Source organism: Crotalus tigris, unplaced genomic scaffold (genome assembly GCF_016545835.1).
Source record: "Crotalus tigris isolate CLP2741 ecotype Arizona unplaced genomic scaffold, ASM1654583v1 scf7180000017667.1391209, whole genome shotgun sequence".
Taxonomy (NCBI): domain Eukaryota; kingdom Metazoa; phylum Chordata; class Lepidosauria; order Squamata; family Viperidae; genus Crotalus; species Crotalus tigris.
In genome coordinates this window covers 1,056,273-1,128,361 of record NW_024096553.1, presented here as the reverse complement: position 1 = coordinate 1,128,361, position 72,089 = coordinate 1,056,273, and the positions used below count along the sequence as shown (strand labels likewise).

Sequence of the window (72,089 nt, the reverse complement as noted above, 5' to 3'; positions counted from 1 at the left end):
CCCAGATCTGCTTGCCACTCTATATCTTTTATCCTTTGCTTCAGGGTTTGTTTCAGCTGATTGTATTTCATCTTAAAAACAGAGGAGGGAGAAGAGCCTAGATTTAAAAGATTAGATTCCACAGCCCTGATCTGCTCAGACTCAAAACCGTCCTGAAGAATTAATGGTACTAGGCCTTGGGGATAAAAGGTAAGCTTTAACCAAAGGTTTATAGAAGCTAGACACACTTTTGATTCAATTTTTATCATACCTATCTCCAGTTGTAGTTGCATGTTTGAGACACAGCAAGATATCTGGAGAGCTGCTCTGGTTAATTTAAATCATATCCTCTCCAAGGGAGTAAAACAAGAAGCAAGTGGGGCCAACCAGAATCCCATAAAGGAGCTGAGCTAGCAGCTTAAATAAAATTAAGTACAGGTGGAACCAGGGCTTTTTTTTGTCATAGAACACCCAGAATGGAGCTCTGGCACTTTTTTGGGGATGGAACCTTGTAGGGTAGGCAAGGTGGGTTGTATGACATGTGTGAGTTCCAGCACTTTTTTTTTTTTTTTTTTTTTAAAAAGCACTGAGTGGAACATAACATCCTCCCTTGGAGAGAAAATTGTTTAGGATGGCATTGGCAGCATATTCACAGTGAGCTTTCCTGAAGCCAGTGGTATGCATGACTACTTCTAAATACTTAAAGCAAATCACTACTTCTATTTTATGGCAATTAAGGCTCCATGAATACAGCTTTGGCTCATTGACCAAAGCCATTATCTTAGTAATTATCTGCTAATTTATTTCCAGATGATCATTGTTGAAGTATTGGGCCAAAGTTCTCAAAGATCTTTTAAGGCCTATTTGCGTTCTAAAATCTACAGCATTGTCTGTGTTGTGTCCTGAGCCTGCAAAAGCAGGCTCAGGACGTTGCATTGGTCCTGGGCATTCCAAAATCCGCCCGGGACCAGACAGAGCGGCACCGGCCTTGTGCGCATTCGCAAGGCACAGAAACACTCTGTTCCTATTGGTTGTCACTGTCCAGGCTTCTGGCCATATAAAAAGGCCTGCAAGCCTTTTGCTTTCACTTGGTTGTTGTAGAAGGAGAATAAAGTGTTTGTTCGGTATCGCCATGTGTCTTCATCATTCGCACGTGAACGAAGTATACAACACTGGCAATGAAGGTGGGATCCTTTGCAAGCTGAAACAAAAGATTTAAGGACTTACCCAGGAAGTCCTGAAGAGGGGAAGACAGCATCTGAATCAGCGTCCCAGCCTGCCAGTATAGCATTGCTGGAGGGTGAGCTCTGCTAAAGGACCCTTTCCCCAAACAGCAGTTTGCAGAGGAAGCGAGTGGTGAAGGTCATAAACTGTATGATGTCGAAGATTAGCCGCTTGTCTGATTTCGATGTCTCACACCCAGAGAGATGGAATTCCTACATAGCACGGGTGGAGAACTACTTCAATCAGATTAGAGAAGACGGCCTGAAGGCTGCAACTCTTTTGTGTGTCTGTGGACAGGAAGTTTTTGACATCGCAGAGAATCTGGTGGCCCCTGCAGCTCTGGAGTCAGTAACATATGCTGACTTGAAGAAAATGTTGAAGGAACACTTCCAGCCAAAGTTATCTGTCATTGCTTGGAGGCACGCATTCGAGCAGAGAGACCAGAGGCCGGGTGAATCTGCTGCGGACTTTATTGCAGCCTTAAGGCAAGCAGGCAGACCTTATGAGTTCAAGGATCTGGAAGAGAGGCTGCGAGATTGCTTCATATGTGGTTTGAGGAGCAGAGATTTACAACAGAAGATTTTTGCAAAAGAAGTCTCTTTTCAAGACATGCTATGAGAGGTGGCAGCTGAGGAAGCAGCAGGCGGGGCTGTGAAAGCCTTATGGCTCACCAGGAACCCTCCCGACACAGCTACCATCCATCAAGAGGACGCTCGAGAAGAATCGGAAGTGGATCCTGAAGAGGAGGTGGACAGACTTCACCAGCCAGCTGAAAGGAGGCAGAAGGAATGTCCAGACAAGGCCCCAGCATCTCTTCAATGCTTCAGGTGCGGAGGACACCACAAGCGGGCTGACTTCAGGTTCTGCTCCGCCAATTGCAGAGTGTGTGGCAGGCAAGGCCACATCACATCTGTCTGTTTGGGTCACCAGAAGGTCCAACCTCATGAAGAATTGCGTCTGAAAGGTACCAGGGTCCCCAGCCAACATAGGGTGGGTTTCTGCGCATCGCGCAGGAGTATTTTGAGGACAGGGACACAGAAAGAAGAAGAAACTTTCCATTAACATAAAGTTGCAAGGGGTTCCCCTATCAATAGAGTTGGACACTAGGTCTGCTCTCTCAATTATTTCAATTAACACATTCAAAAGGATATGCAGCAGCAGTGGCCTTCGAGTTAAACTCAGGCCATCAAATCTAATACTTACTGATTTTTAGAATTCTATGGTGTGTGTTAAGGGGGAGGCCACCCTTAGAGTACAGCATAAGGATTTTGAAGGTCCCCTAGATGTGGTGGTTGTTGGGGGTGAACGTATGAGTCTTATTGGACTCAATTGGTTTGAGGGTCTGGGAATCCAAGTAAATGGGCTGCACCATTTGCAAATGTTGAGCCTTGCAGAAGTCTGCAAGGAGTTTGCAGATGTGTTTAGTTCAGAGCTAGGATCCTACAAGGGGCCTCCAATTTCGCTACGGTTAGACCCAACCATCATGCCCATCAGGGTTAAGCCTAGGAGGGTACCTTTTGCCCTCAAAGGCAAGAATGATTCTGAGCTGGACAAATTGCTCCAGCAGGGCATTCTAGAACCTGTGGATTCTAGTCCATGGGAAACCCCCATAGTAATGCCTCTAAAGGCTAATGGGGACATACGTATATGTGCAGACTATAAGTGCACACTGAATAAGGCGCTGCAACAGCATGCTTATCCAGTGCCTGTGGTAAGTCACATTCTGGCCTCCCTCAAGGGGGGCCGCATTTTTGCAAAGCTTGACCTAGCACAGGCCTAACAACAGCTACCTGTTGATGAGGCAGCTGCAGAGGCCCAGACTATTGTAACTCACAGGGGGGGCCTTCAAGGTCAAGAGACTGCAATTTGGGGTAAATGTAGCCCCGGGCATATTCCAAAGTGTCATGGAGAGCACACTTCGAGGTATTCCTGGGATCTGTCCCTACTTCGATGACGTCCTCATTGCTGGGGAGTCATCTCAAAATTTAGCAGAAAGATTAAGGGCTGTCTTGCTTTGTTTTCGAAAAGCAGGCCTTAAACTAAAGAAGGATAAATGTAAGATAGGAGTCACTTCTACTGACTTCTTAGGATTCAGGATAGATGCTCAAGGCATTCACCCCGCTAAACTAAATTGCAAGCTATCCAGCAGGCCCCAAGCCCTAAGTCTAAGAATGAGCTGCAACCTTCTTGGGGCTATTAAATTTTTACCATGCATTTCTCCCACATAAAACTGCAGTGGCAGAGCCATTACACAGGCTCTTAGACAAGCAGGCTCCTTGACAGTGGACTAAAGTCCATGACAAGAGCTTCAATGAGGTTAAGGCCTTGCTCACTTCTAATACGGTTTTAGCGCATTTCAATGAGCAATTGCCTGTTTGCATCGCATGCAATGCATCTCCTTATGGGGTGGGAACTGTACTTAGCCATCTGAAGGCTGATGGGACACAGGTCCCTGTGGCTTATTTCTCAAGAACTCTATCTTCTGCAGAGCGAAATTACACCCAAATTGACAGAGAAGCCTTGGCCATAGTGGCTGGCATTAAGAAATTTCATGATTTCTTATATGGCCGCCATTTCATGATCTATACTGACCATAAGCCTCTGCTGGGTCTGTTTACCACTAACAAACAGACCCCACATATCATTTTTCCTCGTATGCTGAGATGGTCCATTTTCCTGTCAGCATATGACTATACATTAGTTCACAAACCAGGAAAAGAAATGGGTCATGCAGATGGCCTGAGCAGATTACCCCTGAACCAATTAGAGCCAGGTCCTGCTCCAGCCATTAATATTCTTTCCATTCAGGAGGTGCCTGAGTCTCCCCTCAATGCTAGGGACGTGGCTGCAGAAACTTCCACTGATCACACGCTTACACGCATGCTGACGTGGGTGTTGTCAGGATGGCCTGACAAGTGCCCAGATACTGAGTTCCAAAGCTTCTGGAACAAGAAGCATGAGTTTTCCACTTTCAAGGGTTCCCTGTTATGGGGTAGCAGGGTAGTGATCCCAGCCTCATCGAGGTCTAGAATTTTTATCTCTCTGCATGAGGGACATCCTGGTATAGTCAGGATGAAAGCGCTTTCGCGCAGCCATCTTTGGTGCCCTGGGCTCGATAAAGCCATCAAGGCCCAGGTGCACGGGTACCAAGTGTGCCAACAGTCTCGGCCTGAAATGCCTCAGGCCCCAGTACATAGGTGGGAGGAAACTCAAACCCCATGGTCTAGGGTGTATAAAGAGCCGAGGTGGTGCAGCAGTTAGAGTGCAGTACTGCAGGCCACTTTAGCTGACTGTGTTCAGCAGGTCAGTGGTTCAAATCTCACCGGCTCAAGGTTGACTCAGCCTTCCATCCTTCCGAGGTAGGTAAAATGAGGACCCAGATTGTTGGGGGCAATGTAAATATATATATACATTGCTTACTGGTGTACACCGCTTAGAGAGTGCTTGCACTTAAAGCGGTATATAAGCCTCATAAATAAATAAATAAATAAATAAATAAATAAATAAATAAATAAATAAAAGATTATGCTGGGCCCTGCTCCCAAAAGGAAGTCACCAGCAAGGGGGCTTGCCATGGTGGTAACTCCTGACTCTGGCACCTCTGGCATGTGCTTGGGGGCCACAAAGTACTGGGGTACTTTCACTACCCAGCCCTCTCCATCTGCTGGCCTTGGGCTCGAGGGACAGCATTCCAAGAGGGGTCCTTTGTGGACTCGGGGACTTCCACCCCTCCAAGGTATGCTGGCTTGGACTTAGAGGGTCCAGCCAGCCGGCAATGGGGCAGGTCAACTGGGTATTCGGGGCAGCAAAATTCTGGCCTGCCTAGCCTGGTAGGCAAGCAGGTAGGCCAGGCACCCTCACCAGGGTCACCTGGTGATTTAGGGCAGCAATGCCCTGGCCTGCCTAGCCTGGTAGGCAAGCAGGTGGGCCAGGCAATCTCTCCGGGCCTTATAAGGTTGCAACGGGCCAAGTGCCCACCCAAACATCTGAGAGACTTTGTGAGGTTGCTGTCAAATCATGAGGGACCTGTTCACGAGGCCCCTGAATAAAGGGAGTAACTCGTGGGTAGATTATTTTGTATTATTTTTTATTTCAGATACATTTATTTGTATTAATAAATATTGAAGGGGATTTGCCTGAGGGCAGACTCAAGTATTCCACACTCTTTGCATTTGAATAATTCAACTGTATGCTACTCTTCCTAATGCATGATGTACATGTGTGTACGCGAAGTATGCTCCATCTAGGGGGGAGGGGTGTTGTGTCCTAAGCCTGCAAAAGCAGGCGCAAGATGCGAAAACGCTCTGTTCCTATTGGTTGTCATAGTGCGGGCTTCTGGACATATAAAAAGGCCTGTGAGCCTTTTGCTTTCGCTTGGTTGTTGTAGAAGGAGAATAAAGTGTTTGTTCAGCATCGCCATGTGTCTTCATCATTCGCACGCGAACGAAGTATACAACAGTCTACATGCAGCAGAAGGGCAATCCTGCAATCCCCTGGTTTAGGGGAATCTCAACATACCATTGATATTCAGCCAGTTTGCACCAGTTCAATAGAATTTTTTGTTGACTTCAGTGAACCGGTTGAAGCCCTAGCCCTTTTTCACAAGGCCCAGAATGGACCACCTGAAGTACATTTACACACTTCTGGAAGTCCATTCTGAGCCTTAGAGGCCTGGGGGAGGCCTCCCAGACCCAGAACAACCTACTGGAAATGCATGAATGCCATTCTGAAAGTTCGTTCTGAGCTGGGGAGGCCTCCCAGGCCAGAAGTGCATGGACGCCACTTCCAGAAGTTCGTTCTGAGCCTTGGAGGCCAAGGGGAGGCTTCCCAGGCCCAGAACAGCCCCCCGGAAGTGCATGGATACCACTTCTAAAAGTCTGTTCTGAGCCGGGGAGGCCTCCCAGGCCCAGAATGGCCCACTGGAAGTACATGGATGCCATTTCTGTAAGTCCGTTCTGGGCCTTGGAGGCCCAGGCCCAGAATGGATTTACAGAAGCGACATCCACACAGAGAACCAGTTGTCCAGGTATTTTAATCCTACCACTGTTTGAAGATGACCTTCACATTATCTCATCCCTGCAGTTCTAGTGGTCTTGTTTCTAGAGCTTCTGCTATGTAACATATTTTATTGAATGCATCCCAGAACAGTTCAGTTTTTGCTACCTTGAACTTAAGACTACTAGGACTTTCGCACTGGTTAAAAGCTTGCGTGGGGGGGGGGGAAGGCTTCACTAAACTATGTTGCCATCTACAGTATTTTTTATCTCTCATGGTTCAGTCCTATGCTTTTGTTCAGCAGTAAGCACAACTATGACATACAGTATTGGTCTGATCTCCTATTAAATTGGTATAATTTCTGGGACCAATGCAACCATCACTCTTTTTAACCAGTAATTGATACCAATAATCCATTGAGATAAAGCAACTGACTTAAAATCCATAGCTATTTATCTTTCTTTCTAAACTGAGGAAATGAACTCAGATGTGATCTATAATAGTTTGCAATACTTGAGCAGACAACATGAATTTATTACATTCCATATTAAAGTCCACAAAACAACTTTAAATAACTTAAGGCCATATTCATTCCCTCCCTCCTTCTCCCAAAAGTCATAATGAAATCTAAACATACTTAATCATAATATTTTATGTGTCAGGAAGTAAAGTAGATGTAGAAATAGATGTAAAAATGTAGCAGAGATGGCCCGAGTTGCCTGACTAGAACTTCAAAAAAAAATGTTTTTACTCATAAATTTAAAAAGGAGAAAAAATGCACATTTTTGTGCCTAGTAAAAAGAGAAAAAAAGGAAGGAAAGACCACAACTGAAAATCATTTAAATAAAAGCTTTTAATAACTCGCCTTGTTTTATTCTACATACTGTTTATGTATACAAATAGATAAATTAACTCACAGATTAAAATTTAGATCAAACAGTGTTTAAGACTTTTTGTCCTCTTAGTATTGACAAATGACATTGTTATTATAATAATAGGTGCAGCCACAGTAGTTAGATTTCCAGTAGATAGACCTTCTAGCTACCAGTAATACAGGAGTTTAATATCTATTATGTTCTATCCACTAGCACTATGGGAACTGTAGTCAAAATGAACTGGAGGTTGCTTACCCTCAGTGGTAAAGAATCTTTTGTCCATAAGCAATCCCAGATTCCTTCAGGAAGAGAAAATCAATGCTTGTGTGATTTTTTTTTTATTTTGAAAAATAAAATGGAAAAGGGGTACTGAAGTTTAAAAACCTTAACATACTTTCCCAATAGCTACCAAAACTTATCAAAAGAAAGGACAAAATTTCAATCATGAATCCTTATCACCATTTCCTTGGCAGTCCTTAACAGCCAAACAGACTTTAAAAAAAAAAAAAAAACCCAACCTTGCCCTAAATCTAATTGTGAGATCTTAGCTCCTCCAAACCCCTTCTGAATGTTCTCTGCTTTTGTATATAATAATTTCCTGTATCTAATTTTGCTTCATGACAATTTTCTCTTATGTGTAATAGTTCCACTGTGCTTCTTATTTGTTCTCCAGGTTGAAGGAGTCATTTATCCTCATCTGAGCAATGACTGATTGGAAGGAGCAGCGGATGTAGTAAGCCCTTAAACATTCATTAAGATTTTTTTCTAAACAATCTGGCTTCACAGATCATGCCAGACCATAACAGGCTTTACTTGGTTTTGATTTAATATGGTCCGATACATGAATCCAGCCTGTTTTTTGTAAACAAAGGCTTAGCATTAGGTATGAGCCAGATACTGTGACTGATTTATTAAATCATGCTTAAAACAAACTTGTATGAGTCATTCTATCAGGCTTGCAAAAGCTGCTGAAAAATAAACATCTTAGGAGCTGAAAGAAGTCAAAGGCCCAATCTCAGCTTTGCACTTTGTTCTATTTCATTCTGAAATCCTTTTCCATATTACTTCCTGGCTCCCATATTCAAGGTCCAATTTTTCAGAGACTTGGTCCATTTTCTTTTTCTTGCCTCAGTTCTGTAATACCACTCCCTCTAGCTAACCCCTTTTCTCAAGCCATATTGTACCAAAAATCTTTTTGTCCCCCACCTTTCTTACTAACACCCAACATTCAAAAGCTTTCAATTTCAACTGGAAAAACCATTTTGTTACTCCATCCTACAAACTACACTGCAAATGGCTCTACTTCCTGAGCAAATGAATCAGCAAGAATACCCAAACATGGACCACAGCCAAATGGCAGATAAGAGTGACTATTCTGCATCTTTCTGCTGCCATCTTGTGATTGTCCAGGTTTTTGAAGCCCTACTTTTTCCAAGGATAATGTCAAATCCTACGAAAGAAAACCCCTTTATTCCATAGATTTAGAGAAAAGATTCTTTTACTAGGAAAGAAGTGACTGCAGTTAATTTAGGCAAGATCTGAGGCAAAACCATGGAAAGCATCAAATTGTACAAACCCAAAATCCCACCCCTCTGTAACTAGGCAACCAGAGTTCACACAACGCCCAAAAATGTTTTGGGAAAGTCAGGTGTACTGTCTCTGGCTGTTGCATACCAAAGCTTGAAGAAATGACCTTGAAGAGAAAAAACTCTGTCTCCTCCAGCGTGCTTTCCCCCCCCTCAATTGCTCATTGTGCCCCTTCCCCTTTGCCATGGCAGTTGACAGCAAGCAAGACTGAGGCTGACATCTGCCCCCCCCCCCATCATAGGGCTTTTGCTCCGACAAGAAAACAAAAATTACACAGGCAAAATCGTATTACGAAAAAACCACAGAAGAACATTGATTCATTCAGGGCTTGTCAGGATATTTTCTATAAAGGTTTGGAGGACTTTAGTAGCATGAACATGTTTAGTATCCACCCATTCGGGCTGTGCAGGGGGAAAATATTTCATGCAACTAGGTATTGAACCCATCCTCTATATTTCCTTGAATCCAGAATTTCTTTAATTTCAAATTTTCATTTCAATTTCAATTAAAATGGGCATAGGAGGGTAGTCAGGTGAAGGGCAAAAAGGTGACACAGTTTCAGATTTCAATAAACTGCCGTGAAATACAGAGTGAATACGTTTAAGACTCTTAGGCAACTGCACAGTAACTGGGATAATTACTTTAACAATAGGGAATGTCCCCACATATTTAGGACCCAGCTTCTTGGACTCTTGGGTGGATTGTAAGTACTTCATGGAGAGGTAAAGTCTATCATCCACTTTAAAAAATTTTGGCTTCCCACATTTTTTATCGGCTTGCTTCTTATGTGCCTGGTTTTGTGTTTTGGAGTTTGTGGCATTGAAGCAAGACACAAGTTGTAAGTAAACACTTCTTTATTTGTTCCTTGCTCAATTCAACTCTGCACCAAGAAGGCATGCAGGCCTTTTATAGTTTCCCAAACCCAGGCAGTCCAGCCAATAGAGAAGAAACTTTTTTCGCGCCTTGCGCATGCGCACAAGTCCAGCGCCAGCCAGTCTGGTCCCAGACAGCTTTTCGGTTGCCCGGGACCGTTTGCAACATTTCTGGGCCTGCTGAATTGCTTCAGCAGGCCCAGGACACAACACTCCTCCTCCCTGGATGAAACACGCAACAAAAGGCACAATAGCCCAATACTGGTGTCTTGGACAGGATAAGTGTTAAACACAAATTTCTTTTACTGTGCATAGGCAGAGCACTTTATAATAAATCATAACAAATAAACTTTTAACAAAATAATTACAACAACCACAGTGTGGAACATAATTCTTTGACTAGTAAGGTGGCCTTTGGACTGATAGTAACCTTACATAATCTTTAAGGTATTTAGGTGGGCCTTTGGCCTTTTGTGACCATAGCAGGGTCAGGGAGGTGCCTGGCCTGACAGCTCACCTGCCAGTCTAGGCAGACCAGGACTTCTAGTTAATGGTGCCTGACCTACCTGCCCATCTGGTGGACTCGATAGACCAGGACTTTGATGCCTTAGAATTCCAGGTGACCCACTCCGCTGCTGACTGGCTGGATCCTCCAAATCCAAGCCAGGTTTCCTCAGAGGGGTGGAAATCCCCAAGCCCAATGGTTGAGTGGAATTCTCCAAGTCCACAATGGACTCCTCTTGGGAACATTGTCCCTCAAGCCCGCAACCAGCATCGGAAGTGGCCTGCATTGCAGAAGTGCCCCAGTAGTCCCAGTCCTTCGTGTATGTGGCCGAGATGCCAGAGTCAGCAGCCGCCTCTATGGCAAACCCCCTCTCTTGTGGCTCCCTGTTTGGAGCACTTGCTGTGTTGTGTGGATACCCCCAGTGAGACTCCCTGTCTGGAGCAATAATTGATGTGCGGAATGACCCCCTTCCCAGAGAATTCCTGTTCGGAGCACTTTCTGAATTTTGAGATGACCCCCGAACAGCCTCAGTGGCAGTCTCAGCAGCTTGTGAGACACTACTAGAACTGGGAAACTGTGAACCACAATGCAGATTATGGTCCTCCCCCCCCCCCAGAGCAGAGCCAGGAGTGGAAGCATGGCTGTTAAGCCTCCAGCACAGTTGATCAATATGGCACCGAAAGACATGTCCATCACCCCAAACCACTTCATATGAGAGTGGCCCTGAGACCTTGCATACAACAGCACTGATCCAGAGATGTCCAGGACCATAGTTCCTTACCCAGACTGGATCACCTACCTGAAGTCTCCTAGGTTCCCACGGCTGTGACACCTGTGAAGCCACCCAGTTTGGGTGCAGTCTGTCCAACTTCATGATGAGGCGTCGACCCCAGCGGAGTTCAGCTGGGCTCTTTCCAGTGGCAATGCATGGTGTGGTGCGGTGTGCAAGAAGAAAATCTGCTAACCTGTGATGCCAGCTACCATGCGTGATTCTTTTGAGTGCATCTTTGGTGGTGCATACCATCCGTTCAGCTTGCCCGTTGGTGGAAGGGTGGAAAGGAGCTGACGTTGCATGTCAGATCAAGTTGGCCTGTAGGAAAGCCTGGAACTCAAAAGAAGTAAATTGGGGGCCATTGTCAGAGATGAGGACATTAGGAAGTCCATAAGTAGCGAAGATTCCTCTCAACACCTGGATGGTCCTAGCAGTAGTAGTGGAGGAGACAGATACAACCTCTAGCCATTTGGAATGGCTATCCACCAGGATAAGGAAGAATTGCCCCTGAAAGGGCCCAGCATAATCTAAATGTACCCTTGACCAAGGGATTTGTGTCTCCTCCCACCTGTGTACAGGGGCCTGAGGCATTTCAGGCCATGACTGTTGGCACACCTGGCATCCATGCACCTGGGCCTCGATAGCTTTATCAAGCCCAGGCCACCAAAGATGGCTGCGTGAAAGCGCTTTCATGCGTACAATGCCCGTATATCCCTCATGCAGAGAGAACAAGACTCTAGACCTCAGTAAGGCTGGGATAACTACTCTACTACCCCATAACAGGCACCCATTAAATGTAGACAGTTCATGCCTCCTTTGCCAGAAGCCTTGAAACTCAGCATCTGGACACGTGTCAGGCCATCCTGACAACACCCATGTCAGCACACGTGTAAGCATGTGATCAGCAGCAGTTTCTGCAGCCACATCCCTAGCATTGAGGGGAGATTCAGGCAGTTCCTGAATAGAGAGAATATTAACAGCAGGTGCAGGATCTGCCTCTACTTGTGTGAGAGGTAGCCTACTGAGGCCATCTGCATGGCCCATTTCTTTCCCAGGTTTGTGAATGAGCATGTAGTCATATGCTGACAAGAAAATGGACCAGCATATGTGGGGATATGATGTGTGGGGTTTGTTTGGTTGTTGTAAACAACCCCAGCAAAGACTTGTGGTCTGTATAGACCATGAAGTGGTGGCCATATAAGAAATCATGGAATTTCTTTATGCCAGCCACTATGGCCAAGGCTTCTCTGTCAATCTTAGCGTAATTCCACTCTGCAGATGACAGAGTCCTTGAGTAGTAAGCCACCCATCAGCCTTCAGGTGACTGAGTACTACACCCATCTCCATAAGGGGATGCATCACAAGCGATGCACACAGGCAGTTGCTCATTAAAATGTGCTAACACAGCATTTGATGAGAGCAAGGGCTTGACCTCTTTGAAACTCCTGTCATGGACCTTAGTCCACTGCCATGGAGCTTGCTTATCTATGAGCCGGTGTAACGGCTCAGCCACTGCAGCCTTATGGGGAAGAAAAGCATGATAGAAATTGAGAAGGCCCAAGAAAGTCTGAAGCTCACTTTTAGACTTGGAATTTGGGGCCTCCTGAATGGCCTTCAGTTTCGATTCTGCAGGGTGGATGCCTTGAGCATCTATTTTAAAGCCTAAAAATTCTGTGGAAGTGACTCCAATTTTGCATTTATCTTTTTTCAATTTGAGGCCCACTTGGCAGTACCTCATCAACACAGCCCGTAACCTCTCAGCCAAATTCTGTGATGACTCCCCTGCAATGAAGACATCATCGAAGTAGGGGCACACCTCCGGAATACCCCTGAGTGTGCGCTCCATGACGCTCTGAAATATGCCAGGAGCAATATTCACCCCAAATTATAACCTTTTTACCTTAAAAGTGCCCTTATGGGTCACTATTGTTTGGGCCTCAGCAGTTGCCTCATCAACAGTTAGCTGTTGATAGGCCTGTGCTAAATCAAGCTTTGCAAACAGCTTTCCCCCTTTGAGGGAGGCCAGAATATGACTCACTACTGGTACAGGATATGCATGCTGTTGCAAAGCAGTATTCAAAGTACATTTATAGTCCACGCAAATTCGGGCTTAGCCTTTGAAGGTGTTACAAATGGGGGTTTCCCATGGACTGGAGTCCACAGGTTCCAAGATGCCCTGCTGGAGCAGCTTGTCCAGCTCAGCATCAATCTTGCCCTTGAGGGCGAAGGGCACCCTCCTAGGCTTAATCCTAACCAGTGTGATGTTTGGGTCTAACCGCAGGGCAATGGGAGGCCCCTTGTATGAACCAAGCTCTGAACACATCCACAAACTCTCTGCAGGCTTCTGCAATTCCTGGAGTTTGCAGGCTGTGTAGGCCAGTTACATGGATTCCCAGGGCCTCGAACCAATCGAGTCCAATTAGACTCGTACGATCACCCCAACAACTACCACATCTAATAGGCCTTGGAAAGCCTTACACTGCACTTTAAGCGTGGCTTCTCCAAATACATTGACCCTTGAATTTTGAAAGTCAGTAAGAATAAAGTTCGATGGCCTGAGTTTGACTCAAAGGCCACTACTGCTGCAAATCCTTTTAAAGGTATTGTGTGAAATGATCGATAGAGCGGACCCAGTGTCCAGCTCCATCGATAAGGGAACCCCTTGTAACTTCACATCAATGCAAAGTTTCTTTTTAAGGGGCTTGTGTGTCCCTGTGTGCAAAATGCTTCTACGTGATGCGCAGAAACCCACCCTGTGTTGGCTGGGGACCCTGGTACCTTTCGCAGCCTTCTTACCACAGGCTGGTGAAGTATGTCCACCTCCTCTTCAGAATCCAGGTCTGGAACTTCTTGATGGATGGTTGCAACAGCTGGAGGGTTTCTGGCAAGCTGCAAGGCCTTCACAGTGCCTCCTGCTGCTTCTTCAGCTGCAACTTTGCGCAAGACATCTTGGACAGTGACTTCAGCTTTAGCAAAGATTTTTTTGTTGCAGCTCTCTGCTCCTAAGGCCACAGATGAAGCGGTCTCATAAGTGTTTTTCCAGGTCCTTGAATTTACAAGGCCTGGCAGCTTGTCTCAAGGCAGCGATGAATTCAGCAGCAGACTCACCCAGTTTCTGGTCCCTCTGCTCAAAAACATGCCTCCACGCAATTACAGACAGTTTAGGGATGGAACTGATCCTTCAGCATGTTTTTTAAGTCTGTGTAGGTGACAGACTCCAGCTGTGCAGGGGCTACCAGGTTTTCAGCCACGTCGAAGGTGTCCTGACCACAGACGCACAGCAGGGTTGCCATTTTCAGGCCGTCTTACTAGACCTGGTTAACCCTTAGGTAATTTTCTACCTGGGCCACATAGGAGTTCCAGCGCTCCAGATGAGAAACGTTGAATTCTGACAAGCGTCTATCTTCCACATCTTCAGCTTCGGAATGCCTCGCTGCAAGCCTTCATTGGGGGAAAGGCCCATTTGCCAAGCTCACCTCCAGCGATGCTGTACTGGCAGGTGAGTGCAGAGCTGGATGCTGATTCCCAGGCTTCAGGCTCTTCAGATGAGGCTGTCATGATTCCATGCCAGCCTATGTTCCCAACAGCTGAGTCTGGGGAATCTGAGGAGGAGGTGGAGGAGGCATTTGAAGGGCCATCAGGGTCAGAGGGAGGCTCTGATGAATTACAAGACTCATGGTTTGATGAAGAGCCTGGGCTATCCAGTCATGTTCCTGATGAAGCTCAGCTGTGTGGGGAGAATGAGTCAGACTTGGAGGATTCACACCTGATGGACATGATTGATGCTCGTAGACGCAGGCAATTAGTGAGATCAGATCAGTAGCAGTCAATATGACAACTCCAGGGGAGGAGGAGAAGGGACTGAGAGGCAATGCCTTGGGACTGCTTTATAAAAAGGGAAGGTGTGGGCGGTGCTGGTTGCTGAAGGCAACCGTTGCAAAGTACTTCATGGGGTCATGTTCTGTTAGTATTGCTGGTGACTACTTTTCTGTTTGCATCGTGTTTCATGTGGACAATTTCCTCCATTTGGATTGTGTTTTGCTGCTTTTGTTTCTGGACTATTTGGCAGGTTTGTTACCCATATTAAAAGGGGTTTGTTTTGAGTCTCCAGCTTATTTTCTCAACAAGGGTTTGGTCCTTGTGCCTTTAACAAGGACGGCCATAGGCTGGGATAGAACAGAGGTTTACCCTCTTCTTATTGCCTTCTTCCTTGCAGCAATCCCACCTTTGTCGCCACTTTTGTGTTTTGGAGTTCACGGCATTGAAGCAAGACATATGTTGTAAGTAAACACTTCTTTATTCATTCCTTGCTTAGTTCAACTCTGCACCAAGCAGGCACACAGCCCTTTTATAGTTTCCCAAACCCAGGCAGTCCAGCCAATAGGGAAGAACCTTTTTTCGCACCTTGCGCATGCGCACAGCTCTGGCGCCAGCCAGTTCGGTCCCGGGCAGCTTTTCGGTTGCCTGGGACTGTTTGCAAAATTTCTGGGCCTGCTGAATAGCTTCAGCAGGCCCAGGACACAACACCTGACATGTTTCCTCCAGTGCCTTACAGACTACTAGCCAATTGTTCTGGAGTTACTCTATCCACTCTGCTAAGGAGGGTACTTGTGGTTTCTCTCAAGGCAGCTCTGGCATAGCTATAAAGTCCTGACCAGAGGCCACCTTAAGTGGGTGAACCCTGTGCTACTATGCACAGAATTGTTATATGCAACCTCTGCAAAAGGCAAAAAGTCAGCCCCAATTGTCCTGTTGGTAATTAATGTAGCATCTGGGGTACTGTTCCAAGACTGAGTTGGCCCTCTCACATGCCCCGTTAGTTTGGGAGTTATAGGAGGAGTTTAAGCCCTGTACGGGAGATGGAACTGCTCTCCAATGAGGAGGATGAATCCAAAGGAGAGCAGGAATCGGCCAACCAGATTTTGAAGCAAGACATGCAATACATGGTGGAAACCTTTCAGAACCTAAAGATGAAATCTGGATGGTGCAGGAGTAAAAGGAGGGAACAGCTGGAAGAAACTGAGTGTGGGGGGGGGATGAGTCAGGGACAACCGAAGCTGCGGTGGGGGCAACCAGCTCTATGGAAATGGTGGCGGCCATCCTAGTGGCACAACAACCTGCAGCCCCTGGAGGGGGAAATACTCCACCAGGCTCCAGAGAAGAGCCCCACCGGAAGAATCAAAGCTGGATCGCCCAGGGATGAAATTTGATGGAGACCCCCAGCAACAAGGTTTCTTCCTGGCTCATGTCTTCACCTACATGCAAGTGTATGGGAGAACCCTCCCCAGTGAGGAAGCCAGAGTCAGGGTCATTGCCCTAGTCCTGGAAGAAACTGCAGCTCGGTGGATGGTTACCCGGCACAACTGCAACACACCAGAGCTCCAAATCTTTAACCATTTCATGACAGTCCTGAGATTGAGGTTCGAAGATCACCTGGCTGATCAAAAAGCACAAGATCATATAAAGACCATGAGGCAGGGGTGTAGACTGGTGGCTGAGTACACGGAAGAGTTTTAGGACCTGGCATGTCGCCTCAATGGCCCGAAACAGGTCACTGTTTCCATGACCTGCTGAATGATGACCTGTACAATGCATGCATGGCTAGGAGTGCCCCAGTTTGTTTACATGACTGATGCATCCTTGCTGAAAAGGTGGAAATTGACCAGCAGTGTAACCCGTACCGCTCTGGGAAAACATGGAAACGGTCTCTGACAGAGAAGAATAGAGAAGCAATTAAGACTTCAGCTGTGCACCCATGCTCAACAGCCTGCTTTAAATGTGGCAAAGGTCATTGCTGTAGAGTGCCGCAGCAAAACTCCAACCAAAAGGGGTGAGTGGCAGTCTGGAGAGAAGCTGATTAAGCCCAACCAATGCCAGAAAGACACAGCCCTGAGGAGCACAGAGGTCATGGTGTTCTGTCCCCCCCCAACTCCAACCCCACCAGAAGATGAACCAGAGATGCCAGAAAATGATTATAATGATGACTTGTTGGTAAGGGGGCCAATCACACCAATGACCATGCCCATAAAACTGTTAATCCTGAGCAGAGAAGGAAAAGTGGCCCTGACTACCCTTTTAGATTCAGGGTGCATCAGATGCCTGGTCAGCCCAGCTCAGGTCAGGAAATTAGGGGCCTGGATAAGGAGGTTAAAAAACCCATTTCATTCTGCCAAATTGATGAGTCCATCGTGAGGGGCGTCCCAGCCACATTAGCTACAGAACCACTAGGCTAAACATAGAGACTCTAATCTTCATCATGGCCTTTGGAATGGAGTGGCCTCTCGTCCTGGGGTTGGCATGGCTGAAAAAAATGGAACCCACTGATAGACTAGAGAGAGGGATGTTTGAAATTCCCCAAAGCAAATGAAGCCAGCCGGGAAAGGAATAGACCAGGGAAATAGCAGCCACTTTAAGTGGTGAAGCCATGCAAACCATACCTAGGGAGTACTGGGATCCAGCTGAAGTCTTTGGTGAAAGGGGTTCCCAACAACCCATGGACTATGCTTCCCAGGGCAAAGCTACCAAAGCTAAAGCTGTATTTGATGACACCCAAGGAATTAAGCAAATTGCACAAATTCATTGACAAAAATCTGGCCCATGGGTTCATACAGCCAGCCAGACCCCAGGTGGCTGCACCCATGCTGTTCAGGGAGAAGAAGGATGGTTCTCTTCATCTCTGCATGGATTACAGGGGTTTGAATGCTGTATGCATGGAAAATGTGTACCCTCTGCCCCTCATGAAAGATATGCTAGCCCACCCATCAAAAAGAAAAATATTTTCTAAGTTGGACCTGCAGGAGGCATATTATAAAATTAGGATTAAGGAAGTGGATGAATGTAAAACCACTTTCAACTGCCCCCTCAGCTGCTTCCAATTTAGAGTACTCCCTTTTGGTCTACAAGGGACCCCAGCAGTGATCATGCAGCTGATCAATGAGGTGCTCCATAATTACCTGTATAAGGGAGTTTTGGTGTACCTGGATGATATCTTAATTTACACCTAAATGAAAGCAAAGTTGGTCAGAGCGATCCTAAATAAACTCTGGGTGGCTAAACTTTATGTGAAGTTGTTGAAGTGTGAATTCCACAAAGAAAAATTGATTACCTGGGCTACAGGATTTTGCATGATGGGATGGAGATGGATCTGGAGAGAGTACGTGTCATCTTAGAGTGGGCAGCCTCCTGCAGCAAAAAGCAGCTACAAGGCTTCCTGGCTTTTGTGAATTTCTACTGACTGTTCATCCCCTCTTTCACCCTGATTGCTTTACCTATCACAAACGTGTTAAAAACAAAAGGGGTTGATAAACTGAAACCCAGGCAGCCCCTGAAATGGACTATGGAATGCCAAGTGGCATTTGAAAAACTAAAAAGGCTTTTCTCAGCAAAGCCAGTTTTGAAACAGCCAGATCCAGGAAAGGCATTCATAATCCAGGCTGACAGTAGCAGGGATATAACAGTAGCAGCAGTGTTGCTCCAAGAGAATGAGCTGGGAAAATTGCAGCCCTGCACCAATACCTCCAAAAATTATCAGAGACCAAACAGCATTGGGCAGTTTGGGTGAAGGAAGCTTATGCAGTACAGCTGGAGACACTTCCTGGAATGGAATAAAATCCCTTTCCGAGTATGGACTGATTATAAGAACCTAAAAGCTCTAAAGACACCCAGGAAGTTATCTCCCCAGCAAGCACGATGGGCCCAACACTTCCACTGATTCAATTTTACCCTCCATTACTTACCGGGGGGGGGGGGAATTTCCTAGCTGATGCTCTATATAGAATGCCACAGTACAACAGCACCAAAGCAGAGGTAGTCAGACCTCTATTACCAACCCAATAATTAAAAGTGCTAGTAATTACGAGATCTCAGAAGAAAACCCCAATGCTGTTGGACGGCACTACCTCAACAGTGTTCAAACAGGCTCTAGAGAAAGATGAGTGGGAAGAAAACTGTTTGTTCCAGCCACCCAAAGGCTAAAAACTATTCAAGCTTCCCATGATTCAAAATTGGCTGGGCACCTAGTAAAGAGGCAGTTCTGGTGGCCATCGTTGAAAAAAGCATTGAAAGTTATGTAGCCAGTTGGCCTATTTGTACTACAGTGAAACGGAGGCAAGGAAAAATGCCTGGCCTTTTACAGCCATTAGCAATCCCTTCAGCACCCTGGAGAGAGATCTCTATGGACTTTATTGTGGAATTGCCAGACAGCACGGGAAATACAGTTATTTGGGTCATAACTGACTTGTTCTCAAAACAGGTCCACTTCATTTCATGCCAGAAGAGCCCAACTGCTGAGACCTTAGCGAAGATGTTCCTCCAACATATCTATTGGCACTCCCCAATGCATAATTTCAGACAGGGGTGTCCAATTTACTTCAAAATTCTGGAAAGCCTTTTTTGGACCTATTGGGCACAGAAGAGGGCTTGAGTTCTAGTCATCATCCTCAAATGAATGGAGGGACAGAACAAACAAACTCAGTTTTAGAATATTACCTTAGATGTTTTATTAACTATCAACAAGATAATTGGACTGCTCTCTTGCCATTTGCTTAAGTAGCATATAACAATGCTGTCCACTCCAGTACTGGGTACACCCCCTTTAAGTAGCTACAGGACAGGTGTTTAAACCAATGCCAAAACTGCCTACTAATGAACCCACCTCTTCCCTTAAGGAATGGATGAATCAATTACAAAACACCTGGCCCATAGTAAGGAAGGCTTTGGATGAAGCCAGGGATGCCTACAAAGCTCAACCAGAAAAGGAAAGGATATATCCCAAACCTTTCCACATCAGGGAAAGGGTCTACCTATCCACTAGGTTCTTACAGTCTCTTCAACCTTCAAGGAAGTTAGGGCCCAATTTTCTAGGCCCCTTTCCCATCAAACTCATAATAAATCCAGTCACTGTGGAGTTAGAACTCTCAAAAACCTTAAGGCAGATCCACCCAGTATTTCATTGTAGTTTACTAAAACTAGAAATAACCTCACCTTTAAGGCCAAAAACACCTCCCACACCACAGCCTTTTATGGTTGAGGGAGAACAACACTTTGAAATCAAAGAAAACCTGGATTGTCATAAGCACCATGGGGCTGACCAATATTTCGTAGCTTGGAAAGACCTTCCAGCCTCCCAAAATGAGTGGGTACATAAGAAACATGTTAGAGTCCCTAGATTACTTAAATGTTTCTATGCATGTTACCCAGATAAGCCATGTTAATCACCCCTCCTCCTTTCTCCATTTTATTGTTTTCTCTCTCCTGCAGGTTGATCTCTCATTTTTCTAGTGAGGGTGCCATGTCAGACCCTCAGCATTTATATCTTTTAATCTGCTTCTTTCTTTGCTTTCAGGTCTGTCATTCTGCCTGGATGGGGAAGATGGCCCTTTACTGCCAGGCCTGGTAGTCTGCTGGGAGGGGGGATCTGGGTTTCTGCCACTTTGTTCGTTACCCCGTTGATGCCTCTGAGTGTGAATGGAAGAAGAAATGTGCCATGAGTCATCTGCCTTATCACTACTTCGATGGGAGGACACTGAGAGAGAAACAAAACCCCAGGAATGGTGCCTGGGAACTGCGCTATCACTGTGGTTCCCATAACAACTTTGCACCTGGGGATTGGATAAAACCAAACTGGACATTTGGCCACTGAGGCGGGGTTTGGGAAAGGGATGACTTAATATGATGTTTCCCACAGGAAAACTTCAGATCTTATTTTGCTCTCAGTATCATTATCTCTCAATAAAAGTTCCTTTTGAGACAATGCTGGTTTCAAGAGTTCTGCTTTCTTGGGAGGACTAGTTGGGGCAGGACCTTACAAATATAGCACATATTCAAATTGAACCAATTAAAGTATTGAGCCCAACACACTTGTTTGGGGGATAATCTGTACGAGGTTTCAGAGCTTCCAGATTCTTGTGGTCAGTCCATACTTTGAATGGGATTTTTGCCCCTCCTAGGAAGTGCCTCCAAGCAAGCAGAGGCCACCTTACTGCATATACCTCCTTCTCCCATACTGCCCACCTCTGTTCAGTCTCAGTCAGTTTTTTAGAGGTGTATGTGCATGGTTGTAGTGATCCCTAAGCATTCTTTTGCAATATCACAGCCCCTACAGCTATATCATTTGCATTGGACTGAATCACAAATGGAGCGGCTGGGTTGGGGTGCTTCAACATGGGCTCTGCCGCAAAAAGCTATTTGAGTTTTTCAAATGCCACCTGGCACTCCATGGTCCATTTAAGTGGCTGACTTAGCTTTGATTTGTCTTCCCCTTTAGTTTTTAAGAGGTTGGTAATTGGCAATGCAATCTTTGCAAAGGAGGGAATGATGTGCTGGTAGAAATTGACAACACCCAGGAAACTCTGCAACTGCTTCCTGGTGTGGGGAGGGGCCCACTCTAGTACTGCCTTCTTCTTTTCTGGGTCCATTTCCACTCCTTAATTGGATATGTGGTAGCCCAGGTAATCAATTTTATCTTGATGAAATTCACACTTAGAAAGTTTTGCGTACAATTCAGTGGCTCGGAACCTTTTTAGGACTGCTCACACTAATTTCACATGCTCTTCCAAAGTTTCAGTATATATTAATATGTTATCCAAGTACACCAGCACCCCCTTGTATAAATAGTCATACAGCACTTCATTGATCATTTGCATGAACACCTCAGGGGCCCCTTGCAGACCAGAACCCAGAACTGGAAACATCCCAGACAGCAGTTAAACACAGTTTTCCGTTCATCGCCCTCTTTAATCCGAACTCGGTAGCAAGCCTCCCATAACTTAGTGAAGATTTTGTCTTTGGCTAAATGTGCCAAATGTATTTCACCAAGGGCAGCGGGTAGATATTTTCCAAGCACACTGCATTTAGCCCTCTATAGTCCATACACAGATGAAGAGTTTTCCCAGAACAAAACTCACGGCCTTGTCTGTTGAATAAATCCACGTTTTATTTCTATGAAGGCATGAAGCTCATTTAGCTCATGTGGAGTCATTGAGTAAAGATAGGCTTTGGGAGTTTAGCCCTGGGAAGGAATTTGATATTAGCATGTCAGAGCCTTTCTCACTAAATACATCCTGCAGATCCCAATACTCCTTTGGGATTCTACACTTCCTTGGGTGTCCCTGTGCTGGGAATGGGATGACTCACTGTAGCCAAATGGGCATGACCTGGCAGGCATGGCCATCTGAGTGCCACCAGGTGGACATGTGTGAGTGGACATGGCCAATTTGATGCGAATGATTAGGTGCAGCCCACTCAGGCCAGATGACTCCGGGTTGTGGCCAAATGGATGCAACCATGTCAATGTGGCTGGCTAGGGGGTGCCAGGTGGGCATGGCCAGGTAGGTGCAGAACAAGTCACCACAAGCAACTGGAGGTAGAGCCAACTCGGCACTCCACCAAAACAAAAATCATCATACGTGATGGCAAACAGGAAGCAACAAAATTTCAAAGGCAAAGGGTGGATTTCCCCCCTCCACTTTAGAGCAATGCTCCTTTTTTTCTCACTGCTTCCTCTGTTGCTATCTCTGGTAGGGAAGGGAGAGGCTGGATTTCCCCCCCCCAAAAAAAACCATAATTGTTACTTTGAGATTTGACATTGGGGTGCTAGATAATACTCCAATGGCCAACATCTGATAAATAATATTGCCTACTGTATATACTGAAACTTTATAAAGGATAGCAAAAATGACCTAATTTGCCTAACTGAAAATGACAGAACCTTGGAGGCTTTCAGTTTAGCAAAATGGCAAACAATGGGAATATAAAAATGAATGGGATGTGGTAATAGCAAATAGACATCTATTTAATAATTCTGGAATTGAGTTCATATGATTAAAAAAAATTAAGGTAGATTCTCTCTTCTCCCTCCCCCCCAAAAAATCTCATAACCAAGTACTTCTTCACAAAGTGTGCATAATTAGACAATGAAACTTGGTAACATAAAATGTGGCAAATCCCATCAGCAAACAGTCATAAAAGGGGCTAGCCAACTTCACATAAGATAGGTTTTATTTATCTATATTTGTTAGTAAGGATGATTAAATATTCAGCCATCTAGTGGGGTGGCCTTCTCATAGATATCAAGTTCTCACTTTATCAATCAGAATAGAGCTGGAAGGGACCTTGGAGGTCTTGTAGTCTAACCCCCTGCTCCAGCAGGAGACCCTAGACCATTTAAGACAAGTGATTGTCCAATGCAGGATAGGACAAGGTTTGGGCTATCATTGTGTTTCTTCATATGATTTATATTCTTATGCTACTTTTGCTTGTAATCTTAGAATCTCTTGCCTGATAGGTCCAAAGGAATGATATGCATAGGAAGACATAGACCAATAAAGTTAGGAAATCAAAGAAAACAAACTGGTACATCTCCTATGCACAGTGACTTTCCTAACACCACCTATGGAACCAGGGAAAGAAAATTAAATGGCTGGAATGAGAACCAGGAAAAAAAAAACTGCCCCCCAAACATAGCAGAGAAATCTCTACTCAGAAAGCAGCAAGAAAAAATACTCCATCTCACCAAATGGGGGAGTGGTGCAAATCCATTCACCCCCTCCCTTCCCTGGCAGAAATAGCAGACCAAAAATGCTCCATTTTACCAAATGGGGGGGGGGATGTGAATCCATTCATCCCCTCCCTTCCCTGCCAGAAATAGCAATCTCTGCTCAGAAAGTAGCAAGAAAAAATGACCGTTTCTCTAAAGGGGGAGAATCCACCCTTTGTCTTTGAAATTTTGCCGCTTCCTTGCTTCCTGTTTGCCAGCATGTCTCTGGGTGATTTTTGTTTTGGCAAGATGCCAAGTTGGCTCTACCTCCAGTTGCCCACAGTGACTTGTTCTGCACCTACCTGGCCACATCCATCTGGCACCCCCTAGCCAGCCACACTGACACGGTTGTGTCCACTTGGCCATACCCACCCACCTGCCCCAAGTCAGCTGCTCCAAGTCAGCCACCCTGAGTGGGCTGCACCTAATCATTCACGTCGACCCAGCCACGCCCACTTATCCACGCCCACCTGGTGGCACTCAGATGGCCACACCTGCCCAGTCATGCCCACCTGGCTGCTGTGAGTCATCATAGACCCCCTCCCCCGTACCACAGCTCTCAGCTTCCTTGGTTCTTTGGCCTTCTTGCCTCGTCTAGCTGGCAAAACCCTAACCTTCAGCCATTTGAGTGTCAGGCCCAGCTTTTCAATGACCTCAGGGCTAACCACGCACCTAATGCAGCCCAAGTTCAGTAAAACCAACATCCTTCCCTGGATCCCTGAGAAAGGGAAGGATCATGTGTTGACTTAACAGGGGGTCATCATCATAGTTGTTTTCACTCTCACCCAAGCTGGTCTACAGCTCCCAAACTCTCAGATCTCAGAACTCTACAACTCCCAGCACTGTCTCCCAGATTCTCGGAGCTGGGTTCTCTCTGCCTTCTGTCCCAGAATTGTCATGGCTTTGCAATTGGGCTTGGTAGGTTGGCATTATGCAGCTTGGTGCCTCTTCTTCCCGTACTTGGAACATGCTGTATTTGGTCTAGTCTGAAGTGGCTTTTTGCTGACCTCAGGGTTTTTTTATGCACAGGAGGGAAGGATTTGTGCCATCCATGACCACCACAGTGTCAGTCCAAGGTGAGGTTGATCTCTGGGTCTCCCCCTGGGACCTTTGGGGGTTGACACCTTAAAGGGGCAGCCCCTAGTGGCAGAGAACTTGCTCAGCAATTGCTGGTGGTAGTGGTATTGCTTGCTCTAGCGCCAGTCCAGGCAGAGTAGGTGCAGTGCCACCATAGTAGTTCCATCCTTGGCTAGGCTTGGGTTGACCTAGAGAACTTGGGTATTGGTCCTTGCACAAGTTTCCCAGGCTCTTTGACTCTTCATCGCCTCTTAGGGAAGGGCCAGGTTCAAAATCCTCTGGATTTTCATCAAGAGGGGGTCTTCCCTTTTCCCTACATCCAGTGACTATCTGGGTTTACAGGTTTCTCATTGAGGTCCAGCTCCCCTCGCCAATCCACCTAGTCTCGAGCGCCGTGTGGTGGTGGTGGGGCTGTCATAGCCCTGGGTTCCTTCAGTTCACTCCCGTGGTTGACATTAGATGCTCATTCCCACAGTAGACTGCTGTCTCTGGGTTGACCATTGAAACAGATCTTGCATAATGTCTCAGGTTCTACTCAAATCCTAGGAAAGAAAACCCTTTATTCCATAGATTTAGAGAAAAGGTTATTTTATTAGGAAAGAAGTGACTGCAATTAATTCAGGCAAGATCTGAGGCAAAACTGTGCAAAGCATCAAATTGTAACAAACCCCAAATCCCACCCGCCACCCCTGTAACTAGCAACCAGAGTTCACACAACGGCCAAAAAGTGTTTTGGGAAAGTCAGGTGTACCGGCTCTGGCTGCTGCAAGCTTGAAGAAATGACCTTGAAGAGATAAGCAAAGTCCAAATTGTCTGCTACATGAAAACTTCATGAAAAATTTCCACCGACTCTGTCTCCTCCAGTGCACTTTCCCCCTCAATTGCCCATTGCCACCCTCCCCATTGCCATGGCAGCTGACAGCAAGCAACTGAAGATTAGCTTGGTTTTATTTTGAACGTAAAATCAGTCAGAGGCAAGAAGTCAATTAACAAAAGTATAGGATATAAAATGAGAAGGCAAATATCTCCTTCAACAGAACTCAACTCCTGATGACTCCATACGTATGTCCATGCATTTTTTTCTATTGCCTTCTTTTGATATTTTTCATTTTCTACAGCCTTCCGATTTCAAGGTATCTCTCATACTCTACTAACGGTGGACCACAATGCTTAGCTTTTGTAAATCTGGCAATGCAATGCCATCTAGCTAAGTCCAAAACTCAAGGGGGGGGGGGAAGATTCATTAATTACCCAAAGGAGGGGAAGTAGTTTTTCAAAACAAAGAATAGTCCCGTTAGAGCAGCCAGTCCCTCAATCCAATAATAAATTGTTCGTGTCTTTTCTTCGTCTTAGATGAGAAAGAAAACACAGTCAAATTCACCAGCAGCAATTGGCTGAGCTGGGCGGCTGCGTCAGCAAATACCTTTGCCATGACCTTCTCTGACACCCCATTCATTGACTGACTCAGAAACCCTGTAAAAAGTCCCGCTTTAAGCCTAGACTTCGGTCGGCTCAAACCGCTGCCAAAGCTCTGACTTGCGTTCACTCAACGCCCGCAATTAAACGCGAATTGCCCCCCGGGCAAAAGCCAACCCGCCTGCCGAGCAAAGGTATTCGGAAGGCCCGCCATTGGCTGTCAGACTTGCAAGCTGCTGGGCTTTAATTGGCTGCAGGGCTTCCTTTGTTTCTTTCCCCGCTGCCGCAGAAGACGGAAGTTTGACTCTACTCCCAGCAGCTGGAGAGATGCAAAAGGAGACCAGGAGCGAGCGGTGCGCAGCAATCTTGAGAAACACATTTCCTTTCTAACCACATCCTTCTATCATCAGTAAGGGTGGAGGAGGAAGGAAAAAGGCGTCTCTCTTGCCGTTGGTCCCAGAATCTCGAGTTCTCCGTGCCGAGAATCCCGACATGGATTTGGAGAGCAAAATCAAGAAGGTAAGAGAACAGTGAGTCAGGAAACTGGGTGATTGGTCGGAAGTTACTTGCATACGCTGAACAATCCGGAATCCCTCGGAATCTTGTCTTACCCTTTGACGTGGTCTCAGATTTGGCACCCCATCATTTCAGTCCTTCTTCACCGAACCCAGAGAATAGTGTTTTGGGAAGGGAAATTGATGATTTTCTTTTTGTAGAGAATAACTATTTGGTCGGTCGATTGGCTGTTGATTGGGTTGAAGGTGAGACTATATGCACGTTTATGCTACGTTAATGTGTGTATAGTACAATATGATCATAATTTACTTAGAAGTAAATCATGTTCACTCCTGTAAATAAAAGTTACATGGAATTACCTACTCCCTCCAGCTGAATACAAAATATAAATGGTTGGGGTGGGGACCCTTAATAATGTACAATCATTTTAGTTAGGAATGTTGGAATGTTGGCATAAAACTGCATACTTACATATTATCCAAAATGTTACCTGAACAAAGTTGCTCAGGTAAAACCCCAACATAAAAAGAAACCTATCTTCATTTCTGCTGCCTATCTACACAGGAAGACTCCAGATACAAAAGTTCTTTGGGTGCAAAGACATCATATGTTTCTATGATAAATAGATCAACTTATGTCAAAGTTTTCTATAATTTTTGCATTTGATTCTGGCTTTGGTGACTTTAGATGAGCTGATCTTGTGCATATATTGTAGTTCCAAGACATTAGGTTAAAAACACTGAAATAGTTAAACTTGTCATCCCTTATTCCAATTGATGACTTTAATTTACCTGGAGATGAATCTTCCCAAAGTCAGGATCTTGGAGAATGTTAAAATTGAATGAAACTTCTTCCTCAGGTGGCAGATAAAAGCTTTACTTTATTTAGGGGGGTGGAGTGGCAAGAACAGATCATATGTCCTGCAGCATTCTTTACTGACTATTGTTACTGCTATTGTTTCTGAATTGGTTGACATTGTGGATGATCCTCAATACAAACTCTTTGGAAGGCCTGAGTTCTTGGGCCATGATATGAAAAGCTGATAAATATAAATCTCAAGCATGTAAACAACATAAATATTAGATCTATTTTATGATTAAATGTCTGGAAAAGTGCATCTGAATAATGGACTTTGCTACATCAGTTTATTGCATAAGCTTTTATTTTTCAAAAAAATTATATAGCTGTGAAATGTGCTTTTTAAAAATTACAGATAATTTTCTTTATAGAGCACACTAAGTGTTAGAAAGTTGCAGAGAAAGCTGTTTATTATTATGGCTTGTCAGACATTCCATTTATCAAATGTTTCTGGTTATAATAATTAAAGAAAAGATGAGGAATAAAATTCCTTATCACTCTTGAAAATGGTGCAGAAGTCAAATTGAATGTAGAAGAATTAAGTCCTGGGACAACTGGAGTCTTTATCTTTTTCTTCCTGTTTTTCCTAAAAGAGAATTTAAAAAAATAATGTATGGAAAACCTATATAAGACCAAAAGCTTGTGTCAGAGGTTAATAATAGCTCTAATGCTGTTGAGCTATAGATGTTAGTAATCTTATCAGCCCTGCTATAGTGGACGATGTATCTATATGGGAACAGTCTATATAATTAATTGTATTTGTAGCCCAAGAGCTGCACACCTATGCAGTAACAGTCTCCCAACCATAAAATGGTACTCAGCAACTGGCTGAAATTCAGATGTGATGCTAAGACATTAAAATCAGAGTTTGTTGATTTTTTTTTAAAATGTAAGACTAAGCATTCCTTTGAATGTTTTTTATTTTTGGTCAGGTCATTCTATTTTGCCTTTTCTCTGTCCAGGTATCCAGAAATTAGATTCATCTTTGCTGTACAGAGCAGTGTTTCCCAGTCTTGCCTATGTTAAATCTCACCAATCTTCTAGGAGAGAGTCCTATCCAGCTAGAAAGTACATTGTATATGTAATGCATTCAAAGACATTTTGTTATTAAATGTATCAGTTATGGTAACTTTTAGCAATACAACAATACTGTGGAAAATATTTTTTCTCAAATAGATGTAAAATAATGAGTGAGAATTAACTAAGACTGTTTGCTGTTTTAAAAGCAGTTTTCTTCTGAGTCCAAATCAAATATAATTCAAATAATAAGAGAGAACTTATGCAAAATATAACATTTTATTTTAGATGGCTATAATCTACTGACAGGTTTGTAACTATACTGACCTTTGCTATGTCAGAAAAATAAGCATAATCATACCTAGTTAATAATAATAATAATAATAATAATAATAATAATAATAATAATAATAATAATAATAATTTGCTATTAGTCAATTGCAAAAGGCGGCCTTACTAGGAACTGCTTCCATCCTGTGATGATATCTGTAATACCATCAAACATCCACATCTGCCTATCCCAGGTCCTGGGTAAGGACTTGATAAGTAGACAAAATGTCAAATCCAGTCTGAACATCTGTCTGACTGTGCGATGATCCTTAATAATAATAATAAAATTGGAAGGGACCTTGGAGGTCATCGAGTCCAACCCCCTGCTCAGGCAGGAACCCTACACCATTTCAGACAAATGGCTGTCCAGTCTCTTCTTAAAAACTTCCAGTGTTGGAGCATTCACCGGAAAACCTCCAAAAGATTCCAAAGTTGTAGACTAGACTGCAAGGTCAAAAATACATACTTCACTAAGGAAATGATAAACTGCTTCTGTATTGTTATGAAAATACCTGCATTAATATGTCTGTAAAGTCATCAGAGTGGGGCTAAACTTAAAGAGACTTGCCTTTATTTATCATCTACCCAGAAAAAGGATGAAAGTAAGCTGAAGGACTGCAAAGGGCGGTACAGAAAAAAGGACCTGGTAGAAATCTGTGCTTTACATAGAGTTATTTCCTCATAATAGCCATTTTATAAGAAGAGCCACAATATGTTCTCAGAATCCTGAATGTTTCTATCACCCTCAACAGACATCTTAACCTTTCAGCAGTAAATGTCAGTTCAAGTGTAAGATCTACATTGTTTAAAATGCCTTGCCTAGTTAATCCATAGTCTCTCACATTGTCTTATTTCATCTAATAGTATGTAAAGCAGTGAAATAATTTTAGATGTAGGGAGGGGTTGACAAAGATAAAATCATAAGCATGACATCAATTTACGGATGTAATCTCAGGGAGATTGTTGATTTTCAACAATAAGCTTGAATCATCCTTTTCAGGGGAAAAAAAATGGACGTGTCCTGAGCAATAGTTGGTTTGGAAGGATAGAGCCTAAATATCAATATGTTTTAAAAGTCAGTAATTAATAAAACCAGTAATAAACCCATTAAAATGAAGACAGTCAAAAATGCAAGCTGGCTTAATCATATAGTACAAGGCTGTTTAACGTATTGTTTCCCCAAAAGTAAGACCTACCCAAAAAATAAGCCCTAGCTTGATTTTGGGGGTGGACCAAATATAAGCCCTACCCCCAAAATAAGCCCTAGTTTTGGGGCAAGGCGCCCAAAATCAAGATAGGGTGGGGGTGGGGGTGGAGCTGCCCCACGTGCCCTGCACCTGCTTACCGTTGCAGCCAGGCCTCCAATGAATCGATACCTGCCTCACCTCACCAGCCCATTTCTTCTGCAGCATTCCCCGGCCTGCATTTTGCCAGCAGAGGCCTTCAGGAAATACCTCTGCAGCTAAGAATGGAGCTCCAGATTCCCCCCCCCCCCCGGCTGACCTGTATTTTGCCATCAGAGGCCTTCTGGAAAGGCCTCTGCAGTTGAAAACTGAAATACAGATTCAAAACGTAGCTCAGTTCTCAGCTGCAGAGGCCTTTCCAGAAGGCTTCTGATGGCAAAATACAGGCTGGAGTTCCATTCTCAGCTGCAGATGCATTTCCTTTGGCCACAGAAGAAGTGGCTGGGCTGTTGGTGCCGCTGCCGTGAGGTGAAATCGTGGAAAAGACACACCCCAAAGATAAGACCTGGTGCCTCTTTTGGAGGAAAAAAAAAACCACCGTATAAGAATAAAGTTTTGACTCCTATTTACTGCAAAGTGCTAGTTGTTCATTGTTTTCATAGAGCTTTTCTGAATTCTTCTTGTTTTGTGGCTGCTGCTTTGGAAACAAGGAAACATAGAAATCACTGTTTTAATTACTCTGAAGTTGGGTTCAGTGCCATCACTGGGGTGAAGTTGAGTTCAGTGCAACTTGTCTGAAATGAGGCCAAATGGAAACATCTTCTTCTTAGCAAACGTACAATTGCTTTAGTACATTGTGCAAGCAATTTTATAGAAGTGGCATTATCACAAGAAAACCCTCAATTTATTTATATACTTGGACTTCTATCAGAGCAGAACTAAGCAAGAACTGTGTGATGATGCTTACAGGCAAGGAATCTGTCTAATAAAATAACTTAAGAGCATAAAATAATAACATGAAAGGATAAGTTTTAAAAGAAACCAAATGTTCATCCCAAAAGCCAAGGTAACCAATTGTTTCCATCTATTTAAAACCTTATTGAACAAAGAAGGGCTCTATAGTGTTTATATTCAAATAGTGTTTACTAGCAATATCTCTTTCAGCATTTCTATATATGTTCACGATATTCTTTCACTTCTGGATCTTGGCCACATTTATCTGTGTGAGCTTCAACTCTCTGAATTCTGAATAATAATAATGGTGAAAAAGATGCCAGGATAGGATCAAGTTTGCATTTAGAAAGGCACTTTCCAGAGAGCACTGAACATCCTCAGCTAGATAACCAAATTATTTACTTTGCCTTGCTTTAGAAATTAGCCTACATTTGTCCAGGCTATCATCCCTGGTTCCCTCTTAAGTTTTCAAAAATGTGAAGAAGGCAATAACGTTTCTTGCAAATGCTGCAATAAGAAAAAGGGAATATATCCCAGATGTGCATTATTTTTACAAACAATGTCCATGCGCGCACACAAACACAATATATTTGTGTGTGTATATATGTGTTGTGGGTATGTGTATACATACATACATATATATATGTGTGTGTGTGTGTATGTATGTATATGTATATGTATATACATATACATATACATACATACATACATACATACATACATACATATATATATATATATATATATATATATATATATATATAGTTTGCAAACTCCCTTTTTAAGTGCAAACAGTGTTGATTTTTTAATATTATAACCTTGTTTCAAAAATACAAAATTCAAATGCAGACTAAATTCAGTCTGGACTCTACTTGGGCAGGGTGCAGCTTGGTGCTTGGAGAATTCTCTTAGGCATATTATCTGAGAAAATGAATAGGGTCATCTGCAGGGTGACCTTGGCTATCTATAGGCTATTTGGAAGCTAGTTCCTCAGCCCTGGCTTCTTTGGGTGGCAGGAGGAAGGGATTTCCTCCAACCAAGAGATTATTAACACTTGCTTGTGAGAGGGGAACATGCCTGTGGTTTTGAAAGAGGCCATGGTGCATCCCCTCCTTAAGAGGCCTCCTAGGTCCATCCATATTAGACAACACAGTTCAATCTGTAACCTTCTTTTGTTTAGACAGTGAATCGGGATCCATACTGAGCTTCATAGGTGAAATACATTGTTTGGACCCATGAATCAGGGTTCAGGCCTGGGCATGAGACCAAAATTGCATTGTTTACTCAAGTAAATGACCTTTGTTATGACTGCCTATGGGGCAGACACTCCTTAGCAGATTGTACCAGTCAATGAGAGATCTGCTTCCCTATGGACTAATGCAAAGATCCATCCTCTCCCTTCTGCTTTCTACATGAAGCTATTGGGGAAAGTCATCTGGCAGTCTGTGGTTTTAGTATCATGTTTGCCAATGATGCCCAGATTTATATCACAACCCCAAGCCAAACTGAGGATGCTGCTGAGGAGATTAAGAAGACCAAGTTGGAACTGAACCTAAGCAAGACAGAATTGCTATTTGTGCATTGGGGTTCTCTTTCAAGTCCAATATTTACTTTGGACAAGGAGGAGTAGATCCATGACTTGGGGATCCTTTTGGATTCACACTAAAGCAGTAGATGGGAGCTATGGGCAGGACTCATTGCAGTTTCAGTTGCAGATTTTCCTAGGATAAGAGGTCCTTGTGACAGTGACTCCTGCCCTCATCCTCACACATCTAGATTAGTGCAATGCAGCCTATATTGGTCTGCCTTTAAAAACCACTGAGAAGCTTCTTCTTATTTATTTTGGCATACAAAGTCAGGGAAATCTACACATGGTAGACACAATGCAGTCTAACAGCCTAGATTACTAGTTCATTAATAGTTCATCGGCACTTGCATGCCAATCCTTGGTGCACTGCAGGGGACAAACTATCTTTACACTAATTAGCTAGCACCACTTGGGTTGCTGGCTCTTCCAGGCTCCTCTGCCACTCTAGCCACACCTTCATCTCCTCACGTCTGGCCAGGTCCATCGCTAGCTTCCTCTCTCCATTCATGTGGACACAGCTAGATTTTTCCCACAAAGTGGTACCCATTTATCTACTCGCAATATTGCATGCTTTCAAAGGAACTAAGAATCAGGTGCAGGGAGCTCACAGAGCCAGGCTTGAACTGTCAGAATGCAAACCATTTCTGGCCAACATTCCCAGCGTCATTAAGCCACTGCACCACCGTGTTCCCTCAAGAGGTTTTAGTTGATACAGAATACGGTCACCTGGATGCTCACTAGCAGTTGTCACTGCCAATGAGTCTTGCATTGATTCCCTGTTAGCTTTTGGTGCAATCAAAAGTACTACTGGCAACTTGTATAGCTTCAAACCAAGCTACCTACAGGATAACCTCTCTCCACAGAAATTGGCCTAACCATTGGTAGGTGATTGTTCTCCAGTTTCAGGAGGCCAGGGGTTCAATGCTCAGAATTGTTTCTTGGTGGTGGTGTTAGACCTTGAAATAGCCTCCTCCTGAAGGAGAGGTCTGTTCTTATCTTGATCACTCTCTAGGAGATGGAAACCAAGCTATTCCAGGCAGTATTTGGATTGTAATTCCTCTGTTTTGCATTGCCTGTTTTATGGTTTTTATAGTTCAGTATTTTTTCCATTTTTATTATACTGTATCTGTAAGCCACCAAAAGTCTGTTGAATTCCAGTGGGGTAACCCTGGATAATTCATATCAATTAATTAATTTCTCCCTCCTTCCCATTTGATCCAAAATATTCCTAGGATCAGGGGAAAAAAGTCCTTTATATAGTTTTTCACAATATGGAAGATACAACACAAAAAGAAAAAAGTGAAATTTCTTTCATTTCATTCCTAAATTGAAACAATAGTTCTTCTTTGATGACAGCCTGATCCAGTTCTGCAAAAAAAAAAAAAAAAAAAAACCCAAAAAAAACCTGAAAGAGTTTTTTTCTCATCTCATCTTATCTTCCATTATTGGAAATTATGATTACTGGCTGAAGGGGCTGGATAGCATTTTCTTATTCTGCAGGCAGAAGAAAATAATAGGCATCAGCTTGTATATTCCTAACTTTGTGAGGTTATATGAGAGTCCCGCAGTAACAGATGATTTGCTCTAAGATGTTCCAATGGGATGTGTGGAGTATCATTTCTGTAGTCTTTTGTGGCAGAAAATGTGATTGTTTCAGTCTCTGTGGCTGGGATCTGGGATTTGCAATAAATTGACAAACCTACCCTCGTGGAAAGGCTGGCAAGATTGAAGCTGTAAGGAGAGGAAAATAAAGGAGTGGATGGATTCAGTTTCTGGTTAGGATGTAGAGTGTAAAGCAGACGTGTAGTCTGGGCTTGTGGTTCCTGCAACTTATAGCCATCCAACTGAGGACAGGATGCTGGTTAGGATGCTTTTCCTCTTAAACAGGAACTTTGTGTCAAAACCAGCCCATCCCAGAGTAACTGGGACTCGCCAAGTTATATCTTTACAGAAGTCAAGAGTTGCTTCCTGGCGAGACCATGCTTTCAAGGGGTTTCTCTCTGTAATTTCCTTGAGGTTCCCAGGAAGCAACATGGAGGGCAATCTGTTCAAAAGGTTGATTTTGGGGCTGAGGTAAAACTAGCCAGATATGGCAGCATATCTCCGATGCAAAAGTCAAGGTAAGACTCATTTGAGTGAGGCCAGATAAAGACTGAAGACAATGCAGTTTAATGTAGAAGTCAACCAGTGCTGACCCCCTCCCCCAGAGCATTCCAAGCTGATTAAAGCAAGCCCTTTGTTTCTTCAAGCATTAGGTTGGCTGTAACCATTTACAACACTTGGCTCTGAAGTAATATTTTAGTCATGAAGACACTGTGAAGCAGATGATTTCAATCAGTCTACTTATAATGCCTTTCATATGCCGTCGGGTTTAAAATCTGACTAGACATGTTTAAAATGCCAGATGTTTTTAGAATTTTTAGCAACTGACATACAGAAATCTCTTCTGGCAACATTTCAAATGACCTATGTATCTTAGTTTCTTCCATGATTCCATTTATGGAGAAATTGATTCCATCCTCTGTTAGGTCCTTGCATGGGCCAATTTGTTATAATTTTGGATACTCTGGAAAGTTAGTTTTAGTGTTCAGAAATAATTCCATGTCAGTCCAATGTATAGTTTCTAGCAATTATAACACATGTTCTGAGGCAAGTAATCACAATGATGACAAATGTAGCAATGCTTGAGATCTGCTTTTCCTGGAGCTTTTAAAAAGGCATTCAAAGTTCAATGTAGTTAAATTAAAATAAATCCACTTGTTGACTGCAGTAGAATATATTGTTTGTTTCCAGAAAAAAAAGTCAATTTTTCTGTATCCCAAATCTACTTGCTCAAACACTGTTATAGAACATAAATTCTGCAGAGGTTTTAAATTATATTCGTGTGTGGAAAGATTTTATTCAAGCACTTGCACACATTTTATGCTGAGGATGGATTAATCATTGCCACTGCAAAAGAAATTGCTGAATTAAGAAAAATGGTAGACTGTTAATCACTGTTGCTTTTCTGTATTGATTAAAATCTATTTACTAAAAACAGTAGTATATAAATATAACAATTATTACAATAAATCAGTTTAAAACAATATAGCATCTAAATAGTTCATTTTGTATTATACTATAAATTGTTTATAACAGTGTGGTATAAGCTGTTTACTACAGTTCAGTTCATGTTATTATGCTATAGATGTATGGCTAAATAAATAACTGTGATTGTTTGAAATACAGTGTGCTGGTTCCAGAGTTGTGTGATTCACCTCATAGACCAGATATTCCAAATAAAGAAAGGATTTTCTTTATTTCACTTGTGATGACTTGTGTCCCTAAAAAGACGATAGTGTGATAGTGACCAAAATTACAGCTCCATCTTGGGCTGGAGTGGGGTATCTTTTTTGAGTTCTGGTTAATTTTGTTAATTATTTATCTACACAGTTCAGAATTAGCTATGATAACTACTTTCTAATACCTTTTGATCTGCAAACCATTCAGAGGACCTCTTTACAATTCACTGCTAAAAGGGCTATGGCGGCTTGATGTAATAGGATATGTGAGAAAGACCGTGGGAGACTGAGCAAAGAGATGCTGCCACCAAACTGTCAGATAAGAGATAACATAGCCCATGGCTGGATAGTGAGTGAGGCAAGTGGCTCAGAAGAGACCCTTCCTAGTTTTCCAAGCAATAAAGGAGCAGAAGGAGAATAGTACTTTCACATTTGCAAGTATCTGTCAATGCATCATTACAATAAAATAGAGTAGGCTCATCTGAGGCTGATATCAATCTTGAAAGTACCATTCTCTTCCTGATCCATCTCCGAATAAACAGCCCAATTAACTGTTCATAAGTACTGGTTTCTGACAACTACTAATAACTGACAATTTTTGAGAACTATATTTAACAATATCCTGTTTAGCAACAATTCACAATTACAATGGCAATGAAAAATGATAAATTCTCAGGCTTTGCAAGTCAGTAAATCAAGGGAAAGTTGAAGTAAGATCATAAGCATAGCTGCAGTTTCACTAAGTGACCATTTCACTTAACAACCAAGTTACCAGTTCCAATTGTGATTACTAAATGAGGACTACCTGAATACTTCCTAAATTCCAACCAGAATTTGGTTGGATTTTGCAATATATTACAAATGATTTAATTTTATTTGGAAAAAACTATAGATGTTAAACATACAAGGCCAAGCTGAATTAATACTAAGTACTATTTATATAAATAAAATATAAATAGTAAAATATATTTTTTTATATTTATATTCTATTTTTATTACACCAAAAATATCACTTGAAGACAAGATTGCCAAATAGAGGCTGTCATACTTCGATCATGTCATGAGAGCTGACTTATTCAAAAAGTCAACCATGCTAGGAGTGATCAGAAAAAGGAGAAGGGGCTGCCTGTTGGCTGGACATAATAAAGGATAACACCAGGATGATGATGGTGGATCTGAAGGAGGCAATGTGAGACAGAGGGGCATGTATGGAGAGTGCTGATCCATAGAGAGGCCCAGGGTCAGACACAGTTGAATGGCTGATGACAACAATAACTATTTATATAACAAGATATTGTTCAAAATCCTTTTACTACATTTCAAGGATAGATTACCATGCTCAGATTCCTGTTTTTAATCTAGTTTGTAGTATAGATTGTGCTCTGCTTTGACTCTTTTTAGATATTGAGTATCAGACTAGTTGTACATTAACAAAATTGAATGTGGTATGCTTAAATGTACAGGCAGACCATTAATGAGTATTTATTCTTCTAAAATCTAGCCTTTAATGGAAAAGTGTCCATTGCATATGTACATACCAACATCTACTATCACAAAAATGTGTTGTATATTTTTTTTTCCATTTTAACTTCTTTATCATGATGATAATCATTTATGGATACCCAAATAAAGCACCAGAGCATGATTTATTTCATTGCAATGCCAAAGTGGCAAGTTTTTTATTTTATTTTGGAGGTATGCCACTCTTTGCCCCACCAGTAAAAGATATCATATGCCTTACAATAATATTATGCTAAAGCTGTTTTTCCCTCCTTCTCTGCTTCTCTCACTTTAGATGGGCTTAGGACATGAAGAAGGATTTGGAGCCCCATGTTTAAAATGTAAAGATAAATGTGAAGGATTTGAGCTACACTTCTGGAGGTAAAATTATGTATACTTACATAGATAGATATGGATAGTTAGTAATGCAGATAAAATCTGATTATATAAGGCATTAGATGTTAATAAATAGCCTTTGTTTTGATATAATATTAAAAAGGGAATGAAATTTTGAAAGTCTCTATATTTAGGATTTTTAGAGTATGTAATGGATCCTTCCCCAAAATGGCCAGCATAATTGGTGGTGCCAAACAGAAAACATCCCCTTATCAAATAGGCATACTTGCAAATATGTTGGGCTGCAGCTACTTACTTTTATGTTTTAATAATGTCTCTGTGGGATGTGGAAGGTTCAAAATCATTTTTTGGAAATAAAGATTATGCTTGAAATTGGTTCTCTGTACAGGGAAATAACCTAATGAAATAGGTAGGAGATAAGTATCAAATAATGGGTCTACAAGCACACTGTGGATCCATGCAGTAAACTGAGGCATTTACAGGCACACAATTGGACATGTTTCAAGTTAGAGGGGGGGGGGGGTATATGATTTGCTTTAAAACCTACAGTTTAATATTTTTCCACTAGATGGGAGTATAACACTTGTTACCCTATATTTTTTGCTATGAATGTAGAAAAAAAAACACTTAGACTTCTTCATTTAGTTATAAGGAAAGTTCCTAACATACCAGTTGAGGAATTTAAATTACTGCTATGTGACTAATGATGTAAAAGGCCTTAAATCTGCATAATTGTGATCATCAAAAAATTCTTTTTGGATAAGTGTCCAATTTAGCATTCTAGGACCATACATGGCCAGCACTTCAGTGTTTTACAGATTTTGGAATCTTGGTTGCTGTTCACATCATAGAAAAAAGAATGTGAATAAAATCTTTATATTCTTGAACATTTTCAGAAATGTGGGGAGATTTGTGTTGTGCAGAAGAGACTCCAAATTGCTGTTAATAGTAAAAACATAAAAATATACCTGCTGGATCAGATTGGTTATGGTGATCAAACAGAACTTTGTGTGGTGACCACAAGCAGAAAGCAGAGGCAGATCTATATTCCACTGTTGTGTGCCTCTCATTATTGAAAGGGATACTGTCCCCAAATTAATGATAACAATTTAATCTCAGAATCAATAGTTTTGAATAGTCCTGTTTTGTCTTTGCCTTGGTATGTACTGACCTAAATTAAAATGATTATCAACCCAGTTCATTTTAAATGTTGCTGAAATGTAACTATTACTTTCTTAATTGTTTGGATATAAATTGGGAAACAGTGCATATCCTCTTTTGTATTTAAATATAATTTAGGAAAACTTATAGTTTAAAAATTGTAAATTGAGACAAAAATCAGTTAAGTGTGTTATAAAAACTAAGGATAGAGAAAATACAATAAAATTGGTAACTTTAAATTATAGAACAACAAACATCAAATGCTGTTTCATTCTTGCCTATACATAACTTTATTTATTTAACAAGTTTATATAACTGTTCAATTCACAAATAGCGTCTCTGTTAAAAATCCAGTATAACCCCCTGACCCCTCCCTTTAGCTACTTATTAACAACAGAACAAGTAAGAAACTCATACTACATCCCATAAGGGCAAGTTCTGAAATTTGGATGCTACTTAAAAGTACTTGTTAAGACTCATTAGATCAGGCATGTCAAACTCGCAACATCACATGACGTCACACGACATATCACAGCAATGGAGTTGGCGCGCTTTCAGCGTGATGCATCTGGCCCGCGGGCCGGCAGTTTGACATGCCTGCATTAGATGCTCATAGAAAAAATATCTGTGGTTCAGAGTTAAACTATTGAGTCTTAATGCTCTCTGAGCTTGGTTGTTTTCTTGCAGAAATTTCTTTACCCAACTAGATAAAATCTTCAGTGCTAGAATTAAAGTAAATCCTACACCCTTCTAGCACTGAAGATGTTACCTTTTGGGGTAATAAAATATCTGCAAGAAAACAATCAAGCTCAGAGAACATCATGGACTCCACCACTGATAAAACAAATAATAAGGCTTCCGGTAATAATAGGTAACTGAGAAACTTCTTTGGTTTTTCTGGACATTTGTTCATGGATTTTACTAAATAATAAATTTCAGCAGTAAAGAAAAGTGGAACTATATTTGTGATGATTGTATGTTATAATTACAGTTGGGATTCTGCTGGGCTGAATAAGTTCTACAAGACCAGTTCTATTTTCATGTATCTATGTTGTCTAAATTATGCTTCTCATTTGAACCTAGAAAAATATGTCGAAATTGCAAGTGTGGGCAAGAAGAACATGATGTTCTCACCAGTAATGAAGATGACCGCAAAGTGGGAAAGCTCTTTGAGGATACAAAGTATACAACTCTAATTGCAAAGCTGAAATCAGATGGTATCCCCATGTATAAGCGTAATGTAATGATACTGACTAATCCCATGACAGCCAAGAAGAATGTGTCCATCAATACAGTAACTTACGAATGGGCACCTCCTGTTCAGAATCAAACCTTGGTGAGATATCAGCTTATTATCATAAAGACTCATATGTTAATGAGGAATAATTATCCTTTCTGCTTATGGTGGAGTTGGAAGGAGACAAGCAAGTCAGGAATAGTCTCTTTTGGCAGGCAGAAAGTATATATAAGAAATGTAATATGCAAATGGCATAATTGTCTCAGCTACAATTCATGACTGAATGTGCAGATAAGAGGAATTTACTTTCCTGGTTTTCTTGTGCAAGTTTCTCTTCAAGCAGCGAGTGCAATTGGTTTGCAGCATGGACATAAGAAAAATAATGATGTTTGAGTGAGACTAAAAAGGAAGGGGAGGTGAGTTTGTGCTCATAATTAGGAGTAAGCATTACATTGGAGGCATCCCTGCCACTTAAGATGATTTATGAATCCTCAAACGAACCATTTTAAAATGACATTCCGAAATGGGACACCACACTGGGAAAAAACCCGTGAACCTATGTCATCACTTAAATGCTGAGGAAAAGCACTCAAGCATGCACATTTCTGTTACTGTATATGGTCAGAATAAATTCAGTATTGTCAACCAAAAGAAAAAGCTCCCTCTGTTTTATTAAATTATTCTTCTAGACGAGATAGTTGGGTAGCCTTGTTGGGATTTTTCTTTTTTCCTTTTAGTGCTTCAATCTTAAGTTTATATAACGTCATGCTGGGTGATCTAAAACAGAAGCACTTGTAAACCTTAAAGGATTAGGTTTTAGGGATTATTTAAGAAACACTGTGAAGATATTTGTTAGATTTGTTATACAGTATTTTGCTATTAGGAAAAATCTTATTTTGGGGGAGAAAATAATCCTTCTGTTGTCAGGAGACCAACAGCAAATCATAGTTAAGATAAAAACTAATTAATAGCTAAAAGTGTTCAGTGTTAGTACTGAGTGACAGTGGAGGAGAGCCACACTTTTATAACCTTAAATCTAAATTCTGGCTCTTTGTTTCAGGTGACTTAGCAACTCTATCTCCCCCCATCCACATCTTGTTCTCTGTTTCCCCTGAAGATGAGCAATTTCTACAGAGCACTCCTAATCTCCTTTCATTGTTTGTTTAGAAAGCTGGAATCTAATGGACCATTAATTTTAGCCCTCTTTCCTCACTCTTTAGGCGAGGCACTATATGCAGATGCTTCCAAAGGAGAAGCAGCCTGTGGCTGGCTCGGAAGGGGCTCAGTACCGCAAGAAACAATTGGCCAAGCAGCTGCCTGCTCATGATCAGGACCCTTCCAAATGCCATGAGCTAACACCTAATGAGGTGAAGCAGATGGAGCAATTTGTGAAGAAATACAAGACCGAGGCGCTGGGCGTGGGTGATGTCAAGCTTCCCAGTGAAGTGGAAGGGAAAGCCGAAGAGAAGAATGTCCTAAGTAATGGCAAGAAGGGAACCTCCACTACTGTAGGAGCCATGGAAGACAAACAGGCTGGTCAGAAAGGAACTCAATATGTAAGTGGTTGATGCATGTGTACATGAGTGTGCGTGTTCAGACAGCAGATCAAAGAAAATAAATTATTTGGAAGTTTATTCCCTCATAATGTGCTTCCTGTATTTGCAGCTTAAAGTATTATAATTTTGTCTCTTTTAAAAAAAGAAATGAAAGTTTTTGCTTGCATAAAATCCTATCCCTTTAGATCAGTGGTTCTCAACCTGTGGGTCGGGACCCCATTTGGGGTCGAACGACCATTTCACGGGGGTCGCCAAACCATGCTGTCTGCCATTTTTTTCCCTTTTCCCTAGCTGTTCTACTCCCTCTTGTTGGTGGCCACACCCACTTGGGGGTCACCACAACATGGGGAACTGTATTATGGGGTCATGGCATTAGAAAGGTTGAGAACCACTGCTTTAGATGTTATTATTTTAAGGGGGTTTTCTGCAAACTAAAATTGATAGAACAAAAATAAACACCTATGGTGACCAGGACTGGTGATTACTGATAGGAGAGGGATCCACAGAATCTGACAATTTCTACTACTGGTTAGACTTTAATGAAAAAAATGATCTTAAGAAATCATCTAGGCCAGCCCCAAGCTCAGTGCAAGGATCTTTCTTTTAATAAGTAACAGAGATGTAACAGTGTAAGATTTGTTTAAATACCATTAGGGGCATCCACCATATATTAGACAGCCTCAATTAAAAAAAAATTCAAAAGCTGAGCCAAAATATCCACTTCATAATTAGAATATCTTTTGGGCAGCAACAGAGAGCAATTCAACCATGCAGTGCTCTTACAATAATATTAATATAACATGCCCAACTGGAGATCTGCATAGAGATCAATATTTTGTCTTTTGCTGGTAAGCAAGCTATATTTAGATGAGAGACATTAGTTCCCCAAAGAGGTGTGCTGTATTATTTCTTTTTAAATATTTTTCAAGAGGAAAACTGATAACCCTGCAGGAAAACAAATCTCCCTAGAGGTGGATAGAGGAAACTGACCATTGAATAGAAGCCAACAAAAGAAAGCCATTCTTGTTTCCTCTTTTTCCCACTTAGTTTAAAAAGAAGGTGCTTTGGTACCACTTTAAAATTGAATTTACAACTTCCTCATTGTTTGTTTCAATCAATGAGTCATGAAAACAGACACACCAAAAAGCCAGTGTGCTATATAGATACAGAAGCAAATCCCCCCCTCAGTTTATTGATGCTCATGGGGAGAGTTTCTCAACCCAGCATTCCACATATGATTGAGGTGGGGGAAAATATGATGAAATTTTGATAACCTGAGATTTAGGCACTTTTCTCTTTCTCCAGAGTGGCCATAAAAAGCAGACTTCGAATATCTGTTTTATATATTATCATTTTCTGAAATCCAAACTGAGAAATAAAAAAGGCAAATAGTTGTAGCCTAGCGTAATGTTTTTTAGCTTGGCAACTTTAAGATATGTGGACTTCAACTCCCAGAATTCTCTAGCCAGCAAAGGTTGAGAAACACTGGTCCTAGTGCTTTTGTTTGAAAGTGTGTTCAACTTTAGGCGACAATAGGAAGTTTCCTGGAAGGCAGTGAACAATTTCAACTGTTTCAGGGACTTGTGCCAATCACATACTTCCGTAACTTTCCAAAGGTAGGAAATTCATGAAAGACCATCAGTTTATGGTCCATAGTATGTTCTTGTCACATATAATGATAAACAGGACTTCGTTTTTTAAAAAAAGTTGTTGTGTTCTAACTTTTCTTTGCAACCATATCAGGAAATATATTTCAACAATATTCTTATCTGTTGCTTATAAATGTTTTCTAATGTCTGAGTTCAAACTTTACAAAACTTGATTGTCAGTCTTTGGGGTCTTTGGACTCCTTGCTACATCTCAGGCTGATTTACAAATTAATTTAAAAGATCTATTCAACTAAAATATGAGCTAGAGCATAGATTAAAAAGAGCTTTGGAGTGTAATTAGATTACATGTATTGCTTCTAGGGCATTCTGGAATATTACCTTGTTACCAATACTTTGTGCTCCCACAATAACTCTGAGATATGATAGTTGACTTTCTCACATTTTTCATTAATCTAATCTGATAAATGGAATTTGCAAAAGGAGAATGGTTAGGAACTAATAGTCCATATATTCAGCTACAATTTCTAATATACCTTATGATTGGTCTGCTAGAGGTTGGAATTTGGATCGTAAGAGGAGCATAGAATTTCCTTCTCATGCTAAATCATGAACTATTCAGTAATTGAAGATTCATCACATATCCAGCCATCACCTTTAAGGCTGATTTAAGACTAGCAAATTTTCAAATCTCTTATATAAACATATATCAAAAGACCCAGTAGTTCAAGAAGAAAAAAACAGGAATCATCTACAACATATAGTGTAAAGACTCTATAACAGCTACTATGTAGGACAGGCAAGCAGAAGAGTGCTTCCATGAACACTAAGCAGCCACAAAACACGATGAAAACTCCTTAATTTCACAACACATGGACAATCTCAAGCATAGTTTCAACTAGAAAACTCTGAGATTCTATACCAAACTAAATCTTAAAATACTAGGGAATTCTTGGAAGCGTGGCCCTGAGATAAATAATCCATCAACGGGCACATGAAATCACATTTATACATCATTCAAAAGGAATTAAAAAAGTCTAAAAGAGACTCAAGAGACTAAAAATGACAAAAGCTAAAAAAAAAAAAGGGACAAGAAAGACCAGCAATTAAAACCCAGATAGGCAGGGATTTGCACCAGGATTGTTGTTGTTAGTTGCGAAGTCGTGTCCGACCCATCGCGACCCCATGGACAATGTTCCTCCAGGTCTTCCTGTCCTCTACCAGCACCAGGATTAAAACCAGACAAAGAAGCAGTAAGCAATATCCTAATCAAGAAACTATCAACTCAGACAAACAATCAAGCAGTAAACAATAGCCTAATCAAAGAACTGCCAAGGAGAAAAGAACTCCCTACTAATTCTGACAGGGCAAGCTACTGCATATGACCAAACCCCATTCTTTTCTAGCACAGAAGATGTTACTTTGCCAGATAATGAAACACCTGCAAGAAAACAACCCAACTCAGAGAGAACCAAGAACTCAATAGTTTATTTAGCTGTTACTGTATCTCCCAATTCGAATATCTTTTCCTTTTCACGTTTTGTGTGTTGTACTGATCTTTTATGCTTTTAATCTACTTACCATCCAGAGTTGTTCTGAATGGATTGCCTACATACTCTCCTACAAGTATGATTAAATGAATAAATAAATACCGTAATAGTTCAGTTCTCCAGTTAAGCAGACTCCAGTGTGATTTTTGTGGTTTCTTTGCAGTTCTGTTTCCGGTGCAATCAAAATATGAAAGAAGGTGATCCAGCTGTGTATGCTGAGCGGGCTGGATATGACAAACTCTGGCATCCTGCTTGCTTTGTCTGCTGCACCTGCAGTGAACTCCTGGTAGATATGATCTATTTCTGGAAAAATGGGAAACTCTATTGTGGCCGACACTACTGTGACAGTGAAAAACCTCGCTGTGCTGGATGTGATGAGGTGAGCAAGAGTCTTCCTAGTTGTTCTTTGGTGCCCAGAAGAAGTAATGACCCATGAGGCAAGAATCCCTTTTGCCTAGTTTTCTATCTCCTAAGATTGGCCACCAATGCCAGATATACTCTGGTCAGAATCTGAGTGTGATGGATCTGCTTAGCAATTCTAGCTTTTAACTTTGCCAAATTCTTTTTTTGTACAAAGAGAAAAAAAGTTAAAGATCTCCATGCAACTTTGAATTCCATTGGCAGATTAATTCCTTTGACTCTTGAAATAATTTAATTGGTTGACCTTAACTGCCATGTGTACAGACATGTTTCTGAGTTCAGAGGCATTCTTTTGGTACTACCAGCCAGTACTGAATAAAGTAGAAGATAAGGCATAGAAGCCAACATACAGAAGTTTGGATTCACCTGAATTTTGGATAATGGGGGATGAACTATTTTGCCCAGGAGAGGCTTTAGGAACATTCTTGATAGAACAGTCCTCATGGATCAGGCCAAGGTGCATTTTATTAGAGCATTTTTTCCCATTTCTAATATGTCCTTTTTAAAAAAATGTGGGGACCAGAAATTGCATGGTATTTCAGATGCAAATATGTAATAAGTTTCTTCATTGTCATTACAACATTCTCATTTTTATTTTTGCCTGCTTTTCTAAAGGATCCTAGCATGGAATTATATTTTTCCCCAGATTGCTGTATTCTGAGTTGACATTTTTCTTGAAATATCACAAGAATATTTTTCCTATTGGTTCTAAGTATAAAGTTATAGTTTTTGCCCTAATGTGTATTCCTTTGTGCTTACTTAAACTGAACAATGGATAATGGTTTAAACCAATTTTATAAAGTTAACTATGAATTCTTATCAGCTTACCCAAAATAAAAGTAAGACTGTGTAAGGACCCACCCCACTTTGCATCTTAAGAAGACAGAACTCTTGGAATAGCTCTTCCAACAGGAATCCTTTATTAAGAGAAAATGGTTGCAGGCATGCTAGACAGGACTTGGGGTTCAAGCTCTCCCATTCAAGGTTTTAAGGGGTTCCCCAGTAGTCCCACCCAATCAACCCCCCTTCCAGTGATAGTTTCAAGTATCACAATTCCATCCCCTTTCTTCTTCCGTCTGGATGGAGACTTCAGATAACTACATGAAAGGCAATTACTCTTCTTTGATATGTTAAAGCTTAGAGGCCACAATAAACACACATTCAGTCCTTTGAAGTGTGCTGAAGGAAGTGAGGGCCATAAAGCCCCTTTGCTCTCCCCCTTTTCTCCCTCTTATGGCAGAATCCAGAGAAGGCAGAATTGGGAGTTTCTATGTTTGATAATTAAAGATGAAATATAATTGGATTCTGACATCCGGCCCCTCTTAACAATAAGAGAGATCCACCTGAAAGAAAACACAAGTAAAAAATTTAGTTAGGCTTGTTAGGATACTCTGTGTGAAACTTCTTCAATAGCTTCGGGGCTCTGACGTGACGTTTATGGACCCACTCATTTTGTGAGGCAGGGAGGTGTTTCCAGGCAACTAGGTACTGAGTTGTTCCACGATATCTCCTAGAGTCAAGGATCTCTTTTATTTCGAAGTGTTGTTCCCCCTCCACCATGATTGGAGGTGGTGGGGGGGGGATTTTTGGCCGTAGAGGTGACTGATGCTCTCTTTTCAGCAAGCTGCAATGAAAAATTGGGTGTATTTGCCTGAGGTTTTTGGGTAATTCTAATTCTACTGTTACTGGATTTATGATCCTTTTAATTGGAAAAGGTCCTATATATTTTGGTCCAAGTTTTTTACAGGGCTGTAGGGACTTTAGGTATTTTGTAGATAAGTACACCATTTCTCCTATAATGAATGGTGTAGGCTCAACCCTTTTTTTATCGGCTTGTGCTTTGTATGCCCGCCTAGCTTCATCTAGTGATTTTCTGACTATTGGCCAGGTGTTTTGTAGGCTTTCCATCCATTCTTTCAGTGAAGGGATCGTTGGTTCTTTTGGGGTTAACTCTGGCATAGGGTTGAAACTTTGGCCGTTGGCTATTTGAAAAGGAGTGTAGCCTGTGCTGGAGTGGACTGCATTATTGTAGGCAACTTCTGCAAAAGGAAGTAAGTCCGTCCAATCACTCTGTTGGAAATTTAAAAAACATCTCAAATATTGCTCAAGTACCGACTGGCAGCGTTCCGCTTGTCCATCTGTCTGAGGGTGATGGCTAGATGTCAGTCCCTGAGTGGTCCCTAAGAGGGATAAAAATTCCTTCCAAAATGTAGACGTAAATTGCACTCCCCTATCAGAGATGATGCGTTGGGGTGCCCCGTGCAATCTGTAAATGTGCTGGATAAAAAGTTTTGCTAAGGCCTTTGCAGTGGGAATTTTTTGGCAAGGGATAAAGTGCACCTGTTTGGAAAATAGGTCCGTGACTGTCCAGATAACAGTATTCCCATTGCTTTCAGGCAATTCCACTATAAAATCCATGGCTATTTCCCTCCAGGGGGCTGAGGGACTTGCCACTGGTTGTAACAGCCCTGGCGATTTCCCTTGCAACCTCTTTGCTGATGCACAGGTTGGGCAGCTGGCAACATAACTTTCTATGTCCTTTTTTATTGATGGCCACCAAAATTGCCGTTTAATTAAGTGTAAAGTTTTTACAAATCCAAAATGCCCTGCTGATTTTGTGTCATGGCAAAGTTGCATGAAAGTTAGTCTTTGAGTTGTTGGTATATATAACTTTTCCCCTACCCAAGGCAATCCGTCTCTCATTGTGCACACATGTTTGTTTTTCTGGAACCAATCATCTGTTTCCAAACTTTTTCTGAATTCAATCCCAGTTTGGCTGTCCAGTTGTGGTTTTATTTTGGCTTGGGTTCTTGTGGTTACTGGCGCTGCCAGTTGTGATTCTGCCATTATTGGTCTAGAGTCTGTGGTTCGTGCGCTGTTATATTGGGGCATGCGAGATAGTGCATCTGCCAGGAAGTTCTTTCTTCCTGGTAAATGTTTGAGCTTAAATTGGAATTGGTGAAAATGCTGGGACCAGCGGGCTTGTTTGGGATTGAGTTTCCTGGAAGTTTTCAGGGCTTCTAAATTTTGTGATCAGTCCATACCTGGAAGGGGATTTTGTTGCCTTCCAGGAACTGTCGCCACGTGAGTAATGCCCAACGTATCCCATAAGCCTCCTTCTCCCATACGGGCCAGCGCTGTTCTGTTTCCGTGAGTTTCTTAGATGTATATGCACAGGGTTGCAATACTGCATCATCATTTTCTTGTAATAGCACAGCCCCCACTGCCACATCACTTGCATCTGCCTGTATTATGAAGGGCTTGTCCATATCTGGGTGCCTTAGTACTGGTTCGGCAGAAAAAAGTCTCTTTAGTCTCTCAAACGCTGCTTGGCACTCCATTGTCCATGTTAGTGGCTGGCTAGGTTTTACTGAGGATGTTCCCTTCGTTTTTAGTAAGTTGGTGAGGGGCAAGGCTATCTGTGCAAATGAGGGGATGAATTGGCGGTAAAAATTTGCAAAGCCCAGGAAACTTTGTAGTTGTTTTCTTGTGCGGGGTGGTGCCCATTCTAATACTGCTCTGACCTTCTCTGGGTCCATTTCAATGCCCTGTGGGGATATGCGATAGCCTAGGTAGTCTATCCTTTCCTGGTGGAATTCGCATTTTGAGAGTTTGGCATATAGGTGAGCGGCTCGCAGCTTCTTTAAAACCGCTCTGACAAGTTTGACGTGTTCTTCTTTTGTTTCGGTAAAGATAAGAATGTCGTCCAAGTAAACAAGGACCCCCTTAAACAGGTGCTCCCTTAGAACGTCATTGATTAATTGCATAAAGACTGCAGGGCCCCCTTGTAATCCAAATGGCAAGACTTTGAATTGATAGCACCCCATGGGGCAGTTAAATGCAGTCTTCCATTCGTCCCCTTCCTTGATTCTCACGCGATAGTAAGCTTCCCTTAAGTCTAGTTTAGAAAAAATTTTCCCTTTCGATAGGTGTGACAGCATGTCTTTCATGAGGGGCAGCGGGTATAGGTTGCTTTCACTGATTGTGTTCAGGGCCCTATAATCCACGCATAAACGTAAAGAGCCATCCTTCTTCTCTCTAAAAAGGACCGGGGCAGCCACTTTAGGCTTAGCTGGTTCAATGAAACCTCTCTCCAGGTTTTTTTTTATAAATCTTTCCATTTCCTCCTTCTCCTTTGGGCTCATGGAGTATAATCTGGGTTTCGGGAGTTTTGCCCCAGGCTTGAATTCAATGGTACAGTCTGTGGGTCGGTGGGGGGGAAGCTCATTCGCCCTCTCCTCACTGAAGACTTCAGCAAGGTCCCTATATTCCTCTGGTATTTCTGTTAATCTTTTTTCCTCTCCTATGGATGCTTTTTCTATTCTTGATTCTGGTAGCCTCTCTTGGGGTTTTAAGTCCATAGGGTCCCCCTTCGGGAATTTGATTTCTGTCGTCCTCCAATTTACCCAGGGGTTCCATTTTTTCAACCATTCCATCCCTAGAATCATTGGGCATTCCATACCTGGGGTCACCACAAACGTTAAGTCCTCTTCATGGTTGCCCAGGGAGAGGTGTATTGGCAGAGTGGCTAGGGTAGCTGGCACCCCCCCTGCTATGGATCCATCTAGCTGGCCAAATGAGATTGGTTGTTCCAGTCTCCTGGATGGGATGCCCAGATTCCCCACTAGTGTTGGGCTAATGAGGCAGCGGGTGCAGCCAGAGTCTATTAAGGCTTTCACCTTCACAGCTTCGGGCATGGGGGGGATTAATATAGTCACTGTTTTGAAGATGGGTGTGATGCGTCCACTTACCAGGGGTTCGCCTTCCGAGCTGTCATCTGAGGCATCCACCGTCCCTGTGGTGTAGGCTGGAGTTCTTTCCCCTTGGTGAGCAGAGGTGGGGTTTTCTGCAATTTCCATCATTTTCATGGCTGTTTCTTTTGGCTTAGCTGAATACCCTCTGGGTTTGTTGATTGGGGATCTGTCTGGGTTGTGCTGGGGGGCCTTTGAGCGGCATTCTACAGCTCGATGCCCTTCTCTTCCGCACTTGAAACACCCCATCTGCTTCTTGGCTGTATCCGATGATTTCACCGGTTGGTGTGTCAGCTCAGGCGGGGGGCGGCTCCATTGTTTTCCTCGGCGATGCCTCTTCAATATGTCGATCTCTGCTTCCTCTGCCAAGACGTACCATTCCTCAAGTCGATGTGGGTCTCCTCGGGGCAGGCAAGCATCATATAGATCATAGTTTAGTCCGTCTTTGAAACGGCCAAGGAGGATGTCTTCTGGCCAATTCAGTTTGCTGGCAATGGCTCGGAATTCTTGTGTATACTCAGCCACTGGGCGTTTGCCCTGCCTCATCGTTGTTATTCTTTCACGGGCTTTGCGATCAGCCAGGGGGTCTTCAAACCGTCTTCTCAACGAGGACATGAAACGGTTGAAGTTACTGAGTTCTGGGGCATTGGAGTCATGCAGGTTCACCACCCAATCTGCAGCTGGTCCATCCAGGGCAGATTGCACGATCCGGATGCGGGCTTTGTCGCTGGGGATGTCCTGCCCATATTCCTCCATGTAGCTGAGGACTTGGGTTAGGAAAAACCCCAAGCGTGTTGGCTCCCCTTTGAATTTCACCTCCAACGGTGGACGTCTTGGAATGGATCGGTGCCTCCATTGTGGGTGGTAGTGTCTTCCGTCCAGATTTCCATCTGTGGTCCGGTAGGGGGTGGGAGCTCCTGGATCAGTAAATGTCCCTGGGGTTGCAGGTTCCACGTCCCCCTCGGTGTCTCTCCCTTTGTGGCTCCAGGAACTGGGGCGGGCGTAGGGCTCAGGAATCTCCTCTCCTAGGGAGCTGAGAGTTCTCTTCATCAGGTCAATAGCTCTCTCTAGGATCCAGTCTGAGTACGGCATACAGCTTCCTCCCTCTTCACTTGCGTGCAGGGATTTCTCCATCTCCTGCTTCCATTCTGGTTGCTTGGTCCCCCGTCTCAGGGTCACTTTTCTTGATTCCTTTCCCCACTCGCTTTTCTTTCCAACGCCCATCGACCAGCGAGGCTTGTGGTCCTGTGTCTCCACCACTTCTTCTTCTGAGAAATCTGGCCTCTCGGATCCCAACATCTGGCAAGGTTCCAACTGGGTCAGCGGCTCTCTTTCCAGGGAGTTTTCTCCCTCTCTTGCTTCGTTGTCTGACATGGTAAATTTTTGCAAAATCCCCCGGCAAGGGTCTACCTTCCAGGTGGATTAATTTTGCAAGTCCTGTCTAATGTAAGGACCCACCCCACTTTGCATCTTAAGAAGACAGAACTCTTGGAATAGCTCTTCCAACAGGAATCCTTTATTAAGAGAAAATGGTTGCAGGCATGCTAGACAGGACTTGGGGTTCAAGCTCTCCCATTCAAGGTTTTAAGGGGTTCCCCAGTAGTCCCACCCAATCAACCCCCCTTCCAGTGATAGTTTCAAGTATCACAATTCCATCCCCTTTCTTCTTCCGTCTGGATGGAGACTTCAGATAACTACATGAAAGGCAATTACTCTTCTTTGATATGTTAAAGCTTAGAGGCCACAATAAACACACATTCAGTCCTTTGAAGTGTGCTGAAGGAAGTGAGGGCCATAAAGCCCCTTTGCTCTCCCCCTTTTCTCCCTCTTATGGCAGAATCCAGAGAAGGCAGAATTGGGAGTTTCTATGTTTGATAATTAAAGATGAAATATAATTGGATTCTGACAGACTGTTTATTTAGACATATTAGGCTTCATAGATAAATTCCATAACTACAATGCACTCATTATAAACAGTAGCCTTAAAAAGGCCCTGAATTTCTTTTCTAAGCTTATCTCAGTATAATGTTATTTTTAATTGAGAACTACTCTGTAAATCAGAAAACTCTTAAATAAACTTGTCCTAGTTATAACACTTAGTCCAGGTGTTCTTCACTTCAGACTGATGTGTGCCTCTCTCTTCTGTTACACACTGTTTTGCCATACAGATGGTATGGCTGATAAATTAATTATCCTAGTATCATTCAGTGAGAATTACATTCTGTAAGATCAATTCAATGCATCAGTTGCACATGGCAATTCAAATGACACATTATAATTTCCAGAAATGTTTAGCATTAACCAGAGCTACAGTTTTCTACTGCTATATAAAAATAATTTGTTGTTAACTGAAATTGAAATGAGAAGGATGGCTATTCTTCATTTTCATTTTTTTAAAAGGGACCCTAAAAAGTTTTATTTAAAAATCCTGTCTATTAAATAGAACAAACTAATACCACACCATGACATGTAGGAAGCAATTCTTAGTACATGTGCTGTGGTAGAAGAAAATAATTGTGCAAGTATATTAATGTGAACCTGGTAACTGTCTTTCCTCTAGCTTATTTTCAACAATGAGTATACACAAGCTGAAGGTCAAAACTGGCATCTGAAGCATTTCTGCTGCTTTGATTGTGACTGTGTCTTGGCTGGAGAAATCTACGTCATGGTTAATGAAAAGCCCATCTGCAAACCCTGTTATGTGAAGAATCATGCTGTGGTAAGAAAATCTAGCTTTGCCTGGAATATATAACTACTGTGTAAAGTTACATATTTAAGTGAACTTTCACAAATCTTGTTTCATGAATAGTTCCTTGAAAGACCATTTTCCAGGAGAAAAATAAGAGACAATACAATCTTACACATTGTAAATCGTACTATTAATAAGATAATGCAATAATACAGTATGTAACAACTACTAGCTGATTCCCAATCTTCCTTTTTAGATTTTTGAGAAAGTGATGGTGATTGTAAAGGTTATCAGGACCTTTTTCATTCAGGATTCAGAATGGGAATTCTGGGCATGAGCAGAAATTGCACTGATCACCCTAATGGTTGGCCTATATCCGATGTTTGATATAGGAGGGTACTCCTTCTGGTCCTTTTAGATTTTTTGATAGCCTTGGCTATTGTCACTCATGTTTGCCTCCAAGACTGCCTGCAACTGTTGAGAGTCAGTATCTGCAAGTTTTGAGAATCAGAGGCATTCTTTTAAAGTACTTCAATTCCTTCCTATTCAACCTCTATATCAGTGGTTCTCAACCTGTGGGTTGGGACCCCATTTGGGGTCGAATGACCATTTCACAGGGGTCGCCAAACAAGGCTGTCCGCCATTTTTTCCCCTTTTCTTTGGCCACACCCCTGGCACCTGGTGATGTATAAGTGGTTGGGGGTCACCACAACATGGGGAACTGTATTATGGGGTCGCAGCATTAGAAAGGTTGAGAACCACTGTTCTATATGAAGCTGTTAAATAAGTTCATATTTCAGTTCAGCTTATAGGACCTTCCCTAATGACACCCAAACATCATCATTCTAAGTTAGGTGGGAATTCAGTAGAAATGCTGGCATGGTGTGTCAATAGAAATTCTCAGTCATCCAAGTCATAGTTATCCCAAAGGTGCTTTTTCACGAGGCAACTGAACTTTCTTTGTTTTCCTTGAAGACATTTTGCTTCTCATCCAAGAGCTGAAGAAGCTTCTTGAATGAGAAGTGAAACATCTTCAAAGAAAAACAAGAAAGTCCAGTTGCTTGTGAAAAAAGCACTTTTGGGCTGGCATGGTGTCAAAAACAAGACTTACTCCAGCAGCATATAAGATTGAACTATTATAGAATAGAGTACGTGCTCTAACATCAGCAATATGATTATTAATTTCAAGCTGTCTTTGTATGGTGGTTTGAGCACAGCTTTGAAATCAGGAGGGGTATGGTTCAGTAGTAAGGCATGTGTTTTGCACTTGGGCGGTCCCAAGTTCAATTTCTAGGTAGAGTTGGAAAAACTCCTGCCTGAAATCCCTAAGAACCGCTAATTCGCAAATATTGATGATTTTGGACCATTGGTCTGACACAGTATGAGTTGTTCCACAGTAGTTAAGGACTGGTCTAGGATCAAGAATATTGAATCCTAAGGTGGCCTTCAGCTATGAAAAAACTTTGGGGCATTTATTTTCTTAGTCCAGCCTACTCTCACAGACTTGCCATTACAATAATAAAAATGAAGGAAGACCCCATTAGCTCCTGGAGGAAAGATGGCATATAAATCAAGAGAACTTCCTGTGTTCTATATGGGAGCATCTGTGCAAGTAAATACTACAAAAATGCAGAGGAGGATAGACAAGTTGAACCGCAATGGTCTTCCGTGACTACTAAAACTCTTTCTGAACACAGTTCCTGAAAATCAGAACATAGTTTTTCCAGATAGGAAATGAGAGAAAATTGTAGTATATACAATTATATATATATAATCCTTCAAGTGAAATTAGTATAGGGTGGGAAACCAAATCTCCAGCCACAAGCCAAGAAAATCAGAAAATTCCATGCTCTTAACTTACTGTTGCTCACTTTGCATCATTATTGCATGCCCTATGGTCCTCTCCCAGAAATGTTAGGTATGGTAGTATCTTAGTATGGTGAATAAAGAATTGTCTTATTGTCTAAAACAGGCACGCTGGCTGAGGAATTCTGGAACTTGAAGTCCACAAGTCATAAAAGGGCCAGGTTCGAAGACCCCTGGTCTAAAATATTGTATCTGTTTGTGAAGCAGAAATAATACAAGATACCTGGTTTCTCACTTCCTTTATTCTCAGAGATTGAAAATATAGTTTAACACTGACTCTTTCTCTTTAGCTGCTCCTGTTGGTGAATGAGAAAAGGGAGATGGTTAATCTGCATTTGTAAATGTTAAACCAGAATTCTGAGCAATTCCGATCTGTTCTTATAGTGTAAATGTGACCATCATAATGTAATTTATTATTCCAAAAGGTAAAATTGAATATATATAGGTAAGCATCAGAGAACCTTGAAGATGGACTTCCAGTTCCGGATTGCGGCGCTCCTAGTCGCATGAGGAGATTCGTCTCCTCGTCAGCTAGCTTCCCTCCACCAGTAGACCCTTATGCAGGTGTAAAGTTGCCCTGGAGGGTGCGACTTCTGTTGAAGAGGCTTTGCTCGGCTGTGGAGGAGCAGTGGCTCCTCCAGCTGTCTGGGCCATCTCTGAGGGCCGATGGAGAAGAAGATCGGCCAGTAAAATGGCCGATCACCTAGCCGCTAGAAACCGCAAGTCAAAGAACAGCTAAGCTTGAAAACCCACCGTGGTGAATCTGGGTGAGATTTTTCTTTCTTTCTTTCTTTCTTTTTTTTTTTTTTTGCCTGTAAGAGCCCTGTTGGAATTATTTCCCTGGCTTGGAAAAGCAGCTTCTACATGTTGGGGAAGAAAGGCGAACAAAAGAATAGAACAAAATTTTAAAGACTGTTTTGGGGTACTGAAAATTTTTTTTCCTAAGAATTGTACTATCTGTCTATGCTGTCGTTCTTTTTTTTTTTTTTTTTTTTTTTGAGCGGTATTATTATCTTATATTGGAAGAATATTTCTTGCTCCACTTTTTCCTTAAAAAATAGAAAAAAGGGAAAAAATGACTCTTGAAAAAGATTTCTTAGCTTACTGAGGACATCTACTGGTTAAAAGCTAATATTGTAATTGTTGACTATTTGGAGATGAGATGGTTTTGGCCTTCAAACTGTTTTTTAAGAGAAAGATAACTTGATGCAGCTGAACAATTTTTAAAATGGAGCCGCATTCACATTTAAATTGTAAACTTATTCTGGAAAAGATCTATGAGGCTAAAGAAGAAATATGTGCTACAATGAAATAGTTTACTACAGAATTAAGAGCCAGAATCTCTCCTTTAAACTTCAAAATTGACTTTCAGACTACATCTGATTACTCTATAAAACAGATTACACAAGAAGAGGACTTAACTGAGAATAAAGAGAAATTGACTTCGCTTTATAAGCAGTTCACCTATAGTGTTGAGGACCAGAAAAAGCAAAGACTGAGACTTGATATGTTAAAGCAACAAGACTTTATGGTTAAGAGAAACAGAGAGCCAATGCAGAGGCCAAGATGGTTTTCACTGATCCAGATGATACTACAAGCAATAAAGAGAGACTTATCATCTGGAAGGGAAGCTCTGCTATGGAAACCTACCTGGCATAAGAAGAAGCCCAGAATAATACTGAAAAGAAGTGAAATTTAAAATTTTATGTAATGGATTAAAGGCAATCTAGAATCATGGATTGATTTAAGGACTAAGATTATGAGCTAGATGTAAGAGAAACAGGCAACTAATGGAAGATATATAAGGTTTATTTATATGAAAATTATTATTTTTAATAAGATGATTTATTTGTTTGATGCCCAATGGATTGAAATGATTTAAGGTTTGATATTATCTTGTCAGCTTAAAGAGATTGATTGATGGATTAGGTGTGTCTAGGATAGATCAATATTTTAGCTTAAAAAGGAGATATTTTTAGGTAATGGATTAAAGATAATCTAGAATTATGGGTTGATTTAAGGATTAAGATTGTGAGTTAGAAGTAAGAGAAAAAGAGGTGATTAATGGAATATGTATTAAATTGATTAAGAATGTGTTTTTTTTAGGACAATAGGTTTACTTGTAAGAAAATTATTATGTAATCTTGAGCTAATCTAATGATGATTTGTTTGTTTGATAACATGGATGTTATTAGTTATGACAATTAATTGGATGAAATTTGAATTCTGTCTAATGGATTGAAATGATTTAAGGTCTGATTTTCTTCTGTCAGCTAAAAGAGAGTGATTAATTGATGGTTTAGATACGTATAGGATATATTAATATTTTATTTTAATTAAGGGATATTAGGGAAGAAGAAATAAATAAGATTTATGATAAAATTAAGAAACTAGAACATATTTGGAAGGGATACCCAAATTGATAATGTTTGTACTTAAAGTTAATTTGATTATGGTAGTGTAAATTTATAAAGCTTTAAAAACAAGTATAGGTTGAATAAATTTAAGCTAGAATTGGACTATTTTAGATAAATTATGTTACTTAAGGGAAAAAGAGAGGGAATACTTGATGTATTGATTGAATTATGTATATACGTTTTGTCTTTGGATGTTTGACTACCTTAACACCATAGTGTGTCTTGAGCACTTTGTCTTAAAAATTTAAAAAAACAATAAAATTTGTTTAAAATAAATAAATAATGTAATTTATTATTCCAAAAGGTAAAATTGAATATATATAGCTAAGCATCAGAGAACCTTGAAGATGAAGTTCTTATTCCCACTTAGTTACTTAGAAGTAAACACTATTGAATTCAGGGTTGAATTCAATCGCTTTGTTGTGATAGCTCTGACAAGAATGGATTGTTGATTGTTCATTTAAGTGTTGTGATCTACTGAGAAATAGGTTTTATTGCATTTTGTGATGTTTTCATCTAGATAATCCCACAAAATATTAGAATTGTATCTTAATATTCAGTTTATATTTTTTGTCAGCTGTAATAATTTTAAATGTTTTAAATCTTGCCAAATATTCCATCTTGTGGTTAGGTATTATCCACTATGACTCAACTGTACCTGCTCAGATTTTATATTAAGGAACTCATAGGTCCATATGCAACTATAGAATAGGCATGTCAGTTTGCACAAGCAAAAGTTTCTTTGAAGAACTGAGCAAAGCAGCTATTTCCATAAGCAAAAAAACTGCTCTATATACAATGTAATCTTGAATAGAATTTATCTCAGTGAGACATTAAGCTATTGCTACATTTAGAATTGCTTTAAATGTTACAGTAAGAACAAGTGAGCATGTGAAAGAAACAGGAAGATCAGGGAATAATAATGTCTAGCACATAAATGTTCAGCTTTGAAGGATGGATGATCACAAGAATATAAGATATTATATTGATGAATTGCAAGTATTTGAACATTGAATTTCCAGGGAGACTTCAGATTTTTGCTTTTTAGTCTGCTATTTAATCCTGATGTGTATACAATTATTGTGATATTTATTTTTATGTTACAGTTTTGTGGATTGTATTTTGGTGAACTGCTTTGAGTCAGCTATGCTGCAACATCTTAAAAGCCACAGCAATGAATGAATCCCAGACAAAGCACAAACTAAACATTGAATAACACTATATATGCAGGGCTAGAAAAGGGTGTATCATGTGTGTAGAGAAACAGCCGAGTCCTCTGCTGCCTGCACAGAATTCTTAGCTATGTCTATTGTTGGCTTACAAAATTCTTGTACTATAAAATAAATTGGAGGCAAAGAGATAAAAATTAATATAGACTATGGGAGTGAAAATTTGAAAAGGGAAGTAACCATTCTAATCTCACAGTTATTTCATTCCTCAAAGACTTTTGGAAACAGCCAGTCATGAATAAGTTTCCTACATATATATCTTCAGGGAAGGGACCAATTTCATCTCCATGAGCAACCTGTTCTTGCTGAAAATTTATGGCATACCTTCTTTGTCTTCATACTTTATAGGCAAGTTCTACAGTGAATAATTGGGTCCTAAGCTATAAAGGGCTTTAAAGATTATATCCAGCATCTTGAATTGGCTGTCAGTGCAACTCCTACACTGTAGTAACAGATTAATGTGGTAGAAATAGGTTTGGCTTATTGACAAAAGGGCAGCTGCATTCTACATCCAGAGAATCTTCAAACATACATTGCAGTATTTGAATAAAGTTTTAACAAGGATATGAGTGTCATGACAAGCACTCATCTATTCCAGAAAAGACTGAAACTGGTACATCCACTGAAATTGGGCAAAGGACTTATTAGCCATGGCCTGTTCTTCATGCAATAGCCATTAATCCAGGCTAATGTAAAGCTGTCCTTTCAGAGGGAGCATCCTGAAGCAGCCAGCTTCTGAATTAATAGGTACTCTATCTATCAGCTATCCTAAGCTGATATTACCAATGCAGGCTCTCAAAAGCCTCCAGGCATCTGTTCTTTCACCTAGGATTGTCATGTATCATGTACAGTAGAGGTTGAACAAAATGAGGAAAGGGCTGAGTCCTGGGAGCTCATATGGGGATGCGCAGTCTTGATCTTCATTCCCAAACAATGACTGGAGTTAGGAAGGAAGGAGCAACATTATAAGACATTCTCCCATTACCAACTCTTTCAAGTGACCCAGCAGAATGCAATAGCTGATAGAATCAGATGCTGAAGTATCTAAAACAGTGGTTCTCAACCTGTGGGTCGGGACCCCATTTGGGGTCGAATGACCATTTCACGGGGGTCGCCAAACAATGCAGTCCACCATTTTTTTCCCTCTTTTCCTTAGCTGTGCTACTCCCTTTTATTCTATTGGCTTTTGAAAGCCAATAGAATAGACTCTCTTGAATAGAGTCTAATTCTATTGGCTTTCAAAAGGCAATAGGAATTGTCCAGGCTATCTCTGCCCTGCTGAGCCCGCCAAAAGCCCCATTCTGCAAATGGTGCTGCACCAGTTGAGTAGTCCTCGACTTACGACCGGTTGGGGGTCGCAGCATTAAAAAGGTTGAGAACCACTGATCTAAAAGGACAAGGAGGAACACAGAATTCTCATAATGGATCATTACAGGAGTGATCAGTGCAGTATCCATCATTCTTATTATTTTGTTCTAAATAATGCTGATTAAAAATTATGCACTCCACATTTGAGCTTCCATCCTAGCTAAGAAGCCATCCTTTGTGGTTTAACTTTCTTTGAATTAAAATACCACAGATTGTATGATCACCCATAACTTTCAAATCCTGCATTAAAGTTAGGTGTGAACTAGATTATTCTCGTATAGAATAAGACTCCTAAAATGGATTTAAGGTGGTATGAGGGGTATTGTTGCACGGGGGAAGAACCAATATGCTAAAAATGCACATGCATTTAAGTGTATTGCAAGTAATAAGATCACTGGCATTTTGTGGCATAGATCTAGAAAGGTTGACTAATTTCAACCAGTCAGTTATGAATATTTTGATCTTTGTTACCTTCCAAACTTTGAAAGAAATGAATATTGATTTCCTTTACTCCCCAGGTCTGCCAAGGCTGCCACAATGCTATTGACCCTGAAGTTCAACGTGTAAGTTACAACAACTTCAACTGGCATGCTACCACAGAGTGTTTTCTGTGCTCCTGTTGCAGCAAGTGTCTGATTGGCCAGAAGTTCATGCCAGTAGAAGGAATGGTTTTCTGCTCAGTGGAGTGCAAGAAAAAGATGATGTCCTAATGGGAAGGAAACCAAACTGTGAAACCAAGTTTTGCCTTATTTCAAAGTCCTCTGCATGTCTACTGTATTGGGGGATTTTTAACAAAATCAAAATTATTAAATGGTAAAATCCAAAGATTTTTGTATTACTAGCTTGATTGCTTATGACTTTAGTTCTTAGGCGTTTCTCTGTGCTCTTGATTTCTTGTTGCAAGATGTTTCTCAAGATAGGGACTTCAATGTAGTCATATCCTTCAAAAATGTTCTATAAAAGGATATAGAACCTCAGGCCATTAACACTGGGCTGCATTTTCCATGATGAATGTTGTTGGCCATGAGAATGAATCCTGATGAGAGTTGTGATGAGGAAGACCATTGGCTTTGTACTCTTGTCCTATAGTCCTTAGGTTTTTCTCCTATATTTGACATTATACAGATTCTTCAATAACAAAATATTGATTGGGTATGTTGTAAACCTTATACCTTATACTGGCATTTTCCAACCTAATGCATTCAAATGTGCTTTGTTATAATTCCCACACTTGCCAGCTAATAAAATACACCAATAGTGTACTTATAGTGTGAGTCTCATACTGAATTATACTGATTTAGACTCCATGAATATATGCACACATAAGCTGAGCACCTAGAACTCCATTTATTGCAACTCCCTGTATGTGCCATTATAGCATAGTGTAGGAATTACACTTTTGATATTTTTATTTGCTCAGGGGTTTTTTTAAAGGGTGACATAACATTCAAAAACTGAACCCTTTGCCTTTAGAGTATTATAATACAGTAAGGTATGTGATAGTGGCAAATATCTGTAGCTCGGGTGTAGGATGAAAATGAATGTTCATTCATCAAGCTTGTAGTTTGGTTTCTGGATGTTTTGTTACCAGGCTAGGCAGTGGTGGACTTCAAATACCCGAACAACCAGTTCTCTGTGTGCATGCTACTTCCAGAAATCTGTTCTGGGCCTGGGCCTCCGAGGCCCAGAATGGTCTTCCAGAAGTGGCATCCATGCACTTCCAATGGGCTGTTCTGGGCCTGGGAGGCCTCCCCAGTTCAGAACAGAGTTCTGGAAGCGGAGTCCATGCACTTTCCGCAGTCCGTTCTGGGCCTTGCAAAAAAGGATAGGGCTTCAGCCGGTTCACTGAAGTTAACAAAAAATTAGCTACTGGTTCTACCAAACTGGTGCAAACCAGCTGAATCCCACCACTGAGGTTAGGTAACATCTTCAGGGGGTAGTTTTTGCGTGGTGGTTGGCTGTGTGGTGCATTGTGGTTTGAGAGCTGTGAGTTGGAATACAAATTCTTTTGGATAGCCATTACAGAGAAAGACTGAAGATGTTACCTAGCCTGGTAACGAAATGTTTGGAAACCAACCCACAAGGTCAGATAACAAACCTCCTCCTTCACAATAAGGTATACAGTAGATACTTGCATCAGAAGGGAGCAGCCTTCAAGCATAATTCAGATGATTTTTTAAAAAGTCTTTTAGCTCTCATTACCGCAACAGATTGTACAGCATTTACCAATTCTGGCTGATGCTGAAAAACATTAAGCAGCACCAAATGTAATTAGTATTTATGTTAGCGACAATGATAAAGTTCTAGGACTGTTGGCTGGACATGGACATAGAAGAAAAATATCCTAGAAAAAGGAAAAGGCCAGCTATAATTTTGACAAGAAAACAATCTGTATTTATCTATTATTCCAGTGCTTCAGAGCTGAAGGAAAAATGGTGCTTCAGAGTACATATGGACATGCATATCTCTAGACCTGGGTTCTCATTCACCCTCAAACAGAGAAGCAGTTGAGCTTGACTTGAAAGTGTCTTAATTTAGTTTTCAATGGGCTTTGGGGACAAAAGTCTTGACATTTGTCATTATTTTTCAATATTTACTTAAGAACACATTTTGCTCTTTGGGGTTAGAATGTGAATCTGTAGGAGCTGGATATAAATATGCATTAGTCTTTTCATCCTGTTTTTTCAGGAGGTTGGATTTATTGTAGAATGTGGCCAGTTTACCTTGGGCAATGTAAAACCTTTGATATTAGGGACCCAATTGCCTTTTGTCCTCCAGATAAATGATTTAATTTTTTGTAATCAACATAACAGCAAATCCAGGATTCTGAAATTTTCATTAGCACAAGCTCTTTATTTGTCTTGTTTTTTTATCGCAACATTCTTAAAATATCAAAAGATGTAATTAATTCCATGAGCAATGAGGACATGGGCTGTACAATTCCAATAAACTTTTGAAAGTACAAAAAAACCAAAACTGCTCTGTTATGCTTTGCAATAGCTCTGGGTTTGCTACTTCCCCTTATACTGATTTGCTGAATCAAGTTGGATCAAAAAAGCCATTTGGACGACCTTCATTCATGTAAAGTGTAAATTGCCTCTGAAGCTGGAATAGAGGCTATGTTTGTTGGACAACCCCAAGTTCTCAGATCCTTTTTTCTCTTCATGTATTGTAAGGGGTATTGTTTTCAATGTGATGTTTCTTATATGCAAGCTTGTTCTCTTCTGATTTAAAATTCTGCTTGAACAAATCCACTTGAGTGAAGATGGCTTCCAATTGCTAATGCTTGCCCAGTCAAGAGACCCAAATATAAGATATAGCAAGCATATCTCTGTCCTCTCTTCATATATTCTAGAACCTATTCAGTCAAATATTAATATGCATAAATGGGAAGCTAGTCTTTGCCAAACAGCCAACGTCCTACATACTTTATTTCTAGAGATGCCCCTGGACTTGATCTGCAAAGCAAATACTGACTACTGGGGTTTGGGAGGCATGTGCCTGTCTGCCAAAAACAAACCTTGGGAACTTTTAAGACATGTGCACTTCCAGCCCCAGAATTCCCAAGCCAGCATGGGGAATTTTGGGAGTGGAAGTCCACACATCTTAAATTTGCCAAGGCTGGGAAACCCTAGTCTAGAATAAAGCATATGCATGTGTGTATACAGCCACAGAGAGGAAGACTGCCAGGTTGTAGGGAGCATGTAAGGGGGTAGAAGAAAGAGTGAGGAGTAACCTTACCAATTTGCCTTCTAATCAATTATATCTTCATCATGGGAATTATTTTGTATATGGACATACTTTCTCAAGAATTTGAACTGGCAGCAGCTGTAATATATTCTAAGATGTTCAAATCTGATGCAGAAAAATCAAACACTCCTGAACTTGTTTTTGATGAAAGCACCAGAAATTGAAGTGAGTAAACCAAGAAGTTACCTCATTTCATATCTGTTCAGCCAATGTCTCATTTGATATTCTTTTGAGCAGTGGAAACTTATTGACAACTTGGAATGTATTGAAAATGAACTTAATAACTGAACCACTGTTTTGCATACAAAAAATTTTCAGGTTTAATATCCTAGTAGGATTGGTCAGTTCCTTTATGTGATATCCTGGAGAGCAGCTGTCAGTTTGTATGGGAAATATGACTCAGTTTGATCACTGGGCTGACTCAGAGCTATGTACCAAGCTTTGGTTTCGTGTGATGTAATAAGTAGCATGCCAAATGTAGAAAGATATACACAAAAGATTGCATTGGGGGAAACGGGTAGAAGGTTGGCTTTGTAAACCTTATAAATTTATTTAGTTCAGTTCTTCTAAGATTAGGAACTCTGTATGCATATAAGAAGTGCTCACAAATAAAATATATTGCCGGAATTACATTTTCCTAGTTTTAGATTGCGTGTTTTATTTTCTGCCTTGGCCACTGTAATGAGCATGCTATTCCAGAAGAGGGTGATGTGTTCAAAGATTTAAAAAGAACTTGTTAAATTGAAATTTATACTTTTTACTTTGATGTTTTAAAAAAGACCAGCCTCTTTCCTTTTTCATAACTCTAGACTCTTAATAATAACTGCCTAAATAAGTCCTCCCATAGACTTATAACATATCTGTTGAAGTTTTATAATAACTATATTAATTATATTAGTTATATTATAACTATTATATTAATATTAACTATATTATATGAATAATATTAAGTAGTTGTAAATCAGATATCTGTTTAAAATTCAGTGATTTTAGTATGTACTGTATATAATCTAAGCTTTGATTTGAGTCTATAAAGATTCAGTTTAAAAATTTCAATAGGTTATAATAGAAATTCACCACAATTTCTACAGCTAATTTACTTTTTTTCACATAACAGGAAAGAAAGTAGCAGGTATAACAGTCCCTTTATATCAGGGGTTCTCAACCTTGGCAACTTTAAGACTTGTGGACTTCAACTCCCAGAATTCCTCAGCAAAGCAAAGCTGGCTGAGGAATTCTGGGAGTTGAAGTCCACAAGTCTTAAAGTTGCCAAGGTTGAGAACCCCTGCTTTATATGGTATTAGTACTGCGAAGTTTCAGCTGGATATCTTCAACAGTTTCACCACAATATTTTTTGGTATTATTACCTTGCATCTCTTAATGTGAAGATGATTTTGCATATTAGCTAAAAAAAAAACTAAATGTCTCTCATACCTAAAGTTATAGCAGATGGCAAAAAATGAATGCTAATTCCATAGTGTTGTATTTATTCTGCAGTAAATACATCTATGTACAGACATAGATGTCTTATACAAATAATCAGTGTGTGTCTAAATCATTGTTTCTCGGACTTGGCAATGTTAAGATGCATGGTCTTCAACTCCCAGAATTCCCCAGCCAGCAATGCTCCCCTACCAAGGTTGAGAAACAGTAATCTAAATCAAGGCTGTAAAATCAGAATTTCCAGGGATCCCTTAATGTAGTGCCAAAGCTCTCCAGAAACTACCCCCAACTGTAATTTATAATATACTTAAACAGTGATTAGTGAATTCATGGAAAGTAAGGCTATTGACTTCAACCTAATTTTATCTTTGCTTTTGTCCTGAATACATTTTTTTAGAGTTTAACCCCAAAGGCCAAATGTGAGTCCCACTCTTAAAAAAGATGTATTCCTGTTGTAGATGCATTTATTTATGTCATTTATTTCCTGACTCAACCCAAGCAGACTCTAAGACAGAGATCCCTAATCCCGGTCCATGAACCAGTACCGGACCGCGGCATGCCAGCAACCAGTCTGCACAAACAAGCAAAGCCCCATCCATGAGATGCAGGCAGCACACAAAACCACACACCCTCCAGCCTGCAGAAAAACCTCTCTCCACGGAACTGATCCCTGGTGCCCAAAAGGTTGGGGAACTCTGCTCTAAGGTCTACAGATGCTAAAATTAAAATGACTGCTAATCATAATAATGTAAAATCTGAAAAGTTCACTCCAATGCTGATGGGTGCATGCACTGAACACCTTCTAGCACAACCAGATTTTTGGAAGCTTTTATAAAGCTATGAGTGTGAGCCATCCTCACCTTTAGAAAATGGGGAGAAGCTGTTCCAAAGGAAGACAGAAACTCCTGACATTGTGAAAGGAGGAAACCTTCAGCAGGTGTTCTGACACTGTCCCAATTGGTCTGAAAGAATCCATCTGGGAAAGGTGGGCAATTAGTGTAGCTACACAAACCCTGAGCCTTTCAGAGCTTTTTAAGAAGTGACCAGCATCTTGAAATGAACTATCAAACAACGTATCTCTCCCAGTCAGGGGTTTGAATATTTCTAGTCATTGGTGGATATATGCATAGGGTTATAAGACCCAAGTAAGAACTTAGCATAAGTCAGGCTTGTGTAGAAATCAACAGTTTCTCATCTTTCATTTCTAGGTTTCAAAAAACAAATAAATCTTAGGCTCAGTAGTTAACTAACTCGTTTGTTAGTTGCAACTTGGTCAAAAATGTCGAAGTAACACATGTGATTCTTATTCAAAAAAAATGGATAAGATTTCAATTATGCAGTCTCAGCTGCCATCTTGATTTTTTTGACATCTCTCCCTAAACCAACCCATCCTGCCCTACCAAAATGCCCCTACTTGCTTTAACAAGACCAAAAGCTTTAATAATCTGTGACCTCCTCTCCAGCCGGTCTGACAAGATATTTCTATCTTCCTTAATATGAATTGAGTATTGCAAAAAGGATAAAGCAAGCTGTATCCTGCATGATGCTATTTAATAGGCAGAGCATTGTATTTGTACAAATTATGTTGCAATTTAAATCCAATCCTTTGCTGAGTTTTTATTCATGTTGCATTCCACTACTCAAAACATCTTAGAGTTTTATACCACTCATCACTTGTTTAATGCTCTAACTAATAAAGTAATTGTATGAGAAGTAATTTTCCATTATTGCCCATGAGCTATGGAACTTGAGCATGATTTAAACCAACCCTCTCCTAATGTGCATCTGGAATTCTAACCATTCTCCATAAGTCAGGACTGCAACCTTTACACCTGTCAAAGCCTTGGCTATGATGCCAAGAGCTTATGCAACAAATGCTAACCTACATAGAGAAGAAACTTGTTGGTAGCATTATATTAATCCAGATAAAATCCACCCATGTCTAGCTTCTCTTCTTTTTCTCCCCAATCCTTACTTGGAGTTTGCTTCCAACTTTTCTTTAAAAAGTTTTCCTGCTCCTAATCATTTGTTTGGAATAATTAGGCTATCTCAGTGGTGGCGAACCTATGGCATGCGTGCCAGAGGCGGCTATCAGAGCCCTCTCTGTTGGCATGGACACCACCGCCGCCAGCAGCAGGTCCATTAGTCTGCCCCTGCCTCCTGGAGCAGGAGCCCCGCCCAGCACAAAGGAGGCAAAGAAGCCAACTAGCAAGCTCGAGTAGCGGTGGTAGAGCAGAGGTCACCAACCATTGTCGATTGGACTGGAAGAAAAGGAAGGGGGAAGAATTTTACATGTGTGCATGCGCACATGGAGCCGCGAGCATGCATGTGCTGCAAATGGGGCAGGGCTAGTGCCTGCATGATACTAGCCCTACCCCGTTCTTGCGTGATGCAGCGCCTTGTATTTGCAACCCACAGTGTGGCAGCGGCAGTTTTTGCATCTTGCAGCATGGTGGCCCATTTTTGTGTCTCCGGTTTTTGCATCCTAGAGGTGGCACTCAGAGGCACCTCCCTGCCCACTCCGAGGGCACCACAATGCTGATGCAGCCCAGGCACTTTGCAATAAATAAGTGGGTTTTGGGTTGCGGTTTGGGCACTCAGTCTCTAAAAGGTTCGCCATCACTGGGCTATCTAGTCCTCATCAATTTTCTCTGCTTTATTTTTTTTAATACTGAAATATTCTTATTACAAAAGCTTTCTAACTATCCTTCAGGGTGTTTTTTGCATAACTTCATTTATCCAAAGGTTTTCTGATGTCACTACCATTTCTTTCTGAAGTCCTTAAACACACATTTATTTTTTTAAAAAAAATTAACATAATTAACCTTTTCACTAAGGAAATATTTGTTATGACGTTTTTACTTTCAAATGTTGATACGTTGATGGAAAACTTTGTTTTCTGATCACTTTTATTGTTATTGTTTATATGTTTGTAGATACTAGATATTCATTTCTCTAATTTCTTTTTGCCGCACTGTCTTTAAAAAGCTTTCTGAGTCCCTTTCTTATTTTCAGTCTTTTCAGGAGAATTCTCTACTTTATTCATTTCTCAGAATATGAATATCTATGCTCTGAGTACTATGAATATCTGAGTTATGATTTACATTATCCAATGTACATGTTAACATTTATTTATTTCATACTTTGTCTTAACATAAAGAGGCAGGATGGGGGCAATGTATTGTACAATTCTTGCTTGCTTGATTTACTTTTTTGACATATTTGCTGTTTTTCAGAAGGCTGTTTAATACATCATTTATAGATGGCTTAGAGAATTATTAAGCTTGACTGGTTCAGGCCACTTCACTGGCTGAGGTAAAACAAATTTCGCACAGCCAATAAATCAAGATCTGTAGCAGCCAAAATTACTTCAGCATATGACATATAACATTTCATTTTTTTTCTTCCATGCCTGGCAGTAAAAGTAAATAATTGCCTGCCTTTTATCATATCTAAAATCTGCTTACTCATGGTAGGGTTAGTGTTGTTCCTTACTATCAAACTGTGCATGAGACTAATTGAAACTGCATTATTATTATTATTATTATTATTATTATTATTATTATTATTGTTGTTGTTGTTGTTGTTGTTGTTGTTGTTGTTGTTAATATCAAAAGGGCTTTAAACTAAAATTGAGGGGGGAGGGGGCAATCTTCACAGCCTTTAGGGAACAAACAGGGTGATCTTGAAATATTAGTACATGAAGGCAGATATAATATACAGTAGTTGCCATTACTGAAACTTGGTGGGATGACTGGAATGTATTGATGGAAGGATACTAACTATTTAAAAAAAGAGACCTAACAAAAGAGAAGGTGGAGTTGCATTATATGGCGTGGATCCACATCATCTGCACCAACATGACATCCCAGGTTCTTGGGAAGAACTCAATGCATATGAAGACCAATGCTAGCTGAAGAACTGGCAGCTATGATTTCACATTATTGTATATATAACAATAATACCGTAACCCGGCCCTAAACATCTAAATGACCATAGGATGGCAGCAGAGTTAGGATTTTCTGTGTATCTTTCCCATAATCTCAAGACTTTGGACTTTGCAGCCCAAATTTGGAAACTCTGCTTAGTGGCATCAGATTTTCCTGTTTGCATCAGACTGAAGAAAGTAATATTATAGTACAGTGTTTCTCAACAAAATATAGCACTGTCCCTTTGTGGAACATGTGCAATGTTGGAAAATATTTAGAAAGAGAGCAGGGCATACACTGAAATTACAAAGAAATGCTGCTTTTATCACTCTGTATCTCCTAGTCCCCATGCCACCCCCACCCTCCATCCTGCTGCTGATGCTGGCCTTATCCTTTCAAAGATACCATATTTTTAAAATAATGCATCTCCAAAATGAAGCATTTTATACCATTTGTATTAAAAAGCATGAGCCACCATTTTTGGATTTATGGTGTAAAAGAACAGCATTGAAAGAAAAGTACAAGTTAGAGATACAAAATAAGAAGGGATTTTTTTCAATTTATTAAACAATTGTGGGAAGGAATACGTGCAGTTGTTAAAAGGCTGTGAACAACAAAAATCAAAGACATTTTTTTAAAAAGAATAAATGGTTTGAGTTTTGTTACCGTAGTTGAAAGACTAACAAAACCATTACATAGCTAAGCCCATAGCAAAGCAGAATCTGAAGCTTGTACTGTATTTACAAAGCTTTGTAATCATTCTGTGAAGTTCAAGATGTTTGCATCATTCTAAAAAACGTAGGAGGTAATAAAAGATTACAAGTAAGAATGTAAGCTGCCTTGTATGGTAATAGTGATCTCTACTGCATATTTGAGTAACGGAGTGCCTCTTGTATCACAGGATGGGCCTCAGTTGTATAGTTCTGCCTCTTCGGGAGGAACCAGAGTGTAAATATTCTTTTAATATCAAAAACTCACAAAGGGAAGCAGTGAAGCCTAAAAGAATAAATGGACTTTTGAACTTGCTATATTGTGCTTCAGTGTACTGTATGTTACAGCATACATTTCTTGGAAATAAAATCCTTTGAATGTAATGGTCCTTGATTCTGAGTACACACAAAAGCAAGATATGAACTTTAGGAGAGAGATTCCAATTTGTTTCCCCTCCACTCACACACTTAAACAAAATTAGATTTTTTTTTAGTAGTGTTACTACTTTAACCCTATTTTGTTTACAAGTAGTCCTTCACTTACAAACATTCATTGTGACCATTCAAAGTTATAACAGTGCTGAAGGGACTTATAACCCTGCCTTATATTATGGACATTACAATACCCCTGCAGTCATGTAATCAAAATTCATAAGCTTGGCAGTCCACCCACACTTATGAGCATATAAATATTAAATGTTAAACTTACAGTAAATATTGATGGGAAACTAAAAATTGGGAAAAACTAATTACAGGATATTGATTATCTATAAAGATTGAATGTTAAAGCAATTAGGATGTGTATAAGCTAAAACTATTGATAAATGTAACAATGTTATTTTTACTTAATTGATATAATAAGAATTGTATTAGCTTAAACATGAGACAGTAAATACTAAGGGGAAAAGAGAGGAAATATTTAATGTGGTAGTTTGAGATTTGTACTAAAGACACTTGTATGTTATTGAATTATTGATTCAATTATTGAACCCAGATGCCACATTGCTTTTTAAATACTTAAATGTAAAACTAGAAAATCAATAAAACTTTAAATAAATAAATAAAAATAGATGGCTAGAACAAAGGATTTAAACCGCTATCAGAGGATGATCCACAGGGTAACTAGAGGCTTATAGTGCTTTCTGCTTTACTGGAAAATTCCCAATCATTGTATAGATTAAGCCCTCTATCCCAGGGCTTTTCAACCTTTTCACCCATTGTACCGCTTTTAGGATATGGCAACATCCGAGTACCATCAGTTGCCTAGCAAGGTGTCAAAAACTTGATGACCCCCCAAAAAAGGAAAAAAGTGATAAAGTACAGGTAGTCCTCGACTTATAACAGTTCGCTTAGTGACTGTTCAAAGTTACAATGGCACTGAAAAAAGTGCCCCCCAAGTCACAGCCGAGCAAGACACCTGCCTGCCCATCCAGTGGCGTTCTTCCTCCTGTTCGAGGTTTTCATTGTTGTGAGCATTTCTGTTGAGGATTGGCAGCGGGGGTGGGGTGGGGTTTTTTTGGTTTTTATTCCTCCCATCTGCTGGGTGGTTGCAGCAAGTTTTGGTCACTTCACATGACCCTGGGACACTGTGACTGTCATAAATATGAATCAGTTGTCAAGCATCTAGAATGTAAATCACAAGACAAGGCTGTCAGGGCTCAGCAGAAGTGCCAAGATCAGTGCTGCTTTCCAGCTGATTGGTGCTTCTTCAGGGCTCAGCAGAAGCACCAGGATCAGTGCCAAGCTCCAGCTGGCACTTCCACTGAGTCCTGACAGCCCCAAAGAAGCGCCAATCAGCTGGAAAGCAGCACTGATCCTGGCACTTCTGCTGAGCCCTGACAGCCCTGCAGCTCCAGCCATCTCTCACTCAGGCTTGTGTGGTGCTGCCATCGGTTCAGCTCATTTCCCTCCCCTGTGACCACTTTTCTAGGATGGTCGCATACCACTTGCCAGGTGCCAATGTACCACAGGTGGTACCCATACCACTGTCTGAAAAACCCTGCTCTATCTTACTCATGAATGTGTGAATTATCTGTCTCTTATGCTCGCTTTTACTTGTTCCTTTTGTCTGTTTGTCTATCTTTCTGTGTTGAATTTCTCATTTACTCTACTTTCTCTTACTCTTTCTCTATTTTTCTTCTTCTCTCTCACACACCCTCATTCCATTCCTTTTCTATCTACCTCTCTCATACTCTCTTGCTCTCTCTCTCTCTCTCTCTCTCTCTCTCTCTCTCTCTCTCTCTCTCTCTCTCTCTCAAATACACTTACATACTCACTCTTGTTCTTTGGATCTCTCACTCACTGTCTCTTCTTAGTCTATAAAGAACTGATTAGGAGCTGTTGATAGGTTCATCCCCCCTTTTCCAACCCTAACATTGTAAATAGCCCTTTCCCACTTTCACTGCTGCTGGAACAATGAATAACAATCAGAAGTTCCAGCTCTTTTCCCCTTCCTGTAAGGACTCACCTCAGCTATTCCCTCAAGAAAGTTGAACTCTTAAAGCAGGCAGCATTTCAAAAGAATCTTTTATTGAGAGATAGTGATAGAGAAAATAGGCAGGATCTAAAGTTCCCACATGAAAACGTTAGGTTAAACCCCTTTGTTCAAACCCTCCCAACTGCTCAGTTCATACAGAGACAATTCAGAGGTGCAAAGGTGTTGTGAGAACTCTGAGCTGAGAAGGTGATAAGTTTTTTTCAGGTACCACGGCCTTGGTCTCCCAGGATGAGACAAAGAAGATGGCCCCAGGTACGTCCCTCCCCCCTCCCATTTCCCAGGAAGATACATTAAAGCAAAAGAAGAACAAAATAAAAATGGATACATCACAGAAAAGCCTTGAGGTCCCCCTCTCACCAGAATGGCAGTGTCCCAATAGGGATTTATGGGAACCTGACATGCTGCCCCCCTAAAAGAAGGAGAAATCCACCTGGAGCAAATAAAAAATAATAAAGAGATAAAAGAGTAAAATGATTAGTTGGGTTTA

At 41.1% G+C, this 72,089-nt stretch overlaps 1 protein-coding gene across 1 annotated transcript; it reads left to right on the top strand.

Moving 5' to 3' along the window:
* Positions 1 to 25,918: 25,918 nt before the first annotated feature.
* TES (testin LIM domain protein) lies at positions 25,919 to 63,655 on the top strand. Its single transcript, XM_039337015.1, has 7 exons — positions 25,919 to 26,356; positions 37,361 to 37,446; positions 39,667 to 39,919; positions 41,041 to 41,376; positions 44,697 to 44,912; positions 52,265 to 52,423; positions 59,792 to 63,655. The coding sequence occupies exons 1-7, from the start codon at positions 26,330 to 26,332 to the stop codon at positions 59,981 to 59,983; spliced, it is 1,269 nt and encodes a 422-aa protein (XP_039192949.1). The 5' UTR covers positions 25,919 to 26,329; the 3' UTR covers positions 59,984 to 63,655.
* Positions 63,656 to 72,089: the final 8,434 nt, after the last annotated feature.

What these genes read in the sequence shown, in the direction of transcription:
- TES (XM_039337015.1), top strand. Translation starts at nt 26,330, where the DNA reads ATGGATTTGGAGAGCAAAATCAAGAAG. An exon ending in TGGAGAGCAAAATCAAGAAG is followed by an intron (nt 26,357 to 37,360) that starts GTAAGAGAACAG and finishes CTCTCACTTTAG; the next exon opens with ATGGGCTTAGGACATGAAGA. An exon ending in ATGTGAAGAATCATGCTGTG is followed by an intron (nt 52,424 to 59,791) that starts GTAAGAAAATCT and finishes TTTACTCCCCAG; the next exon opens with GTCTGCCAAGGCTGCCACAA.